Below are 72,089 nucleotides of genomic sequence, written 5' to 3'. Positions count from 1 at the left end.
GAATTGTCAGAGAACCATTCAGTCTCCGAATTTTTAAGGTTGGAAATGATCACTGAGATCACTGAGTCCAACTCCAGCCCATCCCCACCATGCCCACTGACCACATCCCTCAGTGTCACATCTCCATGGTTCTAGTACACCTCCAGGGACAGTTACTCCACCATTTTGCTTTTCTCAAAGATATTACTGTCCTTAGCTTTAAGACTGGACCAGCAACGGGGCCAGGTCTTCCTAAGATGGAATTCACACTGCAAGCTGTTAAGCATACCAACCAAACTACCAATGGAAGAAGTCAGCAAAGGGCTTCATTGGTAGTCCTGCTGCGGCTACTTATGGATGATGCTTTTTATTCTGGAAGCAGTTACCTTGTTACGTGCTTTTTTTATCAGACACTCTGGATTCTCTTTCATTTCTCAGGAGGGAAAAACATCTGGCATCCTTACAATTTTTTCACCTCCCCATAGAAGCCTGTGACTAACACAGACTTGCAAGGTGGAAAAAATACCTCTCTCAACTGCTCCAGTGCAAAGCTGAGCTTAAGTGTAGCAATATTGTCCAGAAATATCCTCTAATTGATGATGCAATAGGAGAGTTTACAACTTATTTGAAAACCCTGTAACTATGTTCCAGCTGTGCTCAGTGTCTGTTGTAAATGGTAACTGCAATCCTGAGCACAACAGAAGCCACTCTGGCAGCAGTAGCAATCCTATCAACTGTTTGGACCAGTCACTAGAGGGACATTATTCCATGTTTTTAAAAATTGAATGTCAGCTTTGTAATGCCACTGTGAAAGTCCTGGAAATGTTAATTTCAAAGGAAGTTATATGAACTCATTTTTCAAGTAGGGGAAATTATTATAATTTTGTAAGCTGGCACATATCTCACAATAATGTGCTGCAATACTTGATAGGTTAAGATGTGGGCATAGGAACAAAATTCTGCTTTTAAGTAATAAGGCTTTATATTTTAAAAATATTTAATAAAGATGTGCGAATAATAAATGAATAAATGAAAGAACAGTCAGAGACCAGAGGAAAACAAAGAACATTTGGTTTTGAAGATTGTCTTGGTACAATACGAATAAAAAACATGTTGTATATTTTGAAGTTCTATGAATCGTTTCATTGCAACATAGGAGCTTTCAAACATTTTCTCAATCCCTGAGAGTTTTGGACCGAAAAGGCAAGGTTTCAGAAGCAAATCTGCCGGACTTGTTTTAATTTGTGTCACAGATTCCTCTAAACTGAGGCGCTAAGGCCAAAATTATCATGTGAGATGGCCATAAACCACCCATAAAGATGGCAAGGGTTGGTAGGCAGTGATCTTAGCTGTCCCTCGTAACCGGAGAAAAATCTGCTCATCTGATGCAGCACGGTGTATCCGTGGATGAAACTGCATCAGTTGCGCCTGCAGAAATTACTAGATGCTCCAGAAAAGAGAATCTGAAGGGAGCAGAAAACTGCAATTGGAAACTCTACCACTTTGGAATTGTAAAAATAGAGACAAGAACTGGGAAAGGTTTGGAGAGAGTGGCAAGGATTACTCAAGCTAGGAAGGAGGAAGGATTGTGTGAGTAAAGACATTTTCAAGCTCTTGGACTTCACCATCATTTCTGTTGTATTAACTCATAAAGTTCACTATATCCATGAAGAATGCCAGAGATGTAGCCAAGAAACACTGAAATTTTGGACTTTTGACTCAAAACTCAATGAATGTGGGTTGAAAGATGTTACAAAGTACAACTTAGGCTTTCACTGATTTAGTGTAGGACATGGTGAAATCTTAGGTAATCAGAGGGCTATGGGTTTGTTTTGCATGAGACTTCTGGTCAGTGTTACCTGAATGCAGGGTCCTACTAGATGATGTCTTGCCTCTTCAGGGTGCAACTCGTGGAATCATCCATTGCTCTGTGGGCCCTCTAGAGTAGGCAGAGATGATGGGAAGAACTACAGGCTAATACATCGTGTTCACAGAATGAGAACCCACCTGTGATGCTGCTCTCTGAGCATGGAAGATGCTGGACTGTCTATGGAGGCAATGAGTGGTTCTGACCCTGGTGGCACAGAAGATAATGGAGTGCATGGAGGTCATTGAAGGGTCTGAGCACCTATTCTCATGGTCTCAGTAACTGGGCAAGATGCAGATCCAAGCCCAGCTGCATGTTCACAAGACATTTTGTTTTCAAGAACACATTTGCTAAAGATTAGTGGCAAATATAGCTTCTGTGCAGCCCTGGAGGAAAGTAATAGAGGAAAGACTGAGAGTTGTGGGTCTTAAATAAGGGAAGGGGGAGAAAAATGCAATACAAATGGAAGAGGTTTTCTGCCTCCTCCTACCACTCCCTTGATGGGGGCAACCACAGATTACTTTGAAGTCCTGTCCTTGAGGCTCATTGCCATCATTTGTGCTCAGCCCTTCCAACAAAAGCACACTCTCTTGGTGGCAAGAGACTTGGCCCAGGAGCAGAAGGCAGGCTTTTTGCATTAAGGAAAAGGCTGTGAATGATTTTGCCTTTATCACCACAAAAAGGACTGTAAATCCCTCAGAGTTATGGATTTTGGTCCTGCAACTTGATCCCCCAAAACCAGTCATTTAACTTAGGATAAATCTTCTCATCATTATTATTATATGGTTTGTTGCTTTATTTTAAAAAAGAAAAAGAGAGAGAGAGGGAGAAATTGGCTCTAACATGACTAGAAAATAACATTTGCAGCCAGAGGGTTATTTTATGTATACTGCTTTGCCTAACTGTACTCCATAAGGATATGAAAGAACCAGAAGCCTCAAACCAGATTGCTCCATTAAGGCATGAAGTTTAGCCCAATTCTTGGCACTGGTTAGAAAGTTAATATTTTCTCTTTCTTCTTTCCTGGCTGAATTTGGTGAAACAGAAGGTCTAAATCCCAGCTTCAAATTAAGAATCAGGCTGGCAGGCATTTGTACTACAAAATCATTCCCTGCACAGTTACGCTTCTGTCTGTTTCCAGCTCCTTCACACTCATTCATTTGATTCTAGCTCATCTTGCTGCACATCTGTAGAGTTTGAAAGTCTATGGACTTCCTTCAATTCTGGAATCAAAGGTGCTATTGCAGCTGTGTAGCCAGCTTTTACCAAGTACTTGCTTGGTATTAGCTTAGCAGATAACACAAAATGGGAATGTCTCATGCACCAGAGGATCATGCTGACATTTACAGGGACCTGAACAGGGTGGAGAAAATGAGCTGATGGGAAATTCTCATTGTTCAACAAGCAGAATGGTAATACCCTGTCCTTTTAGAGGATCAAGGCCAGGCACTAAGACATGCTGGGTACTATCCAGCTGGAAAGAAGGACCTGGGGGTCCTGGTAGACACCAAGTTGAATATTAGGCAGCAATGTGCACTTCCTATGAAGGATGCAGATGGTATCCTGAAATGCACTGGTGTCTTGGTCAAGAGTGGTGATTCTACCCCTTTTCTCAGCACAGGTGAGGCCACACCTGAAGTGCTGGGTCCAGTTCTGGGTCCCCCAGTGCAAAAGAGATCTGAATGGACTGGAAAGAGTTCAGTAAAAAACCAAGATGATGAAAGGACCAACTCTGCTGGAAAAAGAGGTTGAGAAAGCTGGAGATGCTTGACTTGGAGAAGAGGCGATTCAGGAGAATCTCACTCATGGCCATAAATCCCTGCAGGGAGATGCAAGGGTACAGAGCCAGGCTCTGCTCAGTGGTGCCTAGTTCCAGGACAAGATGCCCTGGGCACAAAACACAGAAGGCTTCCCATGCCCACCTGGAAGCACTCCTGTGTGCTGGAGCACTGTCACAGGGACCCAGAGAGGTTGTGGGATCTCCTCCTCGGAGAACTTCAAAAGCTGTACATTAACCCATTAACCTTTCCTAACTGTTTCTGTTACAGTTGCCTTGATGAAGGAAGCCGGCTAACTGTAATGTTAAAATGAGCCTAGAGAATTTTAACATGACTTGTTAGGGAGGTTTATCCTGGCAAGATAAGTTCTGAACATATGGCAAGAGGGCGCATTATGTGTTTGGGCTACTCTGCTCTCACACACCCTTACTCAAATAAGCAACATGACTCACTTAATAACTTGTCTGAAGTCTGTTGCATAGGCAAGAACTGAATCCAGTTCTTCTGGGGTCCACTTGAATTCTTGATGCCACATAGTCATGTGTCCTAAGGCAAATTTGCTTTCTGATTGACTGCAATTGGTCTACCTGCCCTTTTGGAGGAGCAGAAAGGATCTGTGTCAAACAGCTGGAGCTGCTCTTTCTGAATGCTTGGACTGACCCAAAGCCAGAAATAACTAAAAGCAAAACTAACATCTTAATGTCCTCTCTTGGGTACTGGGAGGATTTCATTTAAAACAACAGCCCGTGCTTTGCCAAAAATCAATTGTGTTTTGAATTAACTTGTAGTGACCAAAATCTACCAGCAGATAATTTGGATATTCAGTCAGCCTTTGATTGTGCCACCATCCCATGAATCAGAACCACAAAAGAAGACTTCATTTCCTAGAAGTACCATGTTGCAATCAGTCATAGATTTATGAATGAAATTAAGGAGAAATAAATTCTTCCTTTTACCCTCTTCATCCACCCAGCACAGTGCTGGGGCACAGCCAGAGGATGAGGAAAGGGCAGCCACAGCTGCATGGCTACAGGCACCTTGTCATCCTTAACACTCATTGAGCACTGAGGTGCCTTTTCTCTGGGGGTGCTCTGTGAGGCTCTTGAGGTGGGTTCTACTTAGCTCCCTGATGCTGACCAATTTCAGCAAGGTCTTAGATCACTGTAGTGGTCTAAGGATGAGCAGGAGCCCAGCATTACAAGTGAGTTATGTTATGACAACCCTCAAGTGTGCTAAGAATTAACTCACTTCTGTTCTGAGACTGTGGTACTCATCTTCTGGACATCAGAGCACGTGTCTCTCTATACCCAGTTGCATGGCTTTCTCTTTACACCTTCATCAGACCCACCCTAACACCTTTCAGAGCTAATAGTGAGCATCCTGCTCTCCACCAGAAATGTCAGCCACTTACTTCCCCAAATGCTTCCATCTTATTGGAAAGGGTGCGCCACTGTCAATCCCAGCTCCATATTTTGAGGGGAAAGGAAGTAATGATTTTAGCTGGGAGAAAAAACAAATGATGTCCAACATGTTATAGCTTATCCTACTACTTAAGTATATCCTAAAAGAGCAAATTAGAACCCATTAGGGTTAGAACCAACATTAGGGTTCTAATTAAGGCCATCAACTGGACGCATCTGAAATATCAGTAAGGATGGGCATCTATTTCAGTATAGCAACTCTTTATTCCCACAGAACAAACCTCCTCATAGATGTCATTATCTATCCATCCATCATCGCCAAAGTAAACTCAGCACACACATGCACACTCAGACATGTAGAATTCAGTACCCTTCAATCAATTTCAACTTGTTCAACATGTTCGTTCTCATGTTCAGTCATTTTCTACATATGCATTCGTTAAATAATGCTTTTCAGCAATGATATGTTGCTCCAAGTGAACTCCTCTCTATTTGTATTATTTACCTGGTAGTAAGCTCACCCCAATCATTGATAATGAAAAAAGTTATCGAGATGGATGTTTATATAGATGGTAAGAACTCTTCCAAATCATTGTAGTGAATACTCAGATCTTAAGACTCTTGGATGGGATGAAAACCCTCACACTCCAGGATATCTGCCAGCTGTAATAGATGAGGTCAAAAGTAGAGCAAGGGGAAGAAGTTTTCTTCAGCTTGGTGGTTGAAGTAGAAAATAAGGATGGCAGGAAAAAGGGTTTCATCTTATCTTCACCTAAAATACAATATTTTGGCCATTTTCCTGATTTTAGAGCATTTAGGAAAATGTATGAGGTAAGCCTGATGCAAAACATTTCACTTAACACTCAAGATAGTTAACACTTCTCTTTATCTCCACATTTCTAGTAGAAATGTTCACACTACAGTTAACCATGAGAAACTTTTAATTAAAATTTGTTCTGAAAAGTGTATATTTTTTAAATTTCCCTAATATTTTATTCTTTTCAATCATTTAAGAAACATTTTTAGCCTTTTTTTTTATTTATTATTAAATAGTCATGTGCATTTGAAATAAATTTGGAAACCATTTCTGCTCTTTTAAAAGTGTCTTCCTTGGTAGAGGCATCGTTCTCGTAGATCTGTTCAGGTTTCAGCAAAAATACATGCTTCCTTCACAGACAGATTGTGTCCTCACTGTTCAGCACAGCTTCAGGCAAGTTATTTCCAGAACAGCTGGCCATTACTAGAGAGAGTGCTGAAAATTCATTGGAGATACACTAAACCCTTGTTTTCCCATCTACAGGCATTGTCTTTCTCTGCCTAAAAACTATAGGCACACCAAAATGTTTTCTTTGGCCCATCTGTTAGCAGAAACCGTTTTGTGTATTCCATGGGAACTCCCATTGATATATGTAGTTCTACTAGCCATGTTGATTATTTATTATTCATTGTTTAGATTTATAGCAGTGTTAATAGAATAAATATTTATTAAAAAGCGCCTGTTTTCTAGGACACAGTAATAAAGAAAGTGTAAAACAGCTTGAGTGAAAGACCACCCTTCACCCCAAAAATCTGCCCTAATTGTGGTTGGATCCCATGTTCCTATCTCCTGATGGTGTGAAGAACATTATTACAACAGATTTATGTGGTGATTTGTAGTGAAAACAAAACTTTGGTCTTTTATTTTAGTGACACTAGGGAAAAAAAAGCAAAATGAAGTAGATAGTATCTCTCTTTTAGAAATCTCCAGCATGTTACCCTCTATTTTTAGAGATGGATTTACTGGGAATTCTAAGGAGCTGATGTCTCATTGTAGGACAGAAAAAGTACTGCCACCAGGAAAGCTGTAACCTCCAACTCCCTGCAGGACGGGCAAAGAGCTGATGATCATGCTCAGAAACTCATATAAACCAAGTCTGTCTGCTACCCATATCAGATTGATGCTGAAGCTGGTTACTCTGAGAGTGCTGGAAAGTCCATCAGCTCAGCTGCTAAGGATGAATTTTATTCACACTCAGTAGAAATGTTCTGAACCGAGAAGCACATAACTGAACCACAGACTGAGCACCACCATTCCAAAGTGAACATCCTCACACATTGATCCCCATCCTTCTCCAGGCTTGTTTACCTATTTAGAGTAACAGAGTCATTAAAACTGGAAAAGATCTCTAATATTCCAAAGTCCAACCCCGTCCCACCCCCACCATTCCCACTGACCATGTCCCTCAGTGCCACATCTCCACATTTTCTGAACACCTCCAGCAACAATGACTCCACCACTTCTCTGGATAATTTATTTTTCTTTAAAGTGGCTTGGTTATGTTATGGGTTTGTTCTGACGTTTCTTGGTGTTAGCAGAAAAGCTCTCAGTGACAACAGTCAGCTCAGGCTGTAGGATAATTATGCAGGGCCCTTGATGTACTGTCTGTGCTAATTTTGCAGAGGAGTCAGACCAACTGGGCTGCTGGAGATTGCCAAGTAGGAAGCAATGGTTTGTGCCTTTAAAGGTGTAAATCAGACCTCAAACTGCCAAAAACTTTTCTGTGTCTCCTTTCTTGTCTAAAACCCTCTCTTGAGCTCTGGCTCATTAAGAAAGGCCCAGTACTGCCCTTTCTAGTGTTTAACATACTCAGAGGGAACTGGTTCCAGATCTGGCAAATTATGTGAATGTGAAATGAATCACCCCAGGACCTGTGGGCTAAAGAAGAGGAAATAACTCTGTCTCAGCTATAGTGATATCTCCAGTTCTCCACTGCTGCTCCAACAGCATCACCACCTCATCTTCTTCTTGCCCTCCACCATGGTGTTTGCCCCCATCCCTGGAGGCATTCAAGGCAAGGTTAGATGTGGCTCTGGGCAGCCTGGCTCTAGTGGCTGGTGACCCTGGCCACAGGAGGGTGCTTGAAACTACATAATCTTTGAGGTTCTTTTCAACTCAAGCCATCCTATGATTCTATCATTCTAAGTGTCACTGCTCATTGCAGGGAGAGTTGGACTAAATGGTCTTTAAGGGTCTCTTCCAATTCAAACTATTCTATGATTCTATAATCCATAATTCATTTTTCAAGATATTTCATTGTTTCTCTGAACCATCTAGGCTTGACTTCCCACACATCACTCACACACTACCTTGGGCCAAATGTTCTGCTGGTTCTTTCTACCCATCCCTTCCCTTCCTACACCTGCATCCAGCAGCTGAAGAGTGGCCAAAGGAACAGGACAGTGATCTGCTATTATGCAGCACAACTTATACTTTCCTTCACAAAACTAAGTAAATTTGTATTAAACTAACGAAGCAAAATGCGTTTAGAAGAAAACCACAGGCAAGGAAAGACAGATGCATGAGGGATGAATCCAGACTTAAGTGACACTGAATGCTATCATTCACCCATCTTGATAGGCGTGAAAGATTGATAGGGAGAGAAGTAATGGTCTTAAGTTGCACCAGGGGAGGTTCAGGGATTAGGAAACATTTCTTCTCCAAATGAGTGGTAATGCATTGGCAATCTGCTCAAGATGATGGTGGAGTCACTACCCCTGGAGGTGTTCCAGAGCGGTGGAGATGTGTCACTGAGGGACATGGTCAGTGTATATGATGAGGGTGGGTTGGGGTTGGACTTGGTGACATTACTAGTCTTTTCCAACCTTAATGATTTTATGATTTTATGAGGAAGATTCCAGATTTTTAAAGGCCAACAGTATACACGCAAATGTAAGGTCACAGATGAGTTGTGTGCAGACGTCTGTACCACTGATGTGTTCTGCACTGGCTGACTCTGCCTAGTTCCTGTCCCCTCTCTGAGCATGTGCTTGACTGTATGAAGGGGAGAAACATCTGCCAAAATGCTTGAAGACATTGCTTTAAGCCAGATCACGGCTAAGAAGCTGGTCTTCATGTCAGAAGTTATTTCTTACACAAATTCACTTAGAATAGTTGAAAAATAAATATATACATATATACATGTATAGATAGTTCAGGACAGTATCCAGATCCAGTGCACTTAGAGATGGGAAAAAAGTCAAATCTCAGTTGAGGCAGACATGAAAACAGAGGTAATAACATGGAAATGGGTTTGGCCACGGCAAAATGTCTAGAATTTATTCTGAGATCTTTACCAGCTCACATCCTTGCTTTATGAAATATTGCTTTGCACTTCAAGATTTGGTGAATCTTCTGAATTCTCCTTTTGATTTTTTGGTACATGTATACATTGTTTACAATTTTCGGCTCAGACATTTTTGCCTTGAAACCACAAACATTCCACTCCTGTGGTATCTGAGGTTGCAGGCCTTCAAATAGCCCTGGTTCACATCCCTCACTAGGTTTACCTATGTTTGCATTCTGCTGATTGAGCCTTCATCTAAAATGCCACGTTTTCAGGGTTTTCCCACCAATATGCAGTAAGAAACTTCTTTTTCTTTTTTCTTTTTTTTTCCTACTTTTTAATGAAGCACTATATTTTAAGTAGTCACAGGAATCCAGAAGCTGGAACTATTGGGGAAAAAAAGAGGCAGGCTTGCAATAATAAATTGGCAGTTATGGAAAAGCAGGCCTGTGGTTTGCTATTTATACTTGTGTCTGATCTGTTAGGCTCTTGTCTGAACTAGATCATTGAGAGGATTGCTGTTTTATTTGTAATGCACCAAACATATCTTCGGTATGAAAATTACCATCGTACAGATGTGTTCCTTGGGTTGCATCCTGCGCACACATACCTCATAGTAAATCAAAAGCAGCTTCAAGAAATGAAGCAGATTCACATGGATCTAAAATTAGAGCCTATCTTCGTGCCCACTGTATATGTTTCTATCAGACTCTAAGATTTGTTTGACTTCCTATGATTGAACGCTGAGCTAATGTTGATATTAGCAGCCAATGCAGATGAAGTATTGCCAGAGCTGCTGTCAACTCGTGTTCAACCAGAGCTGATGGATTGTTCTTGGGGTGGGATTCAGCTCAGGTAATTTTTTATTTCTGTGTTTGGGTTATTCAAACCCAGACTCAGCAGAGGATCTGCACTCTGTGCAGTGATATGAAGAGGGGGACATAAGTTTCCAATTTAATTTTTCTTCTCCCCTTCATCCTCCTATTATTTCTTCTGATAAACGGCAAAGTTTGATTGGACTTCAGAATTTCAGCACCTTATCATGATCACAGGAAGAAAAAGTTAATAAAAATGGAAATACATTGAATTCTATGTGCTCATTCCTCCAGAATTAAGAAGTTTCTGTGCAGAAGAGTGACAAGAAATCTGACTCATTTCTGACAGTGGAAGCATTATTTTCAATAATAAGATCTGGGGAGTTCTTGTTTCTTTCATTTAATTTCATTTTAATTCAGTCAGGTGACTATCTGAAGAGCTCATTTTCTAAGATTAGCCAGAATACAATGTGACAGAAAGTAAAGGCATGTATAGTCTCAGAACATCTTTGGAAATGTTTTTTTTTCATTCCAGAAGTCGTGGACATTTCCATGAGATGCTTCACCAGCTCTCACAATCAGTTCCTCTCTGTGAAGACAGACAGGGAGCAAACTTTTCTGCAGAAAAAAACTCATTTTCATTTAATACAATATATTTTGTAGAAACTTCCCTCCTCCCCCCCTCCCCTTTTCTGTTTTCTTAAGATGTCTTAAGAACAGTATATTGTTTTCTGAACTTTCTGCAGAATTCTCCTTAGTTTTCCCTGAACTTTGAAATATTTCATGAAATTAGTCATCAGCACTACCCCGTTTTACTGCTTGAAATGCAACATTAAAAAAAAAAACAAGAACAGTCACTTCTTAATACTCAGCAAAACTTCTTTTCTTGATCAAAGTGTCTTCTGTCTGTGTTAAGATGGGGCAGTATAACACTTTTCCCGTTGGTGGAAAACTTCAAACGCTCATTTCAACTTGGAACAAAGAGTATATTTGTTAAAGCAAATTTCCCAGAAAATAAAAATGTTGAGTTTTGACCAGCTGGACATTGTGAATGCTTATCTCTATGCACTGTGCTGCACACATCAAGGGATCTACTGACTTTTCCAGCAATTTAACGGTGGTACTATCTTCCACCAGTATAATAATCTGTATCTCCTCAGGATTCATTGCATACTGATTTTTCTGCATTATCAACCAGTTATTTTCCTCAACGTTAATCTTAATCTTAGAAGCTGTATGTGTAAAAAGAGCCCAGAGAAGAGCAAAAGTAGGGAGTACAGAAGAGTCCAATAAAATCACTATTTTTGAAATAATGATACAAATATTGATCACTATTATTAAATACTGATCTGTAGGAGTGCCTCATTCAAACTTCTATGGCAAGCCAGTTCAGTAGTTGTGTGGATCCTAACACTTTGGTGAGTAAATATATTTCACTTCCATTAAGAAGGCATCAGTGAACTGATTAGCCAAATAAAACATTATCAACCTTTGACATAGCAAAAATAATGTTGTTACAATCTGTTCACTCAAAACAATCTCATTAAAAAGATGAGTGAAATGTGGCAGGGGAAACTAGCTCAATATGGAAGGTTTCTTAATCTGTCACTAGACAGTGTACCCCCTACTATATTTTTTACTTACAGCTGTTGAGACACATAGGATAGGATTTATCTTCTCTAAATTTAGCAACCTAAATGCTAGAAAACTGTAACCTCTGCTATTTGAGGGATTAACTTAGACAAATTTTGCATAATAGGCTTTAGATAAGAAAATTTTCCCAATCATACTGTGGGTTCTGAGGTTCCAGAATTCTGTTTAGAATGGGTGAAAGGAGTTGGACAGTACGGCATAAAGTTTCTTAGCACTGGATTTAAGCCATTTAGATCTAGAAAATGAGTTTGCTACATCAGATTGGAGGATAAATCATAGAGTGATAGAATGAATGGGTTGGGTTAGGAAGGGGTCTTAAGGATGATCCAATTCCAATTCTCCTGCCATGGGCTGGCTGCTCCCACTGGATCAGGCTATCTGGAACCCCATCCAACCTGGCCTTGAGCACATCCAAGGATGGAGCATCCAGGACTTCTCTGGGCAACAGTGCCAGTTCCTCAGCACCCTCAGAGTAAGGAATTTCTTCCTAACATCTAACCTAGATCTCCCTTCTTTTAGTTTAAAGCCGTTCCTGCTTATCCTATCACTATTAGATTGCATAAAGTCAGTCCCCCTGCTGGGTGAGCACTAGCATTGTTACCCACATCCATTCCTAGACAAGCAGTCAAAAAACATCCACCTCTTCTCACAACAAACACATAAATAAGCAGACAAAACTGCTGCACAACAGAAGCAAAAAAATCTATTGACCAAAACGGTGGTTTTATTATTTTTTTCCCTCAAGGTCGAAGAATTAAACTTATGCAAGTACACTTTGATGAACTATCAGAGTGGGTCAACTTCAACCAGCGATTTCACTGGCACAGAGTCTTAAAGGTTGGAATAGACCTCTCAGACTCCTAAGCATAACCCAAACCCATAATTCCCACCATGCTCACTGATCATGTCCTCAGCGCCACATCTCCATGGTTCTAGAACACCTTCAGGGATGGTGACCTCACCCTGGGCAGCCTGTGCCAGTGCATTACTGCTCTTTCACAGAGTAAATGCTTCCTAATATCCAACCTGAACCTTCTCTGGCTCATCTGAAGGATGTTACTTCTTGTCCTAATGAAATCAAACTGCAGTGTGTATGTTGCTCCTAACAATAAATTAGCAAGGCTCTATTTGTCTTCTCAATTTTATTCTTTAAATGTATTGTTGGACCAACACTGGAAAGAGAAAAGCTCTGAACCTCCACTATTCCATGTAAAGTGCTCAACATTTGAGATTCACGTGTTGTATCTGTCTCACCATATGCAACCAGCTGGTGTCTCTTGGAGCCAGAAGAATCCCTAAGGTGGCAATAGGACAGGCTTAGCAATCCCATCTGAAATGCTGCTCTAAGAGAGTACATCTGAAATACTGAGGGCTTTCACCCTCTGTGTCCTGCTTTTGTCAAAATGAATATGAACTCCATCAAGTTTAAAAGATGTTTTTAAAATGTCTTGGCTCAAGGACATCTTCAGTCCTTTGATATTCTGAGAACTTTGTATTATCATATGGAAAAGCAGTCACTAAACAAAGCTTCCTTGTTTTCTCCTTGCTCTTATGGGAACATCACTTTTTATTCAAGTGTTATCCATGCTCTGTCATGATGTTTATATAAAAATAATACTTTTAATTAAAACAGCTGCTGTCTCTAATTCTGATAAGAAAAATAGATCCCCTGCTCATTAGTTTTTTATGTTTACGGAAAACACAGATAAAGGAAATTTTTCACCAACTCCTCGTGAACTCTGGATAGACTTAACAAAATGTGGAAGAATCCTCTCTCTCTCATTAGCTCACAGTGTCTTCAACTCAGAAACTGACATGAACATTCACAGCTTGAGCAGTTTGTTTTACCAACCTAGTTTCCTTAACTTTTGAGCTCTGTTCCCTTCCTCATCCTTCTACTCCTTCTTTTCAGGTTTATGTCAGTGAGCAGCTGCCCCATCTGATCCTAGTAACCCTAAACACAGACATTTGAGAAAGCAGATGACTAAGGGACCCCAAGAAAGAGAAGGTGGGTTCAAAGTGAAAGCAGAGTCCAGTTCTCACTCCTTTGAAGACTTTTATTTCTTTCTTTCTTTTCATGAGGGGCATTAGTCTAGGTTTGTGGATTTCCACAAGCCTTCATCTTAGTGAACCAACCATCTGCTTCTCCCATTGACCTGAGGCTCCACTAAGCTTTGTTTCTTTAACATGAAACTGGATTAAGGAGTGGCTAATCCCTAAGGATCAGCAGCCCTGTGAACAGCGACAGAACAGAAGCAACAACACATCTACACAGTGGGTCAGCTATTCAGCAGCTGAAGATAAAGGACATAATGTAGACATCCCCTTGTAAACAGACTGTTATGCTTTTAATGTCTCAGCATTTCCTTTTTCCACTGGCTTCTCCCAGACCAGCTAATTACTTTTATCACAGGCTAAGTATGCAGTCAAGGGGTTACACTTGCCATCAGTTGTGCTTTTTAAGCCTTTGCAGCTGACATGCCCTGTTCTGATTCAGTTTGGCTCACCCTCATCCTTTATGATTTTGCATCACCTGTGACATGAAGGCAAAAAGAAGAGAAAGAAGCCCAGTAAAAAGAAGTCAAAACCAGTGCCATGGAATGGCCCATAGTAATCATAGGGAGGGGAAAGTGTTGAAAACTTAACTCTGGACCCACAGGGACTGAATCCAGCCTGGATTTGTGTCAAGTAGAAGAAGGGAAGGCATAAGGTCTAAGAATTCTTTGACTAAAATTAAGAGAAGATGTAAGTTTCTATGTAAGAAAAAAAAACACACTTCTGGTCTTCTCTTGTTCTTTTGTATCTGGCTCAACCTTATGTTATGTCAAAGCATCAGGACTGCCCTATCTCTGGGCAAAAGTCCTGAGCAGCAGCCTGATAATTCCTCGCACTTTCACATTCTCATTTACCCACCAAAATATTTTTGGACTTACCTTTTCATTCTCTTTGCACTTTCTTTGTGTTCCTGCCAAGTATACTTTGCAGCACAAACATCCAAGCCCTTCTTCCTGAAGCACTCAGATGCTGTTTGTTCTTCCTTCCCTCTCTCCAATGTATTTGTTCAAGTTTTTCCACAATGAATTTATTTTTCCTCAAATGTTCATGTTGGCAGAGTTCTCAACATATGCATATCTGTGTACCCTCACTTGAGATTTGATTTCTTCCTGCTTTGTTATGACACTGGCATACGACACAACTTCTGAGAGTAGCAGTCAACTCAAAAATCTGAATCCAGCAATTTTCCCTGAAAAAAGCCCATTAGTGTCTGCTTACTGCAACTTGACTGAAGTGAAGGACTGAGTTTGTACGTTCTGAAGTAGAAGTGGAAACGCATCAAAAACTTCAAGATCATTATCAGTAAAAGTAAACCAATAAAGTAAAAAGACAACAGCTTCTGAATACAAGGTAGAATAAAACTATAGAATTATTAAGATCAGAAAAAATCCCGCTGATCCCCAAATCCAACCCTAACCCATTCCCACCCAACCCTAACCCGCCCACTGACCATGTCCTTCTTGAAGGCCTCCAGTGAGAGTGAGCCAACCACCTACCTGGACAGCCTGTGCCAGTGCATCACCACTCTTTTGGAGAAGAAATGTTTCCTAATATCCAGCCTAAATCTTCCCGAGGACAACTTAAAGGCTTCTGTATTCAAAGCAACATATAAGCTTCTTAGGGCACAACCAATGCTGCTTGCAGAAGAAATAATGCACCTCATAAAAGCTAAATGTTATTCAAATAAACACAAGATTATAATAGCTTTCATCAGAGGCTTCCAAAAACTTCTAAAGAAAACACTGAGGAACAAAAGAGCAAGAAACGTGCTTGAAAAATGACCATAAGATAAATGCTGTTGAGGTTTATTTTATCAATTTCATTTTAGTGAGGTAATGGTTGGAGATATTACACAGGTGAAATTGCATTGGCTAATCACGTTTGCATCCTACTAAATCATTATTTATCCTCTAGAATTTCCTTTCATTGGATTCTGGGGAATTTATGCTATGCTAAATACTTCCTTGGTACAGAAGAAAAGGAATCCTGAGGGAGTGTGTTTTGTAAGCAGGCTTTTCCTGTAGGAACAAAGTGAGCACACAAGCTTGACAATTTTCTGTGTGCGATAGACTTAGCACCTCTAAAAATTCTTCCATGTGCACACGTGTGTTTCTGGGTGCTTTGGACTATTTGAGATGACAAGAACAAGCTGAAAGTTTTATTTTCTTTAAGTGGAACACACTGTGCAATAATAGCCCAGGGACATTTCATATGCAGCTGTTAACAGCAGAAAGCAGAACAAATGAATGCAATACCCCTGAACACTAAGTGTTTGCAGGGGAGTGGGAAAAGAGTTTCCATATCCCCTGGATTTTCTGATTTGTTAGAGCATTTCCCACATACAGAAGGTACGTGTAGTTGCTAAACTCCCTCCTTAGTTCATCTTAAAATAGTTACCTCTGAAAACTGATTCACACAGAGCTGTAGATAATCCCAAGTTAGAAGGGACTCAAGGATTGTCAAGTCCATCAGTTACTGCTTTAAGAGACCTGGTCAATGGAGTCACTTTGCAAGGAATTTTTCTGCACATATTTTTTTTATTACACTTTGTAGAGGGAGATACCTCTATCCATCATCTACTGGCCAGATCCACTTTCCAGTTATGATAAACAACTTATTTTCCTGATTGCAGAGGGTAGGGTTCATGTAAATCCCAAATTAAGCACTTAGACTATGCAAGCCATCTAAGGTGCTTAGTAAGGCAGGATGCCTTCACCTGGATTAGGCTCTTGAGTCAACACATGTTTACTGATGCTAAATGTTTACATGGGTTCAAAATAGGAACGAGATAATGGTAGAAAACAAAATAAAGTAAAAAATATTAAAGTTTCAATATAAGGCACCATCTCTAGGTCAGGAATCTCCTGAGTCAGAAATTTCTGGAATGTATTTTGAGGATGTAAACTTATCTTTTAGGGAACACTATCATGCTAAAGTCTAGTCTGTTCTGTAGACCCAAACCATTGTACGTACAATGTTTCTATTACTATCTTTTATGTTGTAGAGAACAATACATCTCTATGTAAGTTCTCCCTCTTCTACACACCAGATGCACTGTAGCTTCAGAGCTCCTATTTCTCCTTTATTTTTCCAACCACTGCTAGGTTAGATAAATCCTAACACATTTGTTTAGGTTGCTGAAGATAATGGCTGTAGATCTCACCTTTCATGCCCTGGTTCCAGATATAACTTGCCTATTTCATGCCATTTTTTTTCCCCACTGAAAGAACTGATTGTTTTTTCTAAGCCACACATGGTCTTCCTTTGAGTGGTAATTGGGGCCTCATGCTCAGCACACTTGCTCCATGTGATGCTCTTGGAGACTCCCTCCAGGGATAGACAGAAGGGCTCTTTTGTTCTTTGAACTGTTCAGACCACTTCTCCAGTGCAGCAATTTCCACACAGATCCTATCCTGGTGGACAGGAAAGATTTTACCATACTGACACAAGATGATCTCCACAGCATTTGATTAATCCGCGACAGCTCTATTACCTCTGAAGCAAGGGTGAGTCCGTGGCAGAGGAAATAGTGTTCCTGGGGGAACATGCTCAGGGTTGAACAGCAATGAGAAATTTTATTATGTACTTCTCGCAGGAGATAGTGATGACTTCTGGAAGGTCTTCATGCATTTTTTTTCCTGATTTTACTTACTGCAGGAAAGCTAAAACACATGAGGTATCGCCAATCCTCAGAGCCACTGGTTTGTACTCACAGGAATTCACTTCTGCCCATTATTTGACAGAATGTAGAAACTTCTTTTTTTCATCAGAAGTATTGATTTCTTTATATAAAACACTAAGCTCTCTCCCATTCTCAAGACAAAAGATGCTTCATCCACAGGTCATCCATCAGAGGCAACAAGCCTGCCGTGCTCAGGCTCCCTGCAATATGTATCTGTCACACTGGAACACAGCAATCCTTGTTCATTCTGAGCAATTCCTTTCACTCACCCAACAAAATCTCCTATATAAGTGGGATGGTGGTACATGCTGTTAAATGTTTATTACTGAAAATTTGAGGGAAACCACATGGATTTGCTAGACAAGTCTTACAAAAACAAGCTGCAATAAATACTTTATAGCATCTCCCCCAGCACCCAAACATAGACTTTCTTTTTATTATTTTTTTTTTCATGAAACATTTGCACAAAATGATGGGCAGAATATGTCTCTCTGTCTACATGGTGAATATCCATTTCTATCTCTGCACATATCCACCAGATGAAGAATTTTCCTGTTACCAGAGCAGATGAAATACTAGCATTCGGTAGGCAACGGAGATCGGCACTTCATGGGTCACATTTGCATCAAAAAGCAGAGAGAAACACTATGTTGCAAGCACAAATTCCTTGTATTTTACTTCACTTCTTTTCATTTTGTGAAGATTTACTTTTATTGGTTTATTGTTAAAATTAATATTTTTGTATTTTTACTGTACTGATTCAATGGAAGCATTTTCTTCATATGGCCTGGTGTTATATATCCTTGAAATTAATGGAAAGTTCCCAAGAAGAGTGGAGAGAATCTGCAGTGTAAAAATGGCATAGAGATGAAAGGGTTAAAAGATATTTTCATCTTCTCAGTGTTCAACTTGTTAGGCCCCACAGTCGGAACAATAAACTGCAACAAGGATGGATCAGTTTAGGCATCTGTACAAAAATGAACAAGAAAATCCACCCAAACTGTGTAATGGCTTAGGGGACCTTCTATGCATTACCTGGGAAGACAGAGAATTTCCCATCCTTGCAGATTTTTGGCTCACCTCTGCTGGAAATGACAGAATCAGACCTTTCTTGGCAGGGAAGATGTGAACGAGATATTTTCCCAAGATTTCAACCAACTCTGCAATTGCAGAGCAAGGGTTAGTTTTGCAAATACTTTGTTAATGCTGCATTTGCTTTTCTTGGCATAGGCAGGAAAATAAAGCCTTGTTAGGATGAAGATTTATAAATAAGATTAGGATCAGATCTAATGGAGAAAATGGGGACTCTAGTAGCTTTGCTAGTTGACAGGTCCCATGCAACTTTCTTTCATATGTCAAATAATGATAACAAAGGGTTTCCTGTTGGAAGAACACTCTCAGGAAGTGCTGCTTGAAATCTAAACAGAATAAATTGATTTTGTCATTCCTTGGGGGAAAGATGACATCCTATAAACACTTTCTAATCACAGGCAATCACTTTCACTTCTGCGTTTGCACGTGCAGCAATCTGCCTTTTACCTGATGTTAACCACCTCCTGTCCCCCCTGGCTGTTGGATGAAGGACCTTCAATGGAGTTAGCTTCCACAGTTTGCTAAAGGAACAGTTCATATGGTTACCTTGACCACATAGTTACCCACCTTTGCACTCAAGCAGATTAAAGAGGGACCACCTGACCCCACTCTGATCACGATGAGTGCCATGGCTGAGCAGGCACAGTGGTGATATGTTGACGGCTGGACTAGATGATCTTAGAGGTCTTTTCTGACCTTAATAATTATATCATTCTATGGTTTTGCTTGAGGTAAATAACAAATGTCAGCATTGTCCCGTCTGCTAGTGGGCTGCAGGAATAACAGATTTCAGGATGGTGGATAGAGACAGACAGCTGAAAGCAGTAATATTTTTATTCAGAAGAACAAGGTCTGGAAGAGATTGTCCACTGAGTGCTAGTTTGTTCCCAGGACATTACAGCTGTCTGGTGTCCCTTCTCTCTATTAGTGGTGAATCCTCTCTGGCAATCTGCATAATGAAATACGAGTACTGAGCTGTGTGCACAAAAATTGTTCAGTATAGGAAGGACTATAAGGAAATGTGGTCTGACATGAGGCTGCAGCCCTATGAGTATGGAAATATCTCAAATCCTTTTCAGAAAGGCAGAGTTACGGAACTTAAATGAAACAGCTGTCTACTTTCTGAGCTTGGCTTTACACATATAAAAATTTCTTTGACTTCAGCAGATCCTGGTTTGGCTCATCTCAGAAACCACCAGTAAAACCACTTCAAGTTAGAGCTAGAAGAAATCTTGAGGCTGCATGACACCTATACCCATACCTCAAAACAGAATGGAGCTGGCTCTAAGACGATCTTCCATGATGACTGACTAGTGAAGGGGGTTGCGGAGCATTTCCCCAAAAACCATCTTCCTGCCTCATGAGCTTTATCTTGTTTTCATAGCCTGCATAATCAGTAGCAACCCTGGTCAAGAAGGCTGTTCAACACAAACAGTCATATCTCACCTGTATGAAAGCTTACCCTGAACCACCATCAACTTACCTGCATGCATAGAAGATACTATTTGCTGACACACTGGGCTCAGTGATCTGCATCATGACAAAGGTGGTCAACAAATGGAAAAACTTGGAAGAGCCTTGAGGCATATCCCAAGTATGGTTCACTTCCTCATGTGTAAACCCTATCCAACATGCTGGAGGTCACCTTGAATACAGAGCCCATCTAGGTTTAACATGGTGCTTGAGCTCCAGGATCAGATGACAGGCAATCGATCCCACTGCATCAAAATGCTGTCTCTCAGCAGAAAAATACGTCTGGAATGAGCTGTCATTGTATTATAGAGGGACAGGATTTCACTGTAGGGCATACAGTAGAAGATTTTGGCTGATTGACAGATCATGCCATAGGACTTTGCTTGGACTGCTTGTGTTGTAGCTGCATTTAGACAATTGTAACTAAAGCCAGCTGGCTCTTACTATATTTAGTGATACATATTTGGGTTTTGTTCCTTCTTTTTTTCCTTCTGTTTAATTCATATGTCTGTAATGAATTTCTAATCATGCAAGAGCAAGCAACTGTTGATGGTTAACAGCTAATAGGAACAAGAGCTGGATGAAAAGGGTGGCAAACCTAAATGAAGGGTACAGTATACCAATGAACTGGCTATAAGCAACAGAACTGTCAAGGTTCATTTGTTGTGGGATTGTGATTGGAAACCTAAGCACCTAATTATCATGCCTATGTGAGAGAAAGAGTGGGATTAGTATTGATTTCGAGAGGGAATCCCAGTGTCCTGGCACAGCTGAACAACCATCCAGTTCCAAGACAGGAACAATTATGCCTATACTCTTCCTGACAGCCATTTAATTAAACTCACCTTAAAGTTTCCAGCAGGAGAAAGTTTTCCATAACACTGATTCCAGCACAGTACTGCATTCAACGTGACACTGAGTTTCTCCAAACATTTAAGCAGAAATATTGACTGTCCTGCAGTCTAAGCTCTTGGTTGTCGCAGATATTGAGTATTTTTGTGTGTGCTAATGTAATTTTTTACGTGCCTAAAGTTTTTGCATTGTCTTCCCCAATTTCACCCTTCTTTAGCCAAAACAACAGCAATACATTCATTCTGTTTTCATAGTTCGTATTTCCTGGATCTATGTTTCACAGCAGCTTTTAAAGGAATTCCCTTTTCCTCTCTGCACACAAACAGCAAACTTACTTCTGTGCCTCAGTTGGTTTGTCTACAGGATTTGATTGGCTTGTCTACAGGATTTGATAGGCTGCCATGTGGGAAAGATGGATGTCCTACACAGCACGTGGTCTTCCTCACTTTGCAAAAAGAGAAGCTCACCCCTTACCAACCAGTAATCATCAAATGATGATTTACACAAGTGGAAGCCCCTTCCCTTCCTCCCTTCCTTTAAACCAACTTCTGAGCTAGTGTAGCAACAGGTCAGGTGGTGGTATGTTTCCTATTACTCTAGGGTCTGAGCAGCACCCATCACTTCATCTAACACATTGCAAGTGGTGGCCAGGGACTGATGTTTTGTGAAACCATGCACTTTGCAGCTGATGAACCAGGAGAGAAAATGTGGTAGATCCTGTGTTTTATGAGAGTGGGTAGAACAATGCTGTCATCAGATTGCACTTAATCTTTCCCTCTTGGCAGACCAGATGTAAGCAAGGGTGATGTGCTGATTTATTTCAGTTTGTGTAGTGCTGTTATGAATATGACAGTTCTCACTGCAATTGCCATTCAGCCTAACACAAAGGGGAAAAAAAACTCAGTGAGACTTGGAAAACTCACCTGGCAAGCCTTTCATCTGACTAGTTTATCCTTCTTATAGCATCTTTTCTGTTTGTATTTTTTTTCCTTTTCTTTTTTTTCTCCTATTCTATCTGAGTGATTGGGTACAGGGAAAAGTTCCCAGCATAATGACGTTGCCTAAACAAAGTACATTAAAGCTGAGAGGCACACACACAGCTGTAGGCTGCACTCTTTCTGTACAGATCTTTCTACCTCCTGGGGATAGAGAATGGGATGTAGCAGTGTCCACTTCCATGCAGTACTCTGCATTTGTTTCATTAGGTTTGCCTTGCACAGTTAGGTAAATCTCAGACAGTCATCATTACTTACTATTTTCTAGTTATCCAGAAGAATGGCAAACATTCCTCTTCCATTCCTTCTGTGCCAGGAATTTCAGGAGTATTGCTTCTATTCAGTTCCCCTGTCAGAAAAAAAAGTATACATCCCTCTAGCAAATGAGCAGCGAGATTGACAAACAGATATCAAATTATTTCTTGAAATGACAGTATTATTAATGCTTTCATATTTACTATATTGTCAATATGATTATGTTTGTGTGATTTGCACAAATTCATGTATATGTATGTTCACAAGTGCAAATGCTTCCTTGACATTTTGGATTTTGGAAATACTTTAAAACAATCAAGTTGATCTCTAGCTTATCAATGACAACAAATACAAATCACAATCATTCTTTCCAGGAACCATCCTGTTATGTTTTAAGCACTGGAATAGGCACCCCAGGGAGCTGGTTGAGTTGCCATCTCTGAGTGTCTTAAAAACTGCCTGGATGTGGTGCTCAGTGCTCACTTAGCAGTGAGTTGTTAGAGTAGTATGGTTAGGTTGTGGTTGGACTTGATGATCTTGAAGGTCTTTTCCAACCTGAACAATTCTATGATTCTATGTTATGTCCTTGCACTACGTTGTAAATCTGAGATGTGACTGGTTTGGCTACTGGGAATCCAACGTCTTATCCCATGAGCTGGAGTCTAAGGCTCGATTGAGTGTTCAATCTTGGCATACACATCTCTTTGGAATCTTTGAAAGGGATACCCAACATATCTTCAACTACTTGCAGGTGTTATCCACTGATTTGAAAAATGGCATTTACTGGGGCAGAAGGCATAGTTTGTCTTTGTGCTGGATGCAGGATTTCTTATGGACAATAGGGATTAACTGGTTCTGTGATAGACTGACATCCTGTGAGTATCACAGCACAGAGAGGGACATACCTCCCTGTCCTCTTGGGGTAGTTCATGTTCAGCTTCTCCCCATGACTCCTTTTGTCCTGTACATCACCGTCTCTGAAGGAATTCTTGGAACAGAAAATCGGCAGTGTCAGGCTGATATCTGTTTTATGTCTTTTCATTTGTTTGTATGAACAATTACAGAGTTCTAGATGTTCTCTGTGGAGGTGGGCTTGTATATTTTCATTTTCATATTTTGTCTGCTTCACTAGAAACATTTTGAATAGGCTGCGTTGTAGGGGGAAGGTTTGACCATTAAACGTATCCTACACAAAAACTGCAACCCCACAGGCACCAGGCACCTCTCAGGTATCTCTTTAAACAGAAAGATAGAGGATTAAAAAATTTAAGGCCACAACACCAATTATTTTTCTGACACGCCTTCTAATAACGCGATCACAGAATGCTTGAAACATTCAATCTATCTATATTTGTCTTCCCTCTATGAAGTGGTCTCATTTTGGTTTCTTAGGCAAAGTCAGATGGAATAACTTGTCAGGCATGTGGTAGGTCAACATACTCAAGTCACTTTGTACAAATGTAAGAGGATTATGGGGAAGAGGGAAAAGAGTCTTCTGGATGTACTCCCCATCTACAAGGACATTCATTAGTAGACCTCCTCTGTGATCAGCAGAGAACAGAGTCAAAGGAAAAATCTTCAGTCTGAACACTTCAGAGATCATTGATATCTGCTGGTCTACCCAGTAAAAAATACATATCAAGTAGAGCTGATTCATGATAGAGCTTTCCAGATCTCCAAATCTCTGACTCTCCTATCTCATATGGTATTCAGTGTCTTTTACTTGTGTATTAGCTGGTCAACCATAGAGCTCATGCAGACTTTAATCATTAGATATTTGTACAGATTGTATTCTCTTTTCTTCATTTCATTAAAAAAACCAACAACAACAAAAGAATTAGGAAGGAAAGGGAACATGGAGAAAGGGAAAAAGGGTAATTTTTTGAAAACCAATAAAAATTCCATTAGATGTCAGGATCTATGCACAGTAGGAACCTTTATTAAAAATGTCTCAAGCTCCTTAAGAAATGTCCCAACAAAGAAGTAATAAACAAGGGGATCAGAGGACAGCTAAGGCAGAGAAAGAAACGTTGCTAGAAATACACTTGAAGGCAAATCCTGGGTATGAATGCTGAAGGGTTAGCATGGGATCATATTCTCTGTTCACAGGGTGAACTGTGCTTATGTATCACACCGATTTAACTCCACAGTTTACACATAGTTCAGCTCTTTTCACACCTTCATGGCTTCTTCAGACAAGCGATGCCCGAGGAGACTTCTCAGGATCTCAAAAGTGCAGAGCAGAGTCAGCCCTTGAGTCCTTCATCCCAGGGCATTCCGGGCATTCCTCCTCCAGTCCTCACTATGTGGCCATTGTTCCCAAGCTGTTGGTACAGATTGGGTTACAGCCCTTCCTGGTGGGGGTTGAATTTCACAGTCAGGCCAGAAATTCCAGGGCATGAAAAAGAAAGCAGAGTATTTTGGGAAGTGACATTAATGTTACACGTGTGACATCATAAGAAAAGACTCCCTGTTCCCTTTTGATATTCCATGCACTTAGTAAAACAAATGACAACAAAAAAAAGTATTACCACCCATGAAATTATTTACTCAACACATTGCTGTGTAAGAGAAAGAGCGTGTCCCCATCACAGAGGCTCTGTGCTTTCTGCAGCCATTGCAAGCAGCACTGAGGAGGTACATTTAAGCATGGAAACTTCCTAAGAAATGTATTTACATTCTAGTTCAGTCTCAGATGTTTGCCTGTGGTCACATAATCTATCCTTCCACTAAAATAAATGCATAGAATAACTTTCCCTCTTTCACTCCCATCTGGTGCTGGTATACTCTGAATTTTTATTTTTTTATTTATTTTACATAATATTTCTACATAATTTCATTCTCTATATTGGTAACTAGAAATCTGGGACTGTGGTTTCTGCTGGGGCCTCAAGACCTGTGACTCAAATAAAAAATCACAGATCCTGTGACTCAAATTATAACCAAAAATGACTATAAGGCGTAAAATATTTTAATCTTCGTTGCAAAAGTTTCCTTTTTGGTTATGGTCCAGAATCTAAGCTACTCTTGTAATAATAATAATAGAAAAAGATACTGGAAAATGAGTGGTAGGGTCTGATCATGAGTCTTTATGGTTCCTTTGAAGTTGACAGTTCTCATTTCTAAGCAGAGTTTGGCCTATGGGAAATAAAAATGAGATAAGCTGAGTACATCTATTTTTGGTGTTGTACAGAAAGTTCCTGCAGGGACCTGGCTTGCTGAAGGCTCTTTCCTGTGATGTGGGATTTCCGTCTTCATCTCATCTCACCAAGAGATAACAAAAGCTCAGAGCTTCTCGAAGTTGTACTTAATTGCTGTAGTTATGTACATCCAGAAAACTTCCTTTGATTAAGTCTGTGCATGAGTATTGATAATGACTGGGGTCAATTCATGTGTATCATTGGTGGAGTCACTCTGAGAGCATTGGTACAGAGCTGTGGGGATCTCAGACCCAGTCTGGGAGCTTTGCTAATCCATGAGTTTTTGAACACACAGCAGCAAGGCAGATTTAGTGCAGCTTCACAGCCTGAAATACAGTTTTATTTGGCTGGGGCTCATTTTGTGTAACTAGACATCCTGATTAGTCTGTAAAGTTTCTTCTCTAACAGGTGGAGAAACAGAGGATGCAAAGAGCCTTTGAAGAGTTATAGGATAAATGTGCAAAATGTATGTGGACTTGCTATTATATCCTTTTCCACTGTGGACTTCCTATTATATCCTATAGACAAACCTAACTGAAAGTAATAACAAAGAGTATGTATTTAGAGGGTAAGGAGAAAGGAGGGAAGGGTCACTTGTAGACACAGTGTGGAAGCAAGCTTGGTTTTCATGGTAAAGTACCATCATTTTGTGTCTTCCTACAGTCAATTTAAGGCCATGATGAGGTTTTGTTTGTTTGTTTTGTTTTATTTAATGAGCTTCAATGAGTCTTAATTACTCGAGGTGGGCAGCAGAGGCCACTGATCAGAAATGATTTGCCATAGTGGTTTTTCTGCTGTAGGACAAAAAATCAGCACCTGATGATGGATCCAGATGGAGATGCTCCACATCTTGTCATGAAATCTTGTCGTGAATGCTTGTCACATTCCGCTTTAAAAGGTGATAGATCTTTTTAGTTTAATTGGTAAGATTTTATGCTAAAGATTTATCAGTGTGAAGGTGCAGAGAAGAGTGAGATGTTACAGATGAAGGATAAATTATCTTCTGTGTCCAGTACAGGCTCAGAGAGGTCTCCTGAGATGTCCTTTTCTCAGACATCTAGATAAATCGCTCTTTTTTTCTCTATCCAAAACAAGACTCATTGGGGTCATTTCCCTAACACAGATCTAGGTCCATTGAATGCATTTCAAGTTTCTAAAAGCTTCGACTTAATGGTCTATGGGATGGGTTTTCAGACAGTGTCACTGAAAACAGCATAGCCTGGGAGAAAGGAAGAAATCCACCTTCGCCCATCCCTTGTATTGCAGCTGTCTCTGGTAGTGGTTTAGGAACAACTTGAAACACTCAGCTTTGCAATTTACAACAGCCACACTGCAGTACAAGAGGGGACAGTAAAGGCAGTAAAAATAGTTGCACTGCCATACGAGCTGCTGATCTCATCCAGTACCAGAAAGAGAGGGTGAAAGATCAGAAAGGAATAGAGCTAAATGCCACAGCTCTGGTGAATTCAGTCGTGTACATCTGATTTTCCTTATAACAGGTTTTGTAGAGTTGAAAACCCAAAGTAATGATGAAACAGTTGTGGTGGGTGGAATTTCTGGATAAATCAATTTCCATCCACCACTTCTGCCCTCAACATCCACTCTAGGATCTGCAAGGTCACCCTGAAAAGAATTTACTTGCCCACTAAGTAACTAGTGATCAGAAAATGGGTGGAAAAGTGCTGTAAAAATAACTAGTCTCTAAGGCTGATTGTTTTACTTCCTCCCTGAGAAGACCATCCCTGAATCTTCCTCCCTGAATCGCCCATAGCCTGTAAGTATCCAGAGTTCTCAGGATACTGATGGTCTGTTTAGTCCCTGAGACAAAGACAGAAAAACCTGTGATGGATGAAGGCTGGTGTAGGCATGTTCCCCTTAGATTCCCTTTTATGGACTGCTTTATTATTATTTTTCTTTATCGTAAGCAAACTGAAAATTGCAATATCCCTGTGAATTAAATGAAATGGGCCGTAAGAGTATGGAAATGTGGAATTTCCTCAGTTTAAACATCTGAAATCTACGCTTCCATTCTGAACTGGTGCAGCTTCCTTTGTTGATATGCATAGGGACAGACAAGTCACAAAGGACATTCACACTATTGTTTTAAAGAACAAATGTTGGAAAGGATCACAGTGAGTATTTCTTCATTCTGAAGAAGAAAAGATACTCACCTAAAAGCTAGGAATGTATTTGGTGCCAAGGTTAAACGGCCTTAATGTTTCTAAAAGAAACTGCGTGGTCTTTTGAAGAAAAGGTAACTACAGCTTAAAGAAGTGACTGATCACAATGCACACCAAATAGCTGCTAATTTGCCCTTTTAATTGACAGCTAACTTTTTTTTCCATTCATCAAACAACTGAAGGATGATGATTTTTGCAACCTTTTACAGGCTTTGCATCAGGTCCTTGCTGAAGTTATAAAGCACACAGCACTTTTGTTCTTCTCCATAACCTATGGTACTCAGATAGTCTCAAGATAATCATATTCCATTTTTCAAGGAAATCTCACAGCCCTTAAAAGAAGAAAAGCACATTCTCATTGTATTCTGTTACCAGTGCTGCTCAGTATCTTCAACATTACATAGATACTTCCATAGCTATTGTTTTTCTCCTCTCTCCTCCTCCTCTCCTTTTTTTTTTAATTTATTTTTTAAATGAACAGCAAACATGTGTTCTCCTGATCCTAAGAGTCAGAAAGTAAATGATGGTTACTGCCAGACAATCTACTATTCTGGTCCATATCCACAGCTGGTATAAATCAGCATAGTTTCCTTGAAGTCAGTGGAATTCACTGATTTATAGCAGCTGAAGAGTAGGTCCAAAGGCAGGCATCTGCTTGTCTCTCAAGCTGATGCTCCTATTGGGAACAGCAGTAATATAGGACAGATGATTCACCCGACAAGAATTGGGAGCAGTAGCAGTAATCTCAGGAAATTATCTCATTTTACCTTCATTTCCATCCTCTTCCACCTTTGTTTGCATCAGCTTCCCATTGGATTCACACCCTTTCATGGCCTACTGCATCCTTCTCTCGCCATACAGACACAACACGCTCTGCAGTGTTCTTGTCTTGTTTTATCCACTCAGGTCTTAAGGCACAAGTGGAAGATCTGTGCTGCTCTATAATCAACCAAAAAAACCTATCTTTAAAATGTCACTGCCATTTGAAACTGTCTGACTTTCTGTTTATAACTTGTTTGTTGAGTACAGATGTTGAGTAGCACATGAGCAGATGTGACTTAGAGCTTTCTTTCTTTGTCCAACAGCTGACAACACATCTGTTGTGCTGGGGACTGAAGAAGCAGAAAAATCATCTTTTGGTTGCAAATATTCTACAAACACTTTTTCTCAGTTCTCTGGGGAAGACACTCAAGCTGCGGCCATCCTACATCTCTAAGGACAGCATTCTTTATTGGGAAAAGTTGCACAATCACTTTTGGTTGGAGAGAGAACATCCTTGACGTGCTCTCACTTAAAGAGGTCTGGAGGGTTTCCATCAATAGCTGTTTTTCAAGAGAGAATTTAATGTTAAAATCAAATATTTTTATTTTTATTTTTATTTTATTTTGATTTTGGGAAAAAAAAAAAAAACCTTTATAAGATTGAAGGGAAGTTGAGAAACCAAATGTCTGAAAGCTGATACAGTTTGGCCCTAAATTGTTCAGCTCTAACATTCCAAAAGAATATTTCATGAAAATTGTTAGTTTTACTCAGGTCCTAATTTTTCCCTGGAAGAAGAGATTCACATCATCTGGACAACGTCCTCCAATTGGTTTGAGGAGGAGTGTAGCAAATCATTGCAAGACCAGAGGAATAGACTTACCAAGGAGAAGAGAATTATAAGGTGATGCGACAGAATTCACACATTAAAGTGATGGATATTTTGGCCAACATATTTCATTTTCAATTATAGTCTATATTTTTTTTCTAATTTCTAAAGTTGTTCTTTTTTTAATGTGGGAAATTTCTTGACAAGCTCTGCTCTCTTTGAAGATGATCCCAGTTCATCTCTCAAGAGAAACTTATATGCTGATGATCAAGAGAATTTTTCTAAATGCACAGCTAGCCCAGCCTCTTGTGTTGGACTGCAGGGCAACTCCAAAACTGCTTTCTGGCACTGAGATCTGCCACGAACATCTGTTGTGAGCATGACTGAAAAAGTGAAGAGTACACTCCCCTTGCTTCAAAACCTATTAATAGGAAAAATAATTTTTGCTCAAGGCTTTTTTATTTTTATTATTATTATTTTTTTATTTTTTTGCAGCTGCTAGGACTCTAGGGATCCTCATGGAAGAGATGAATGGGGGATTTAGGGCAAGATTAATTGCTTTGATTTACAGAAGTTATTGCAAAGAATTGGAGCATCTTTATTCTGCAGAATTGATCCAAGACCTCCACCCAACAGTGGCTAGCCAAGCCTGTAGGTATTTAAAACTCATAAAATTTCCATGCCTTGTCTTAGCACTGTATATTTAAACAAATATTTGCACACATATGTGCAGAAAGCACATAGATGAGGCTATTGTCTTCCATCTATGCTGCACTGTCTTGACAAGGGAAAGGAATGGCTAATGGAGAGAGAAACGCTATGGTCTGTTAGGGCATTCAGCTCATTGATAGTCCTGTTTGCAAAACAAAAGCAACAGCAAACACTGTGGGTCCAGAAGAGGACAGCTTGAATGATGAATAAAAATCCAAACTACTTAACTGGGATTTCTGAGCCTTGCCAGAAACCTCCCCTTCAAACAGAATTGACTATTTATAGTAAGGGGTCGAGGTGCTGAGGCTGTTTTGATTTTAACAGAAGTGCAAAGAATGGTTTTTTTTTGTTTGTTTTTGTTTTTCTGAGAAATGCTGAGACAGCTGTATCATGAATATATTTTCATAGAATCATAGAATTACAAATAGCATTACATCTGGTCATCCAGTCCAACCGTCCACCTACCACCAATATTTCTCCACTAAACCATGTCATTTATATAGTTTTATCATGAAACATACCAAACATACTCAGGTTATCCCTATAGGACTGTACAACTCCTTTATTTTGTGAGCTTCTTCTGAGGATCTGATCATGGTGATGTTTTCAGACACTTTTCTGGGTCTTCTTTACTATTGTTATGACAATATTCCAAGCTGCACTGCGGCCCTGCAGGTTTGAATTAGTAGAATCCAGAATTTCCTGGGTCTGTGCTGCCCTCTGCAATGTCAAGAAAGAAATCTGTAGCAGGTGAACACGGTGAAGTTCACCCCTGGTGTTTCTTCCAGAGCATGTGCTGTCTCCCAGATATTATTCAATTAAATGCAGAAAAATAAGTAGCAAAACCTTTTATGGAGCACGAAAACAATCCAGGATTTCATTTATTACTTTGCAGAAACATCTACATCTTACACAAAGTTTGCAGGGATCTCTTAGTCTGATCAGTGGGGTACCTGGACATTTTCAGCACTTTATTCTTATTTGTCATGGACAGAACATGAGCAGAATGGGAATGAGAAACAGAAGCTTCAAGGCAAACCTCTGCTCTGGGACTTGCTATTGTAGTGATGCAATTGTTGCTAATACTGTCATTGCCTCAAAACTAGAATCAGAAAGCAGGAGGTGTTCAAGAAATGTAGAGATGTGGCACTGAGGGACATGGTCAGTGGGCATGGTGGGGGTGGGCTGGGGCTAGACTTGGAGATCTCACAGGTCTTTTCCACCCTTAATGATTCTGTGATGCTTTGTACCAGGATCTGGGGGAAGCAGATCCAAGCAGATCCCTACACAGAAATGAGGAGTGCAGACAGGCAGACACTGGGGTTTCAAGCTCACTGCAATGTGAGAAAAGTTAGATTTCCAAATGGTTTGAATAGTAGATTACCAAGATGGCACAGCAACTCGGTGAAAGAAAGAGATAAATAATTCAACGGATATTTGTTTGAAACTGCAGCACAGATTCCCATTTCAAACACGTTTGCAATTTGGAAAGGAGATGTCTTATTCTGGGACTAAAAAAAGTCTATGCAGTGGGGAAATGACTGTGAAATTAATTCTATAAGCATGAACTCCTGATTAAGAAAAAATAATACAAGTAAATACAAATCTGAAAAAATGTTAACTCTGATTGGCTTTGAAGGGGTTATTTAAATCGAAGTAAGGCTGAGATTAGAAAAGCTTTGAACAGATACCCTTATCTTAGTTATTTTAATGGGAATTTGGCATTCAAGTCCTTAAAATGGTCTGGAAAATCTCAGCTGGGAGGCTGCACTTACAGACAGCCAATGCTATCCCAGAGTGTGTGTGCATGTGTGTGTGTGTGTCCTCCTGCTTGGTAGATGCACTCTGCTGTGAGCAATACACATTTTCTCCTTCCCAGGAAAAGAGCATTATGTGATCTGGGATGCAAATTCTTCCCTGCACCAGCTGTTATGATGATGTTTGACCTCCCATACCTCTCCATATCTAAATATAAGCCAGTGCTTGCCATTCAATGGGCCGTGTCTCAACAAAGACCAGGGGTGCCATCCAGCCTGAAAGAGAGACAATCTGCAGCAGGTGAGCTGGGGAGGTGTCAGCAGAGCCCTGGGAGAAACCCATCTCTGCGACCTGGGCTGTAACCCAACCTCCTCAGTGCACATATACACCCGGACTAAAAATGTTTGAGCCGTTGCCAGCCTTAGCCCTAAAACCCCCTATCTCTTTTTCCATTTAAGTGCTAATTCATAACAATGCTGTGTCCGATGGCTTTAAAATAGCTGGGCAAGTGTCTTGTCCTTTTATAGCAGTGGCCCTATTGTAAGCTCTGGCATGTGACAGGTCTGAGAGTGACACATTGTGAATTCAAGAGACTGGACAGGCATAAAGACCTGTGTGCACTGGTGACTTATCCTGCAGCAGCCACCTCTCCCACGTCTGTCTCCTCTCCTTTCCAAAGGCAGCCCACCAGCAAGGCACGATGCCTCCCAAGAAGCCCGAACCTAAGAAGGCACCTGAACCCAAGAAGGAAGAACCCAAACCAGCACCTAAACCAGCAGAGCCAGAGCCCAAAAAAGAAGTTGAATTTAACCCAGCTTCTATCAAAGTATGTATTTTTAATATGGTAGGGGGAGGAAGCAACCAGGGCTGATGGTACTTGGGTTGGTGGTCATTTTGGTGTTGACATGCTATTTGGTTTTGGGCAAAAAGTGAGCAGCAAAGATGATTGCCACAGGTATAGTTGGTGCAAATTCATTGAGGAATCTGCTGAATAGAGAAGCTAAAAGCTGAACCTTGATTGATCTAACCATGTCCAGACCTGTTGGACCCTTTTAATAACCAAAGTAGCAAATACAGCTGCTTGGAAGATTCATTGACCTTAACAGGTCATAAAGCTCCACTGTAGGGAATATTCAAGGAAGATGCCAAGGAGGATAGACCATACTCAGGACTTTCCACTGATTAGTCAGTGACCAAGGCCACTTGGAGTGGGCTTAGACCATTCAGTGGACTCATTGCTACCCTACAATGCACTGTGACATCACCACTATGGGATTCCTTAGAGTGAACCAGTGGCAATTCCTGCAGTTTTTCAGAAAAGCCCAACTGAATGGTAAAGAAACTCAGTGTTTGTGTGTGTTTTGGAAGGCAGAGAGAAACTCCATCAAAAAGAAAAGAATTCCTGAACAGTCTGCTATTTTTGTGTCTGTCCCAGTGGTCCCCCACAGGACATGAGCCTGCTCCTCCTCTCTCTCCTTAGGGTAACCTCTGCTGATCTCAGTTGGGATGTTGAGACTGCTGAAGTCTTGCTCATGTGTGCTGAGACAAAAGGAATGTCAGTTCTGAAATAGGTTTTGAGAAAATGTGTGCCACTGGTCCTGTCTGTGGGAATCAGTCTCTGAGCTACCTGAATAACATCATTATTTTCCTCGTAGTATACCACTCCTTTGATGAGGTACTACCAACATTCGGGAAATGCTACAGGTTAAGAATCTGTGAAGTAGGGAATTCCAGTGAAATGAAGCTGGAGCTGTGTTTTCCACTCAGGTGCTTTTAACCACGATGATGGTCTTTTTAGGGTCACTATTTTTGTAAAAGAAATTTCCCACACAAAGAATGATGAAAAAAAAAATGTATTCCCTCACAAATAATCATGAAACAGACTTTCAAGAAGTGGCATCATTGATATGTAGAAATGAAATAAGCAAAGACAATTCTGAAAATAATCAGTTTTCTCTTGTTTCTTTCAACCCACACATATTCATAGGGAATATCTCCATGAATCCCTGCACCCATGTTTGGGAATAACTTTCCTATATTCTTTGCACAGTAGATACTGTACAATATCTAGACACTACAGGGCATGGAAAGATGTTTTTTTGAAAAGTATTGTACTTCAAGTTGGACAAAAGAGGAAAAGCTCTGCATCATCTCACAGGTTTATGTCTTGTGCCAGGTGATGACTGCATAAAAATGAGAATTATGGTGTTAATTAGTTTAAAGCAACCAAATTAATTCCTGTTTCCTGCAAAAACAATTTGGTAACTAACATGGGAGACTTAGTGATCACCCGTGCTTATGGTGAGCCAGGAAAGACAAGCCAGCACTTAATAATGACAGAGAAAACAAAGCACAGCTCCAATGCCATCCATGGACCAGCTCAGGGCTGAAGTGAGGGATGAATATCTCTGGGACCCCACTGTGGGTCTCTTCACTGCTGAGGAACCCACAGAAGGTCTGATGGGTGGCTTATAAACTGTGGGCTGCTGTGATTTTGCTGTCTCCTGTAGCTGGGAACTCTAACCAACGGTTTTCTGCCTTGAAACATAAAGACCTTGCAAATCTTTCAGTTTAAATACTGGTAGAAAAACAAAACAAACAAATAAAAAAATAAACAGCCTACATCAAGACAAATTCTCACTCTAAGGAATTCAGTTTCAGGCAATGTTAAGAGTCATGGTAGCAGTGCTGTGAGCAGGACTTTGCTGTGACCTTGGGCAAGCAGTCCATGGAGGTATCCATATCTCTGTTGCTGCCTCTGTACTTAACATTCCTGCATTGTGGAGGGAGGAGGGGGAAACTGTGATAACTTCTCTTAGAGTGCTTTCATACCTTCACTTGAGAGACCATGACATATTATGGTAATGTACAGCTGGGATACTATGACATTGTGGTATGAAGGGCACCTAAGTCTAGTAGAAAGTTGAGCTGCAATAATAATAATAATAATAATAATAAATAGTGTTGCTCAAAGAAACAGACATGTATCTCTGTAGTCACAATAACTGAAAAGTCGTCAAACATGTTTTCAGCCAAGTAGGATTTGAAATTGATTCATGTCTGCATTTTTTTCAAACTACTCATCCTATACGCTTACCCATCCAGATTATTATTTCTCCCTTTGGTGCAATTTGAAGTTATGAACTCTTCTAATGGTTTTTGAAGTACTAAAAAACATGTACTGAGTTTCTAAAAAAAAAAAAAAAAGAGTAAATCCCCTGGTAATATCTCTCAGTCTTTGTGGAGAGGATCCCATTATCTACTATATGTGAAATAGGGAAAGCATTGGCAGATAAACTATTTGGGTCTAGGGTAGTTTGTTTCTCCAAAGCCATAGCAATGGAGATGACGTTCTCTAGAGAATTTTTCCTGTGAATTTTTCAATTAAGTGTTTATAATCACTTTTTTTTTTTTTTAAAGTTAAAATTGAAGCTGTTCGCACGCAAGGGCTGGGTCTGGCAAATATACTGCTTCCTGTTCCATAAACCTAGCTCTGGTGGAGCTCAGGCCATCTGGTGTAGATCAGAATACCTCCCCAGATCATCGTACAACATTTGAAAAAACGCTTTAATGAGTTCTGAAATTCTCCAAATGTCCCAGTTCTGCCTTCCAGGGTGAAAATGTTTCTTCCTTTTTTTTCTTATGCTTCATGCAGAAGATAATCGATAGCCAAAAGAGCCAAACTTGTATCAAAACAAAGTGTTGAAAATGATCAAAACGTGTGTTTTAATTGGAGCATCTCAAATTATCAATATCCGTTATTGAAAATTCATTGTGCAATTTTATTTCTGGAATTTGTTTTCACAGAGTAAACTGTCTCAAAACTACAATGTTTCTGTTGAAGGAAAAAATAATTCTTATTACTTCTTTTCTGTTACAATACACGGCCATGATAACAGTCCATCAACATGATTTTGCAACCCAGAATCATAGAAGTTTTCAGGGCCTGAACTGGGATCTCAGTCAGCCTAAATGTGAGTTACATCCTTTTAAGTACATAGAAATATTCCAGAGTTTTATTGTGAAGACTTTAACATATACTTATATGGCCCTATAGGATCTGACCTCAAAATTGAAGTTTATGAAGTAGATTGTGTGCAATTTAATAATGCTTGAAAGTCAGAGAAAAGTTTTATTTGGTTGGATGGTTGGTTGGCTGTTTGGTTTTAACTTTTTGTACTTCTTTCATCTGGTTATTCCTCTGTAAGTGTTTGGCTGTTTATGAGGATGCTTTTTTAAGAAAGTGTTTCAGTTTCCCTAAACTTCAGTTTGGAGAACAGATTTTCCTTAGGAGATTGTGTAGCAAGAAGGTTGTTCTTTCCATGTATTCTTCATCCTCATCTGAAAGCCCTCTTTTATCAGAGGGTGGACATATTGCCAGAAATAAATATTTCTCTCCTGAAAAACAGTAAGACTGATGCAGAACAGGAGTCATCTTTTAATGACACAGAAAATGGGAATGACCATTAGAATGTGAATCGTTGACCCTAAACAGACCACATACAACCAGCAGAGAAAAACTCTCCAGAGGGTTGTTCTTTGTGTTGATGCTTGTTGTCTATATTGGGGTGGATTGAATCAGCCCATGGAGATGGCAATCCATGAAGGAGGGGATGAGGCAGATATTTAGGTGCCAACATTTCAGCTGCTAAAATTAGCTGAGGTTGACGTGTACCCAGTGTCCAAAAGATCATGCAGAGACAGCTGGTCTATGTGAGGACCTGGAAAGGACATGGCTTGCCATATACAATTATCCCTAATAATCACATTTTCTCTTGCTGGAACTGGATGTGCTTATCGTAGCAGCGTGCAGTGATATCAGTGCCTAAGGAAAAAACAGACAGAGCATCTTTTCGTGGAGCACTGTGATCTTGGAGCCTTGTGGAGCCTGTTCTTGAGAAGCCCTGCAGGCTTCTGAACATCTGCAGGGACACTCAAAAATAAAAGCTTCTTTTTCTTCAAGAAGAGATGAAAGTGCTTCCCATAAGGGAAACAGGCAGGCACATCCCATTTCAGCAATGAATGCCCTGCTAGGTGAGATTATCAGAGAACTGTTGGCTGAGAAATTTATTTTGGGCTAAAGTAACTGTAGTGACTGTATTTGAACATGGGAGAAATTTATGACTTAACGGTGGACATCAGTGTGAGAGGTGATTTGAGATGAGAGAAATTTAAAAAGCAGAAGCTACTTTGTGACTAAAGAGGATCTCATTTGTTGAGTAAATGTGTTGTATTACTGTGCATGAGGAAGGAAAAAGAAAGACTTTAAAATGTGATCTTTAAAGAAATTCAGTTCATGGGAATAAAGAATGTCTGAATGTATGAGTGATGGTGAGTATTTTATCTGGGAGCGTGATGGATACAGTGTGAGGTCTCAGGGGGGCACATTTTGGTGTTTGAAGCTCAACAGAGGGTGAATTTGTAGCTGGTGGCAGAAGCGTAGGGTACTTTGCAACATAGGCCCTTGGAAAGCATGATACAACAGGGCTTGCATAAAAAAGATGCAGCTTTTTCTGACTCATTTTTTGGTCCAGATATGATTCAAATCTCAGTATAATAATGAACACATTCCCTCTGGTGCAGAGGAAACAGAAGGGGGAAGCATTCTTTGACATCATTCATCAGTTCACTCTACCCTTGATTTACACCAGGAAAGAAGAGTAATGTCAACAGTTCATCAGATAGAATGTGGCACAAAGCTGTTCCCACCATGCTCACTGAGCATGCCCCTCCGTGCCCTATTTCCACAGCTCCTGAACAACTCCTGGGACAGTGACTCCACCACCTCCCCAGGCACCCTGTGCCAGTGCATTACCATTCACTCAGAGCAGAATTTTTTCCTAATATTCAATGTATCTGTGGGATGATTTCTACTAGACTCTGAGTAGGTGGTGTCCTGAGTCTAACTGAAGTCATCCAATTCCTAAGAACAAGTCTAATTGAGAAGAAAGACTGTCACCCTTGTAGTGCACCTGCACCACCTACAGCTTGAAATAATAAATAATGCTGTTGTTTCAGTAAGACATGGGGGAGATGCAGGTCTTTGCCCACTTTAAACCCTTTCAAGGTGTTAGAAGACCTCAGTGAGAATTTGGACAAGTCTTCCTGGAGAATGAAATGGGAACTCTTTACACGTGTATGCTGGAGTCTCCGAGATCAGACATCAAGTCCGCTGTACTTGGCCACCACATGTATTCAACCACCCAACACCCTCTCATCTTTCTCTCTCTCCAACCAGTGTTTCCCCTTGGTTTCATTTCTTACAGGTGTTACATGTTCCCATTGTCATCACCACTGTTGTTATTGGCCCACAGTGCATCTCAGTAGAAACACTTTTAGAAAGTAATTTCCCTCCTGTGCTCACGTATTTGGAAGTTTCTGAAGTGGGCAGTCACCTGCCAGGCTAAACTTAGCCCATGCTGGGCCTCTTCCACTCCCAGTGGTTTCTTCCTGTGCTTGAAAGCACAGGGAAATTCGAGCAGCAAGACTTGAAGAGGCCCCAGGCAAAAATGACTGAAAGTTTTGTAAAGACAAAAGACCCCATTGCAAACTCATGGAAGTCAGGGAGAATTTTTTACTTTTGAGTTTTTATGAGATTTGCCTCTGACTCACCATTCTTGCTGTGAGCTGTATGACAATTCAGTAAGTTTATTGTGGATTATTTTAAATTTAGTGTGTTGCAAATGCCCTTTAGTGATAAAAAAATTGCCTTGATTGGGCGGAGTATCTTCAGATACAGATTGTTGAACTCTTTTCACTACACAGGAAGGTTTTAGATGCTACCTATTTTAAATACCATGCCATTTTTAGGACGGGATGAAAGGAAGATGATTTGAAAGATGAAAAAGTCCCACCTGGCTTCTGGGGAGGGTGCTTAGGCTTTTAGTGCACATGAAATATGTCTCACTTTGTTGTAGTGAAGAAAAGGAGCTCCACCCCACAATCTTCAGCTCCATAAATTCCAGTTACTATATCAAATACAAGGTCTTAGTTGACATCCACGTAAATGCAGAGATTCACTGGAGGTTTGGATTGAGTCATTAAAAATTTTCCATGACTATCTGTTAACCTCATTTCCCACTAGCTCAAGAACACTAGGGAACAAAAGTGCCCCGATGTCCTGGTGGTGGGCACAAGAGAAGAACCAGAAAAGAACAAATAAGAAAGATTTACACTCAAACTCCATATAACCAGTGTGCTCTGTACTGTGTAGTCTATACCAACAGAGGATGACTGAAAAAGGTCAAAAGTTCTTGCATGATCTATTAGAATTTAATGATAGATGGATGGATGGATGGGTGGGTGGGTGGGTGGGTGGGTGGGTGGGTGGAAGGAAGGAAGGAAGGAAGGAAGGAAGGAAGGAAGGAAGGAAGGAAGGAAGGAAGGAAGGAAGGAAGGAAGGAAGGAAGGAAGGAAGGAAGGAAGGAAGGAAGGAAGGAAGGAAGGAAGGAAGGAAGGAAGGAAGGAAGGAAGGAACTCGGAAGGAAGGAAGGAAGGAAGGAAGGAAGGAAGGAAGGAAGGAAGGAAGGAAGGAAGGAAGGAAGGAAGGAAGGAAGGAAGGAAGGAAGGAAGGAAGGAAGGAAGGAAGGAAGGAAGGAACTCGGAAGGAAGGAAGGAAGGAAGGGAGGAAGGGAGGAAGGGAGGAAGGGAGGAAGGGAGGAAGGGAGGAAGGAAGGAAGGAAGGAAGGAACTCGGAAGGAAGGAACTCGGAAGGAAGGAAGGAAGGAAGGAACTCGGAAGGAAGGAAGGAAGGAAGGAAGGAAGGAAGGAAGGAAGGAAGGAAGGAAGGAAGGAAGGAAGGAAGGAAGGAAGGAAGGAAGGAAGGAAGGAAGGAAGGGAAAGGGAAAGGGAAAGGGAAAGGGAAAGGGAAAGGGAAAGGGAAAGGGAAAGGGAAAGGGAAAGGGAAAGGGAAAGGGAAAGGGAAAGGGAAAGGGAAAGGGAAAGGGAAAGGGAAAGGGAAAGGGAAAGGGAAAGGGAAAGGGAAAGGGAAAGGGAAAGGGAAAGGGAAAGGGAAAGGGAAAGGGAAAGGGAAAGGGAAAGGGAAAGGGAAAGGGAAAGGGAAAGGGAAAGGGAAAGGGAAAGGGAAAGGGAAAGGGAAAGGGAAAGGGAAAGGGAAAGGGAAAGGGAAAGGGAAAGGGAAAGGGAAAGGGAAAGGGAAAGGGAAAGGGAAAGGGAAAGGGAAAGGGAAAGGGAAAGGGAAAGGGAAAGGGAAAGGGAAAGGGAAAGGGAAAAAAAGGAAAAGGAAAAGGAAAAGGAAAAGGAAAAGGAAAAAAAAGGAAAAGGAAAAGGAAAAGGAAAAGGAAAAGGAAAAAAGGGAAAATAAAATAGCAAAGTCACTTCCATGTTTTAGTCACCTACAGTTTAAATATATGAGACTCAGCAAGTATTTTCTGGCTCCCACTGAAGATAAACAAGCACTTCCAAACGTAGATTCATTTCAGCCTAAGATGAGAGTCTTAGGTGGATCAAATAAGGTGGTGGTAGAGAAGAGAGCCCATTGAATTGTTTTGACCATTGAGCCAAGGTCCAGTGGCAACTGAAGAGTCCTTCCAGCTCAATTTCATGCTCCAGCTTAGGAGAACTGCAAAATATTTAGCACGCCCCAATAGAACACTGCCAGAACTGAGCTGTACCTGGATGCAAGCCAGTAAAACTGTGTGGTGTATATAACACCATATGGCTTAAAAGCTATGAGTTTCTACTAGTTTGGGGACTTTCCCATGATATGGGTCTTGGCTGCTGAATGTTAGTGCCCATGGCACTAGTCTAGAAGAAATGTTGGACCTACTCCAAATTCTTGTCTCTGGACTGCCTGTGAAAGAGAACAGATCCTCAGGACCTCAAATTTGAGCTATTTTTATCATGTCAGAAAGAAAATCCCATATCCTTCCCAATCACCATCCTCCTGAAACTGTGGGAAATCAAACCTCAGTGCCCAATGGTCTTTCCTAGGAAAGATCTGAGCTGAGGATTGCAGCTTATGTTGGGCCACAATTCCTTCAAGTGGGAACTGGAATGCAATCATCCTCCTGGAACAGTCACTCTGCAAATCTGGGACATCTGAGGCCCATGGCATAGCACTTACCTTAATAAATGCTGCTTTCTCCCACTCTATCTAGACCTGCTGTGTTCAGGGAGGCTCAGAGGTGTGACACTGCACATTGTACATGTGATTGTATGCAGGGAGATGAAGCCCAACCAGAGGATGTTGCCAAGGCTGTCAGCACAGTCTTTATTCCCTTTCCTAAACTTCTTCTGCTGTTGGGGTCTGTTGGATGCAGCTTCCAAAGGTCTTTTCACAAGAGTTGATGACTGAGGCATCCTGCCTTAGTGTTGTATGTCAGGGAAATTTTCTTCTCAGAAAGAGTGGCAATGCTTTGGCACAGGCTGCCCAAGATCGTGGTGGAGTCACCATCCCTGGAGGTGTTCAAAGAATGTGGAGATGTGGCACTGAGGTGCATGGTCAGTGGGCATGGCGGGGCTGGGTTGGGTTTGGACTTGGTGACGTGAGAGGTCTTTTTCAATCTTAATGATTCTATAATTCTATAAAACCTACTTATAATGTTCGTATTTATAATGTCCCATTAGCAAATTGCTTCAGCATTCCTGGATAGACCCCAGCAGTAAGCATAGCTGAAATGTCATGCTGCCATAGCACACTTCTAAAGGCAGCTCTACTTTATTTATCACAGTCTGTGTCACTCTGGAGGCATGGGATATTCTCAGCCAGGCTGGCTGCTGCAGGACAGTTTTTAATAGCAGAAAGAACACCTTTCTCCCTCCCGTCCTTCCCTTCGAAGCAGCTGGTCTGGGCTGACATGAATTTGGCAGTTTGTTCTGCAGAAGTGCATCAGTGCCTGAAAGAGTAAAGGGTATTTCAAGGTTAGGAAACAACTTATGGCCTTGACCTGGTAAAATGTGACACTGGATGTGGGGTGTGGGATGACTCCAGTTGCTGGGACTGGGAGCACATTTCCAAAGGGGATATGTAGGCGAGGATGCAGGAGTGTGCAATGTCATGTTGTGATGGGGAAACAAAGAGAAGAGAATGAGATCAGGTGGAGAAAGAGACCAACAAGTGCAGAGCGAAAGAGGTTTTGAGGAGAAAGACTTGGCTGGCCTTCTTGTTTTTCTACTGACCCGTGTGATGGGTTGATGACTGGGTGATGGATTGATAGTTGGATGATGGGTTGATGGTAAGACCAGATGATCTTAGTGGTGTTTTCCAATACTAATGATTTTGTGATTCTATGACCATAGTTTTCTCATCCAATATCTGGTTTTGACGACTGCAAAAAGGAGACCTTCCCCACCAGCTGCTACCACAGTGTTGTCTTGAGCTAGAATGGGGTAGAAATAGAAAGGTGTTGAGCAAGCATGCATTCAAACACAGCAAAAGGGATTCTTTGTAGTATATTCCACTGATTCTCAGGGCCAAAACCAAACAGCTCTGGAAATTGAAAGCGCTTTCCAGATGGATTTTCTGGGCCAGCAAAAGTCTGGCTATCTCTGTGTATCTGTCTTGTTTTCGGAGCTGGGCAATGTTTCTCATAAAAATGCTTTTTGAGGAGATTTGGCAAGTGCAGCTTGGTGGCACCGGAGTGTTTTGCAAACACATACAGATTTTTGCAAAGGGTTTTCAAAAAATCTGAAAAGGGTAATGAAAATTACCAGTCTCAGCTTCTGAAGCAGCTACTAATTTCGGAGAGTTCTCTCATTCTTCTATATATATTAAAAAAAAAAAATACCCAGGGATCTTTAATGGTTGAAATTACTACAGTTCGAGCAAAAATGGGAACATTTTAACCAATCTGGGATAATCTTTCTCCTCCATTTCCAACTAAAACCGTCATCAAGTAAAACACAAAACCCAAACCTGTTTTCATTCATCATGAAAGAGATTTTTTTTTTTCCCCTGAAAATCTGGAAATTGCTCAGTGGCACCCTAAAATACATAGTAGCGTGATTAAAAAAGTATGTATATATTTTTTATTCTGTTTGGTTTCTTCTTCCAAGTCTTTGTTGTGAAGCTGCCAAGCAATAAATTCTCTGCAATGTCTGATGACTGTGGCATGGGGATGTACAAAGTCCAACATGTAAACAGCTCAGCCTGGGCTGAGGGATGTCCAGATGAAAACATGTCAAATTTCATATGCTGTTATTTTTTTATTATTATTCTTTTTAGTTTTTGCAATATTTGGAATAACTCAGAGCTGCAGCACGGCTGAATCTTCAGACTGAGTGGCAAAATATGCAGCTTTCACAGCTTGTGTATAGATTGCTGAGAGCCAGGAATGCAGGTAGATTTTCTGCACGTGGCTTTACTTGGTCACTCATGGAAAGAAGATCTTTGTAAAGAGTCTTAAATTTAAAGTCAAATTTTGAGCAAGCGTGCACAGAGATTGTTTTTCCCACCTCACTCTGCATTTTCCCTTGTGCCCCTGCATGCTTAGCTTTTTTTAATTAATTTATTTTTTGTCTGCCCCCCATCTCTGCATTATTTCCCATTCTGTTTTTTGCTTCTGTGCAAGGCATGGAGGCGGCCCTCAGGACTGTGCAAAGCAGAACACTGGTTGGGAAGGATTAGCACTGACCTCAGCAGGGTGGTTGGGATGCAGCTATTATTTTTTGGGTTTGTTTTCTCTCTGCTTTCGTTATCTCAGACCATCTAGGACACGAGGGTTGTTGATTTCTGCTTTGCCACCGAACAAACTTTGCAGCTTCTCGAAAAGATGGGTTGAGAGAATAATAAATAAGCCCTTTTTTGGACAGTTTCTGGGTTTTTCAAGCATCTCTGCAGCAGGTCCTGACCTAGAAAGCCCTCATGGCAACACATCCTGCCACAGAAATTTATCATCTGAGATCTCAGCCAGTTTGCTTGCCTGGTTCTCCAGCACACAGTGTGGATGAGACCTGTGTGGGCTTGTTTGGATGTCTACAGCTGTTCAGACCTCGTGCTACAGACATGTTTGCCTGTGTTGGGAACAGAGTGATGGCCACCTGACCCTGCAGCCCGATCACTGTCCCTCCTGACTGTGCCTCCTGGCCTTCCCTTCTGCTCTCTGCTCCTTTTCCTCTCCAGTCTGCCCCTGGATGTGTTATTAACATCACGGTCTGGATAAGGAGCAGCTCTGTAATAAGATCTGCATTTCTCGCATAGCTGCTAAACCTCAATCAATGTGGTTTTAATCGCCATTTGTGTAATGTGTAATAACTATTAAATTTAAATTAAATGCACAGCTCAGAGTATGCAGAAGGCCCTGGCCAAAGTGCTAACTTTTCCCAAGTTGCTGAAAAGCTGGGCTGTAGAGAGAAATTATTTCTTTCTCTTGTAAACTAGTTAAATCCTGACTTGGAGGAGGGAGAGAAATGTTGAGAGAGGCAGGAAGGAGAGTAGTTCCTAAAAGAAACAGGAGCTTTGGGTTAGGAACTTTGGAAAGATGTTAGCATTAGGAAGACACGTCTGGGTGGACTTTGCCCTGGTGCTGAGGGGATGGAAACATCATTAGCGTGTGTTCTGTGCTGGGAGTGAAGCCACACATGTCATGAGCTGGGCTGGGGACGTGACTAAGTGCTGGGGTGACAATTTGCTGCTTTGCTCTTGGTCACACACCCCATCCCTTCCCAGGGGCAGGCGGGGACCACACCACTCCCAAAATCTCACCAAGTCCCTGTTATGCTGGCCAAGGGCAGTGCATCTCCAGAGGTGCTTACAGATGAGCCGCAGCCATACACACCGTGATGTGTGTGGCTGAAATGCAGATTCCCAAATAAAAGAGCCCTTTGGCTTTGCTGTGTAAGTTGCAATGGTGACTCTGGGAGCAGTCATTTTGGGTGAAGAGCTTGCAAGGTCCATCAAGAAAACATAGACAGTGATAATTAAAGCTCCAAGCTAGACTTTTGTGAAGGGTTTGAAAGTATTAGAAGAGTGAAGCTGATATAAATACCTAAGAGCTACAACAGAGCAGTTCCCCACGGCAGTGGAATAAGTCAGAGTGAATACACAGAGGAGGCTCCAGTTGGATACTCAGAAAAAATATCTTCTCAGAAATAGTGGTGATGCAGAGGCACAGGCTGCCCAGGGAGGTGGCAGGGTCACTGTCCCTGGAGGTGTTACAGATCTGTGGAGATGTGGCAGAGAGGGACATGGTCAGTGGGCACAGTGGGGTGGATTGGATTTGGACATGGTGACCTTAGTGGTCTTTTCCAACTTTAATGATTCTGTGATTCTACGACATACTGATTTTCAGGCAGAGGCATGTGTTGGGTACCTGATCTGGACTGGACTGAAGTGGGGGAACCACTTCACCCCTTTGCACCAAGATCAGAAGAATGAGAAATGCTATTTCTCCACGCATGGGGCTTCAGCCTGAGAGTCCTGCCAGCACACTGCACACATCCTGGCAGATTGGGTCCCAAAGCATTCCACCCCCTCCTAAAGCTGTAGGGGTTCTGAATGGCTTCAAACTATGGAGCTTTTTGGTGTAAGACTCATAGTAAAGCTCCTCCACATCCTTCCTCTTTCCTTCCCCAGCCCATGGATTAACTTGTTTTCTTAAATGAAGTTATATGGTTTCCAAGTGGCAAAAGAATTGGTTAATGCTCAGGTATTAATAAAAACAGGAATAACAAAGCAATTTCAAAGCATATTTCCTTACAATATTTCATTATGTATCAATAGGTATAAAATTATCATATACTTGCAGGGAAAGGACGTGGAAAGAAACATGGGAAGGAAAATGGATGTAATATTAGCAGAGGGGTGATGCCAATATAATCTCCAGATTTTTTTTCCCTTCTAAGATAATTTCCCTCCTGAATTTAATTCCAAATCTTACTATATGCATTCATCCTATATGGCATTGTTCCTTCCCTCATCCTATCTCAAGTCTGAATCCTAAAGAAGCAGACAAGGAGAAGAGAGACTCAACTAAATTTAAAATGAAAGCATCGTGCTGTGCTGAGGGTGTGCGGTCAGCTTCTAGCCCAGCTCCCTTTGATGAGATAGCTGCTTCCCAGAACCTCTGCCATAGCTGGGAATGGGACTTTATTGCCACTAATAACAGGGTTTGGGAGAGCTTTAGAGGCTTTTGCCTGTGAATGCTGTTCCCACTTTGGACTGACTCCCAGTGGGGTCAACCAGCATAGTCCTCTCCAGCCAGCCATACCCTCCACACTGATTTATCCCAAATCAGTACCTAGCTTCTACTTTGTGAAAGATTTGTGTTGGCTTCCACCAGCTGAGAGCCTGAGCTTGCTCTTTTTAAGCTCAGTTGAAACAGAATTTGCCAAGGGAGATCCTTGCCTCTGCATTTAAAAGAATGAGTTCAGAGTTACGGTGGCCCCTTAGAAATGATAAAGTCCCACTTCAAGTTTCTCTGGCTGGCGTGGGGGTTAATGTGTATGTAAGGTTGTGAAAGTGAATTGTACATTCTATATGTAATATATAAAATATATAGTGTAGGTATATATATATGTACACATTAATATACTATACATGCATACGTAATGCATACACATACATATATACTACATATGTGCATAGATGTAGTTAGGGAATAATGTGTGCACGTGTGCCTGTGTATATTCAAACGTACAAACCAACATGCACATGCATGCAAACATTTAGGTGGAAGAGCCCATCTTTACACCCATACCTGCTCTTCTGAAGTTCTTTATCTGAATGCTTACACACACACCATACACACATGAGATGCTTGGTTGGACAGTTTGGGGGCCACTGCCCCTTCCCCAGAGCTGAACTCTGAAACCCACTTCAACTTTGCAAAAGCTGCTCTGCTCCAGCAAACTCGTGCATCCAAAGCCCAGAATAGAAACAGCAGCAATCCACTGATTGTGTTTTCTGGGAAGTGACAGAACATCTCCACCACTGGGCAGACACGGCTGAAAGATCGGCGAGAAGTCCGCTCCTGCAAACAGCCTTAGAAAAACAAACCAGTTAATGAACCACCCACCCTTAAAAAAACAGCAAGGAGGAGCACGGAGATTAAAAAAAAAAAAAGGCTCAAAGAGAACCCAGCCATGGTGAAGAGCAGTCTGACTATAACCCCTGAACACTTGGGGAAAAAAAATAATAATAAAAAAAGAGAAAACGTCAGTAAGGAAAAGAGCTTTTCGGAGTCTGTGGCTGGTGTTGACTTATAGGTACCCCTACATGGGGTAAAAATATTCCTTCTCTTTGATTTAAGGACTGCAAAAATAAACTGCCCCGAGCTCACCCTCCTCTATCTGGAGACGGACTGTCATCGCGTGCCATGCTGCTTGGTGACAGCTCTTTATAAACACTGCCTCTTGCTTCAGTCTGCTTCCAACGTCATTGCGTACGGAGGACAGCAGGCAGGGGTTGACTTTAATGCGTCTGAAAGGGCATTTGGGAGTGATGTATGCAGATCTCGTGAGTTTTGAGTGAAACTGATGCAAAGCCCTGAGAAAACAGTCATAGGTCAGGGCACTTGTTAATTTGATCGAGCTTTGGACCTTGACACTGTTGCAAGTGGACCGAGTAAAAAGCAAAACAAAATACTTAAAGCATCAGCTCCAGTCGTGGTTGTCAGAAAGTTCAGCTTTGGCTTCTTTCTGCCTAGGCTGATAAACCTCTAAATCAAGCAAAGAACCCCAGCAGACTGCAGCAAATTGAAGGGAAACAGCTTATGGTGAGAGACAGAGGGAAAGGCTTTCCTCCATCTCCCTTTTTTCTTTCAATCAGGATTTGATGGAAGAGCAGGATTCAGTATTTCCATCTTCTTGATCAGCCCCCAGCTGGAGCTCAGCTCTTGGGTCTTGATCTCACTGGCAATGCTGGGGACGGGCAGGAACACCCAGTACAGCTGTGGTTGCACTGCAAGATCAGAACACTCTATTATTATTATTATTATTTCAGCTCACAATGAATAACGTCCTCAGGAAAATAATCAGGAAAAAAAAACAACAAACCAAAACAAAAAAAGCCTCCCTCCACTCCAAGCTTGAAGCCAAGCAGATCCCAATGACGTATTAGCTTGGGCTCATTGATTTGCTACAGGATAGTTTGGGCCTGTTTGAAAGTGGGGCTGGGTTACAGCGTGGTTGCTTTGGGAGCATTATGTGCAACATGCCTGCCTGCTTTGAGAAACCAAAGCCTGAGTTCTCCCCACTGCCAGCGTGCTATTGCAATGACTCTCTGGCAGAGGTGACAGCCCTATTCTTTTTCTCAGAACAGTTGCAAGGTGAAGGGCTGTGACATTTGAAAGGGTTCCAGCTGTTGTTTGGCTTTACAGGAGCTGCAAGTGCGTGGGGATGGACTGCATTTCTAGGGGCTGGAGGTTGGTGCCATTCCATCCCTGGAAAGGTTTGGGGTCATGATGACTGCAGCACTAACGATGGAGAAAAAAATGAAACACATTGATGTAAAATGACATTAGCATCATGTGTTGTCCTATAGTCTGGAGCACTGGTATGGGTGGTTTCAGGCTACATCTGGGGAAACCTTAAAATTTTCTACCCAAGAAACAAGAGGTTTTCTGAGTGCACCACTGGGCTGCAACATCTTGTCAGACTTTATCTTAGAGGAAGAAAAACATGGCAGATGGTTGTGGTGGCCAGTGCTGTTGGTGAAGGTACTTTGCCAAGGAATTTTGTTTCCAGGGGGACCTTGCTGAATAAGAACAAGAGTTTCAGCTACCACATCCCAAGCTGACTCTGGGGCATCCAGGCATTGCCTGAGGTGCCTTTCTTCTACATCTTGCCTGAGACCCATCAAGCTCATGTCAGTGAGGCCAAATGAATGCCTCACATGGCCTCATTCACTGTGAGCATGACTGGTGTGTCAATCAGCAGCCCAGAGGGTTACACAACCATGTCATCTGAGAAGAAAATTAGTCCAGAAAAGAGTAGTTGTTTTCAGGCTTGGTGGGGGAAAAATATAAGAAGAAAACAGCTTGGATTTTCAGGAGGAGGTTTCAGGGACACAACAGAAAACCACAAAAATTCTTATTTGGCAACCTGAAATGGGTTGGTTCAGTTTGAAGGGAATTGCTTTGGTAGGGTTTGGAGTAATGTAGTATGGAGGAATGAGATTCTTTAAGTCAATTCTACATGAAATATTCCAGTTCAATATAAAAATTCTTGAATTAAAAGGAACAAGAAAACACCTGCCAGCATTTACAATAGAAAAATGTTTGATTTGAAAATGAAAGTCAAAGAGCAAACACTCAAAATAGTAAGAGCAATAATGATGACAATTATAATAATATTTTTTTTTCTTAGTAAAGATATTTACAAAATTAAATACAGAAGTTTTTCAGTCTTCCTGGACTTTTTGCCAGTGTACCATATCCACCAAATGTATCATCTGTTGACTGCTTCTCCCTGCCCTGTTTGAGCCCTTCCATCTTATGATGATCTGACTGCAAGGGACACAAACACAGTGCTGACCCACATTGCAACATGGGATGGTGGAGTCCACCTGTATCCATGCTTGTTGGGTTGGGATATCAGACTTTTTCCCAACTGCCAGAAGGCCTGAAGCTCCAGGAAATGCTTCAATGATGCCCACATTCTTGGGATCTTCCCCATCAGACACCAAACCCAAGGACTGCTGTCTCAGTTCAAGAGCAGACAGTACAATGTCTCACCTCCCTTACACCCAAGGTTCCCCTCCAGAATTTAACCGAGTGTATTTTTGAGGTTTTATAATTTCTTCCGCAGTTATAAACATCTGAACAAACATCTGCTGGTGAGGCTGGTGAAGGGGGGCTGCAGAGAAAGCAGGAAGCCAGCCGTCAGTAAATTGATGGAGAATTTAAAACTATGAAGCTACAGGCAGAACAGTCAGTTTACTAAATATTTTATATTTCTGGTGATGCTTGTTGCCAGAAGCTGTCTCCATTCTTCAGAACAGCTGTGTCATTCTCTTGTCAAGGCTCTGGAATTTCTCCTTGTGCTCTGGAAAACTTTGGCAACATATTCCCCATCCTAAAAAGAGAGCTATTGATTTATAGGCTACTTCCAGATTTGGAAAAGAACAGTGATTGAAAAGTGCCCTGTTACTTTGCCAAAATTTGGATTCAGTGGTCTTTGTGGGTCTCCCCAGTTCAGAATATTCTCTTCTCCCTTCCTTCCCTTCCCTTCCCTTCCCTTCCCTTCCCTTCCCTTCCCTTCCCTTCCCTTCCCTTCCCTTCCCTTCCCTTCCCTTCCCTTCCCTTCCCTTCCCTTCCCTTCCCTTCCCTTCCCTTCCCTTCCCTTCCCTTCCCTTCCCTTCCCTTCCCTTCCCTTCCCTTCCCTTCCCTTCCCTTCCCTTCCCTTCCCTTCCCTTCCCTTCCCTTCCCTTCCCTTCCCTTCCCTTCCCTTCCCTTCCCTTCCCTTCCCTTCTTCTGCTCTACTCTATTTTGCTCCGCTCTGCTCTATTTTTCAACTTGCAAATTAATTTACAGAAAACAAGGGAGCAAGGGAAAGTAGATATCACAGAGTATCGGTGCCTTCCCTTCCCTTCCCTTCCCTTCCCTTCCCTTCTTCTGCTCTACTCTATTTTGCTCCGCTCTGCTCTATTTTTCAACTTGCAAATTAATTTACAGAAAACAAGGGAGCAAGGGAAAGTAGATATCACAGAGTATCGGTGCTAAGGTAAGGCTGCTTTGAGTCGCCATATGCCTGGAAATTATTCTTGAACCCGTGCCCTGTAGATTTACTGGGGTTCAGTTCCTCACTTAGCAGGGATTCAGATTTCCACGTAAGGCAGGGTACCATGTAATCAGAAACTTCATGGGTTCCCCAAAAGCACTTCTCAGCATGGCTGCAAAACTCACCATTTGCCTTGAAACCATGAAGTCTCCTGCAGGTATATTGGCAGAGATGGTGACACACTGTTCTATTTTTTCAACTCTTAGGAGACCCAGATAAGCAAAAAATTCAAGGCAACCATTTTCCAGTAGATAAGAGTGTGTGCTGGAAACAAAATGTTTTAGTTTTTCCTGATGTGGCAGCATCTTCTCCATAATCTTGACTAAGATTCTTCCTCATTTTTAATAATTTGAAGTGTTCAGTGTTGTTGAAACGCTCCACTAACTGAGTTGAAAATAATTGTCTGTTTCTATTTTTCAATATCAGTAAGAGGTTAACAGTTCTGTTCTCAATCTCCTAAATAACGTTTTCTGTCATAAATGCAAGCAAACAGAAATACAAACAAACAAAACACCTAAATGGGCAAACTAAAAAGCCAACCAACCCTCATTTCAAGACAGTGTGAACTCAACAGAGTTTTATGTTTGGGCTTCTAGCTGGTAATAAGTTCAGCGTAAGCTATTCCCCATGAAGACCAGGTGGAGCTTCTCTCACTGTACTGAGTCAGAGCTCACGTTCTAGTTGAGTATCCATACTGTACAGCTCCTTCTGACTCATCCTTAGGACAACCCTGGGAACTAAATGTAGACTTACCAAAAGAATTTCAGAAGCCAGAGATGATGAGAACTCAGGAGTGACTACAAATAGTCAAGAAACGAGACTTGGCTGTGTGTCAGTGCTTGCAGTGGAGGAGTTTATGTACATCCAAATTGCTCTACGCAGAAAGTGACAGGAGAGAAGACAATGGAGATGATGAGTATTAATAGATTTTAAAAGGTCTTAGTGGAAAAAAGAAAACATGTTTGCAAAATACAAATGTAATCTCGACACATTTATACCGATCTTTACGGCATTTTGGGCTCCTTTCCATCTGCTGCATGTCTGCTTCCTAAATTGGCCCCCAAGAGCAAAATAAGAAAGATCCATTTCCTTCTCCATAACTAGCTCTGTCACAGCTAAGTGAAAAGCCTTGCTGTTTGTATTAGTATTTCTCAGAATATCATTCCTATGAAACAAGAAGAAAATTATATATATATATATTTATTTATTTTATTTTTTCTGGAAGGGCTCCTTTCTTGCATTGTCAAAATACTTCTCCCCAGATAACCTCCTGGATGCTGGTTAGGAACACTTTTATTAATAGGATTTCTTTCAGGCTTAGCTATGACTGACTTAGCATGCACAGAATTGTGTGCTTGATTGAGATACTATGGGTTCACAAATAAAGTCCCCGAGATAAGAAGCTGTGAATGACGTTCAAAGCACAAAGGAGTGCGTACATCCCTCCTGGTTTTTCTGGGACAAAAAAACAGCTTAATGTCAACCTTTACGCAAAGAGGACAGTCACATTAGGACCACAATTCGTGGCATGGGTTGCCAGGTAATTAAGACAAGATTGCTAAAACTTCAGGGAAGCTGGCATAACACTTGGTGGGAAAAGGATTTAATACAGATGCCTCATGTCTATGAGGAATATAAGGCACAGCCCACACATCAGAGTAGGAGACAAGAGGAAAATGATTAGCAGTCAGCAGCTCTGTCTCATAAGGATTTGTACCAAGTAACAGCATTGTGTGCCTTGGTGTTGTGGGTCCTTGGCCTTCATAGCAACGACCTTGAGTTGAAACCACATTGGCCATCAGGAAAAAAAATACCAGGGTAAACTTAAATCTTCTAAAGTGTCAGCATTTTAAAAGCAAACAAACAAATAAAAGCCCAAGGGAAATTATACTGCTTTACCCAAGGAAGCAGTGAATGCAAAGCCTATCTGGGAAAGCAAAGTCACATTAAGCCTGTAAGTATGTTCTGTTGCTTTGGGTGATGAAGGATGCTCTGTTGACTGAGTTCAGCAAAGTGTGGAGTGATGCTGGTGGGAAGCTGGGTAAGTGCCTGTGCATTGGGGTGGGTCTGGGCATCAGAATTACTGCTGAGGGCTTTCACTCCCTTGGAACCCTGCTGCAGTAGAACTGGAGAACTATGGCGATGAAGCCACAGAGAGTAGCTGCAAGCACTGGGACCCTTTGTCCCTGTTTGCCCTAGCTTGTCCCCATTTTTACAGTCTGCCCTCCGGAACCTTCTGCCTAAGGTCTCTGGGACAGTGGTCATGCTGTCCTCATGGATAGCTACACCTCTCCTCTTACTACACGGAGATGGTGTTGGTCTTGTGTGTTCCATACCATTCCGAGGGAGAGGGGAGAGAAAACAAAACCTCGATCATCTTCAATCTAAATATAGCCCGAATTTGTTCCATTCATTTTCAGTGATACCCTGTGGCTAGGTAAATGATGGCTTGCTTTTCCCTTCAACTCCATGGTGGCATGTGCTGAGAGAGGAGAAAATAGCAGTAGACACCACCCACACATCTCTGCAGCTTTCCTGAGAGGAAGCCGTGCTTGGGTGGTAGGTCTGGTCAAACTGTCTGCCACAGCCTTGTCAGCTGTCACGCACAGCCCTCCAGCTCTGGGTGGTGTTTTTATAGGGGCCATGATTAGAGGTGAGGCATGCTCAGCCTTTCAGCCCAGTCCTTCCCTTTGATCTGGTCGTGGGAATTTGCAGTCATCCTTTTTTTGTTCTGGCACAGTTTCTCCTGGCCTGCAGTCTGCCAAAGGGCCAGCTCAGGCTTTCTGGGTGGGATTCACCAGATCAAGAAAAGCCATCTACATCTGCGTGAGTCACCCAAGCTCTTTATATCATTATTGTAGAATTGATTGATCCACTCAGTGGAATTGGGAGCAAAATTAATCTCTTCCATAAGCACAGAACTAAACAAAGTCAAATCACACCCTAGAAGTCTCCCTTCCGCTCTGCTTGTATAAATGGAATGAGAGATGGCTGACACATCTGGCTGTCTACATCTAACTGTAGCTGAGATTAATTCTTTCCCAAGAACAATCCATCACAGTGATTTAAGAACAAGTTGCCAGCAGCTTTGGCCTTATTTCACCCACACTTGCTGTTGATGCCTAAATAAACTCAATAGGCAATTACTTTCAGTCAAATTCACAAAGCTTTATATAATTAGACACATTGAGTGTAAGGCTGTCTACTGACAACACACCTGTATAAATGTGTTCCCTGATGGATATTTACTTCTAATTTAGACGAAAATTGTGGATTTGGGATATGAACTAATCTAGATTATTATAATCCTCATGACAAAGATGTGTTTGGATCCATCTATGTGTTAGAAAGGAAAGAATATAGATGCTCTTTTGTTGGTTCCTTAACTTGTATTCTCTACACACTTCCTTCCAGACAGTGTCCTGGCTGCCACTTAGGCAACTATTTTATTAATTGGACTTTGTTCAAGTTAAACTATGACTGAGAATTACAAACAAAGTGATAATCCTCTGAATGAACTAATTCAGATAAGGGCTGAACAGGGTGAATAGAAAAACAGTGGCCTGTTTTTCAACAGCTGCAGGGTTAGTCGTGATTCTTCTCCTTCAAGTCCACCAGATGTTTTCTTATTCTTCCTTCTAAGCCAGAAGATGCCCAGAAATAGTATTGTATGGAGAAAAAGATGGGGTGTTTGTAGGAAATAGGAGTAGGCAAAGGATTTATCCAAAGGATTAGGGCTGATTAAATGAGGTACCTAAATAAAATATGGTTTTTTGATGTTTTCTACCAAGACAGATTAAACCACTAATTCCCTCTGCACTAAATACACTACTTTCAAGAATGGCCAACTCCAGCTATTCCAGCACGTCCTGTGAGTGGGGTCCAGGAACATCATTTTCTCAAGAACTTCTCAACAACCAATGATGAATAACTAGAGCTTCCTGCGAGCAATCTCTATTAGTGCAATGTTACTAACTGGCAAGTTATGTGCATGGATAGAGTATATTTGGGGCTGTCTACAGCACTCACTGTCTTCTATAAATGCTAGAGCTCCTCGTGCTGTTCAGGGTATTTGGAGACAGAAAATCAGCTGGGACCTGTCTGTGGAGCCCTGGGTGGAAGGAAGAAGAGATTGGTGTTGTCATGTGATGTCACAGATGTCCTGGCTCCAGGGTTAGAGACTTAGTTTGGCTCCAACCCTTAAGAGCATGAAAATCTCAGCTAGGTAGTAATGATTGTGTTATACTGCATTTTAGTTTGAAGGGATTATGGAGTTTGTGCGTAAGGTGTTAACTATGTCTTAGCTTCACCCAGTAGCTTTTCTGCCAAAGAGTAAAATAAGATGTTAAACAATGAGAGATGGCCAGGATCATAAGGAAAATTTGACCCAAAGTATGCAGGGTTGTGCTTATGCTGGGGAGAGAGATGGTTGCACATGTCCAGAACTGAATGCTTCCAAGGGTGTACGTTTGTGTACTCTTAGGTCTGCATCAAGTGTACTGTTTGCATATGTATATTTACATGCAAATTTATGCATTAAAAAGTAGGGCTTCTCTTCATTTACGTGTTCACTATAAGGTCAGTCTGACAATCTTCCTGTGAAGAAATACCTCCATCAGCAGAGATGCCAATTATTATTATTATTATTATGCTGTATTGGTATTCCCTGAGAGGCAGGCATAGCTGACACCCTCATTGGAGGTAGAGAACAAAACTATTTAATGGGATGAAAACTATTTGCTCTTGATGTATCTTAAGACATCAACCTCCCAGCTTATCTGACAAATGCTTTAGAAAGGAGCCAAAGACTGCACGAGAGGAGACTGTAAAATGAAGTTAAGCCCACACCCACAGGCGAGGAACTGGATAAAGGAGATGCTCCCAAAGACTGCATGTCTTCTGTGGGCAGTTCTCCCCACCCTTACACTTCGGGTGCTAATGTCTGGATCTTCTTAAACAAACAAAAAAATAAAATAAAAAATAAGCACTCTCCTGCCCTCTTCATATGCAATTTCCTGTGATTATATGTGGTAAGCTGTGTCTTGTCTCATCTGTCAGCAACATACTGGTTATAGCAATGGACTGCTAATCCAGTGTGCTTAGAATATGTGGGTTTGTATCTCATTTTTATTGTAGATTGCCATGCTATGTCTCCAAACAAACTTAATAGAAGCCTGTGGGGGCAGTCTGCAATCTGGTGTGCATCACATTGTTGACCTATGCCTATTCATTTAGAAGCTTGGACGTCACATTTTGACAGTGTGTATTCTCCTTTTGTGTTAGAGTTCATTGTCATCCCACAGGCCTCATAAAATGGAGTCCAGAGTGGCAAAAGGGCATTGCCATGTCAAAGCAGAGAGCAGAATATCCCCAGGAGTTAGGGAGCAGTGATAAGATCACAAGAAGCAGATGGCTGAACAAAGTCCTGAGAGCTGTACATACAGTCTGGCAGCGATGCTGGGAGGATGCTTTAGGAAAAGATATAAAAACAGGGCAGAACACCCCTAATCCCTCTCCTAAAACTCAGAGGCTTCCTGAGCTAAGTATTCTTGTATTTGGTAAACCTCAATGGCTTTCACCTCCAAGAAGTGGTCCTGTGACCCTTCACATACACGTTGATTGTGAGCTTCCACAGTATCAGATTTTCATGATGAAGTTGCAAGAGCAAAGAACCACTTCCTTTGCTTTGCTCTGATTTGTGCCAGTCTCATTTGATACTACTAGCTCTTAGGCTATGGACAGTGTATCCCTAACTGTCTATAGATTAAACCCTTTTAGGACCCTTTTAGGAGCTGCCATAATCATATAGAGAGCATCAGTGGTAGGGGAGAACTTGGGATACACAAGAGACACTACAGGAGGAACACAGGAGCAGGGACACAGAAGAACGGACAAAGGGCATTTTCAGCCTTTTGGTGATAAAGGTGGGACTGACTGATAAGGGAAAATGGAGGAAGTAAGAAGAAAAACCTACAGGCTCTACTGAATTATTTTGGACATTTGGATCAGTGACTTTCATGTACCTCAAAAGCACCCATGGCATGGTTTTCTTGTTTTAATCTGGATGTTATCATCTCTTTCAGGTTGAATTTACCCCTGATCAGATTGAAGGTGAGGAAGATCTGTTGCTCTTCTCTGCGCAGTAAATACCATCAGTGGGAGGAAAGCACTGGGGTGAAAGCAAGTGTGGGAAGTGGTACTCTCTTGAGATAACTGTGCTTTAACTCATGGTTCTACCTCTGCCACATCCCTCCTCCAAATCCTTCATTGAGTTGGTCAAGGGAAAATAAGGACAGTAAAGCAGCATGCAGATTGGGCATATATTTTTTTCAAAGAAAACATCATTTCCTCTCCCTATGAGGCAAAAACAAAAAAGAAATAACCCAACCCTCCAAACCACAGTTCAAAAATATGCTTTTTAGTTAAGAAAACCCACCAATAAAAAATCGATCCTTTCAAGAGAAAATCTCCCAACCCTGCTTTTGAGAGCTTTTCTCTGTATTTAATCAGAATTTAATCTATTACAGTTTTGTGACATCTCTCCAGAAACCATCAAATAATGACAGCAATGATGGTTTTTCTTTCAAAGGAAAACATCAGTATTAGTTTCTGAACCTTTTGTCCCAGCCTAAGAAAATGATACTGAAACCTCACATACGAAGTCTTGGGAACACTATCCACTGCAGCTGTCCCCTTTTTCCTCAGCTAATACCTTCTTTGTACTTAAAGGATAATTGATAGATGGAACTGAACATCTGGCAGAGCTTTTCTTTGGTCTCTAAACCTTTGGAAGAACTTGGTAGATTCTAAGAAAAACAGTAAATGAATTCATTAGCACAGATGGAAATATTATGGGCCATACATTCAGAGTGATTCAGAGAGATATAGAAGGAAGGATTTTCTGAACTGGAACCAAATGCCATAATGCCTCAGAAATAGAGGCTTTGCTACAAACTTCCAGAATTATCTTCAGATTTTCAATGTCCCCTTCATGGTTCTAGTTTCTGCATTCTAACATCAGGTCAAAAACAACTTGTGAATTGAGGCAACTGCTGGTTTCTAGGAAAGTGCCCCGGTTCTAGTCCCAGAACCATGGGAGATCCACTGAAGAGGTGCAGTCTGGGCTACAAAACTTAAAGCTAATCCAGAAACGCAGGACAGCAGAATAACTCATCAGTTAATGCCTTGTGGATTGGATAGGAACCCCTTAATTTCTATGCCTTGTTTCCACATTCTTAAGGAGAACAGGAAAAGCACTATTTAAAAAAGAGAATAGTGTGCTTATCTGACCAGCAGCACATTGCAATGGCTAGGAAAAGGCAAATCTGGAGCAGCTCCATGGCTTCCATAAGAGGTAGCAGGTCTGGAGCAGACCATATCTAGAAACTGAATTTTCTTTCTTTACAGCAGCCTCTGCTGAACATTGACCACAGCTGGGGATCTGGGACTTGTGAAATAGGATATCCTTGTAGCATCAAAGGGAAAGCCATGGGGCAAGAGGCAGATAACAATCTCTGTGAGAAAAGCAGTGAGACTTATATGTAAGCCACAGTAGGATAATGGAAAGTCATCTGTGATTCTGTGAAAGTTATACTGTATGCTAGCATCAGAAAAAAACACCAAACACAGCTAACATAAATCCCACATCAGGTTCATCATTTCTATCATGAATGGCTGGAAAGAGTGCCTAGCAGTCTGAAAGTCATTTGGGGAGCAAGCAGAAGAGCTCTACTTTGTAGAATCACAGAATCATAGAATGGCTTGGGTTGGAAAGGATGTCAAAGATCATCCAGTTGTGAATGTGATGCCATGGTCGGGTTGCCACCTATTAGATCAAGCTGCCCAGGGCCCCATCCAGCTTGGGCTTGAATGCCTTCAGCAATGGGACATTATATCTGTGGGATGGACCACAGCTGTCCCTGGATTGCCCCTAGCATGCACTGTCCTCAATACCAGTGTGCACACATGAAAACCTTGCCAAGAAGTGTGCTACCTGTTTAATGAAGAGGAGAATTGGTGCTCTAGTGCTTGAGGCTGTTTTATTCTGTGTTAAAAACACACTTCAGGAAACAAACAGCACTTGACATAACAGCTGTTATACTGTCAGGACTCAAGAGCTAGGGTTCATAGAAGCTGTCTGTCTGTCAACCTATTATCACTGACCCCAGCTGTCTTTCTGACAGCTGATTCTGTGTTGAGGTGATGAGGGGAAAACAGACAGCAAAGTTCCTCAACATTTTTCAAGCCATATCTCCTAGGGTGATGTGAACCACATGCCCTTGCTAAGGAAAAGCTGTTGCTGTAGCAGACTTACTTCCTTGCAAAGAGTCACTGTTATAGTAGCCCCCAAAACGTTACTCTCAGAGGAGGAAGAATGTTCTGTGGGTGAAGCCCACTGTTACACACCCATCTTCACATGTCCTCCTGCCTACACTGCCAGCAAAAATCAGTGGTTGTGGCAATGTGTCATCATGAAACTGGATCCCTGGCCTTTTCAAAAAGGAGAAGAATATGAGAAGATAGGTAGCAATTAGGAGTATGAAAATATAAACTGCTCCTGCCAGTGGTTTAATGGCTACCAAGGGGACAAAGGAGACCATAGCCACGCTGGTTTCATTGCTTTGATGGAAACTTGCATTAAGCCAGCAAACATAAAAGCAAATAATAACCCCCCCAAAAAACCATCTATATGTTGACAGAATGCTGCTTCCAAACCCACAGGCCAATGCTCTGATCAGAGGTGGTTACATCTGAATTTAAATTGATTTATGAGTTGCCAGTGGCTGATGGACTGTGAAACGTGGTGGAAAGGGTGCTTCAGAAAGTGGTCTCAGGGGCAGGGAAATGAGCAGCTTAGAGAGGCAGTAGTGTTTCCCATCCACCTTGGTTGCTGAGACCCCCAGAAAAGGAGAGAGCTCAGAATGGGGCTTGGACCCCTTCTCCTGTCAGCAAGGAGCCCACAAAAATCCACTATTGCCCTCTGCTGGAATGAGGGCTGACGGTGGGATCTGGGCTCCAGCTGGTGACTGAAGCAAAGACTGGAGAGAGAGGAGGGGAGAGGAGGAAAAGGGAAAGCAAAGAGGAGAATGCAAAGAGGAAAACAGGAGGAGTATTAGCTGGTCCAAAGTGAGAAAAAAGCATCGCTGTTTGAAAGTGCTGGATGGGGAAGCAAATGAGAAAGATAGGAATGAGATGATAAGAAAGAGAAAAGGAGGGAGAAAGGAGGAGAGGAAAAACAGAATCAGAAGATTAGTTAGATCAGATTAGATCAGTAGAAAAAAAAATAAGGAGAAAAAGAAGAGGAAACAATAAGAAGGAGAAGGAATTGAGAAGTTTAATATGGAGAAAGTATAGAGTGTAAAATAAAGGGCTGAATAAACAAATGATGCAGCTTCTAGGGAAGGAAGATAGCCTTGCTACACTTCGAGAAGAAAAAAAGAAAAATCAGAGGATTCTTTTAGATATGTTCATTGACACCTTTAAACATAACTGATCAATGATAAGATTTTTCATATACACTCACCATCTCTCACTGCCAAAGTGCTGTATGATTATTTCAGTGGGTTATCGTGGCATATCTGGCTACCTGCTACTGTAGGTGCTCTTCCATCTGTGTGCTGTCCGTGCTCTCTAAAAATATAATGCTGAATACAATATCCAGTTAGCTAATGAGCAGAATGGCTATTGAATTCAATGCCACCCTGAGCATTCCTGCTGAGCTGGAAAGATCTCAAGGCCAACCAGTCCTGTGAGATTTTCCACACTTTCAGATGGTAGCTGAGCCGGAAATACCACAAGAAAAGCTTTTGACCTCTTCTACTTGATCCTATGACTATGACTGAAGCAGAGTGTGCAAGAGAGGAAGAACACGCATATTTCAGATAACACCACCAACAAAGTTCATCAAATTTGTAAAAATAAAAGGGTCATGTCAAGTTAATTAGGGGGAAGGTCTGGGCTGGCTTTGACTTTCTCCAAGAGAGCATGGCATGCATTTATTTCTATCTCTTTGTCTTCCAGAATTCAAGGAAGCATTCTCACTTTTTGACCGGACTCCCAAGTCTGAGATGAAAATCACATATGCACAATGTGGAGATGTCTTGAGGGCTTTGGGGCAGAATCCAACTCAGGCTGAAGTCATGAAAGTGCTTGGCAGACCCAAACAAGAAGGTTGGTGTCCTCCTCAATTTTCATTTTGAAAAAGATCTCTTGAAGAATTAGCGATGAAGTAGATGAGGTCTAGATGGAAAGACTAATTGTGAAATGTTGAAGGGTATAGAACAGCCTCTGCAAATTTCTAGCAGAGAAATAACTAAGGATGAATCCTATCTGACTGTCAATATAATTGTCTCAAATTTGGGAGACTGATTTAATGGCCACATGTGTCAATACGTTTACAATGAGAAGGTGTTACCTTCTAAAATTGCTTTGATGACAGCCATTCACTTGTGTTTACTAAAAGCTCAGACATTTGAAGTTATGTAGAGACAAAACGATAGACTGAAAGAAAAGCCACAGCTTGTTCTACAAGAGTGTATATGAAATGCTCTGTAATAACTGCAGTTCTATCAGCCTTCAACATGCACTGCATACAGAATGTGTGCTCATATCTAAGGAAACCTCACCTTGACAGCATCTACATTCAGGCATTTTTCAGTCGACTTCTCTGTCTCTTCCATGATATGGCAGTGACACAGTGCTGGATGGGACAAGTAGTCCTAAGGGACTGTAATGTCCAGTGATGCTCTTGAAAGAAAAAGAATCAGAAAAATGGGATGCAGAACTCTCATCCTGTCAACCCCCTATTCACTCTGATGCTCCCCTCCCATCATGGCTTTAGATAGCTCTGTGTTATAGGGCTGCAAAGCAAAGCTGATGTGATATCAGGAACAGGCTTCTTTTTTATTGCTTTCATCTTAGTTTTGCATTTTTATTGCATCAGAAGCCTTGGGATTCTAACTGTGCTTGCTTCCCATGCTATTTGCATATGACAGATACACGATATCTGATGTGGTATCTATGTGATCTCTTTCTTTCTATTGGTCTTTTAAAAGCACACCTTTCTTTTTTGTAGACTTCTTTTTCCAACTTTGATTATCCATTTCTTTACCTATACTTACCGTATTCCTGTGTAATTCTTGCCTCTTTAGCCAGGATTTATTGTCATGGTACTTCTCTCACTACTTACCCATGATCCATGCCCCAGCATAAGTCCTCAGCACTCCCAGAATTCACTAGAACTTCCATTTTTATCTCTACCTTTGTAGACATGAACTCCAAGATGATTGACTTTGAAACTTTCCTGCCCATGCTCCAGCATATTGCCAAGACAAAAGACACAGGCACCTATGAGGACTTTGTGGAGGGTCTGCGTGTGTTTGACAAGGAGGGAAATGGAACAGTGATGGGGGCTGAACTCCGCCACGTTTTGGCTACACTAGGTAAGGTAAACCTTTCCTTATACAGTTTCATCACTGTATTAAGTTTCCATGCAGACTGTATTAAGTTGGGTGATCTTACGGAGAAAATGACTGTGCAACTCTTCAGTCATCCATCACATTGTCCTCAAGTATAAAGACACACACATAAAAAGCTTCTTAATAACAAGGCATAAGATCCCTGACCTACAGATTGAACATTTGGTTTTCCTTCTTTCCTCCCTGTCCTTTCCTCCTTCCTTGTTCCAATCTCATATTTTTCCTATAAATATTATGTTTGCATGCAAGCTGTGAAAAAAAAACAACTGAAAACTCATCTACTCCTACAATATTTACATTAATTTTTTTCTGCACCTTCAAGAAAAGTTCTAAGATGAAGTACTTTTTAACCAGTCATCAGCTTAACAGAATTGTCTCCAAAATGGAAAAGCTCTTCTTAAAGCAGGAATCATTGTTTCTCTGTCCTCTCAAATCTTAACTTCAGAAGCTCAGTTTTTCACAAAGAGAGATGACAACAGCACGAGTACGAGACAAAATTTGTCTGTAACCTAATGACAGGTTTCGAATTTGGATTAGAATGAACTGACATGTTGTTATTTGAGTAAGCATTTCTCAAAATCAGCCTTTTCTACTAAGGTTTGCTGACTATTTTTTAAAGAAAGGATGAGCAATTACAAGAAAGATTTGAGCTGGGATATTGATTCAAAAAATAAACCTTTTTTTTTTTAATGCTCAGGTGCTTCCATTCCATGACACATCCATCTCTATTAATGACTCAGAATAGTAATAAAAAAAAGCAGTGTTGTTTTCATTTACATAACGGATACTAATGAAGAAGTTTGGGAACCAAAATCAGTTGTGTAAAATAAACTCCTATCACCACCACCAAAATGTCCCAACACACAAAATCAATACCAATGTCCTATCTAACGTTCCCCTGAACAATATAAAAAGTCTGGGTAGTTTTATGAGCTTTATCATACTACAGGAGATTATTTTGTACTTATCCTTCTGTTTCCAGCCATCTAAAATAACATAGCAATATCTGATTTTCAAACTATGATAGGATGCATTTCAATTTAAAGAGTAGTTCTATTTAGAGTGGTAAATTCCTAACACTGGTCAAATTTTAGGCACAACCAAGTATTCTATACATGAGAATATTTTTTCTGTTTAATTTTCCAAAAATTGTTGCATTTTCACCAGCTCATCAGCTGAGGACTTGTTCCTATGTGTCAGAGATCAGTAATGTATAAGTAGAACAACATAAGTAACAGGCCACATCCAATGCATTTTATTTTAATTTTTAAAATTTAGCTGATAATCATTCTAAAATTTCCTCCATACATTTGAGGAAGCCATTTGATCTCATCCTAAAACTAGTGCTTAATACTACATTAGGGAGATCTATTGAAAGGATCCCTCTGCTAACCCAGAACGAAGCCTTATGGGCACATACGGCCCCAGTATTTAGATGATCAAATGAACAGCATGGATCACTGGTTCAGTTCAGAGATTTCCAGTTTGATCTTGGAGTCTTCCTGAACCTCAAAGCCATAGGCATAAGTGAAATTTCTGGGAGTTTAGGACTTGGTTAAGGACTGACTAAAACCTTCAAGATTTGGTAGGTCAGAAAAAGTTTATTCTTTTAAGAATGAGAATGTGAACAGGATGTTATGTGGGTTTCTGTATTTATTCTGTCTTCTTGGTTTTCAGATCAAATTTCCTGTTTGCAAGGGTAAAACTAGCTTTCCTAGCAGTCAGCAGCCCAAATTAGCTGAGGAGAAAATCTCCCCCTCTTCTCTCTTTCTTTCTCTCTTCCTTATTCTTTGATTCTTTGTACTATTCTTAAATTCTTAAGAAGGGCTCAGCTAATAAAGTACTTTGCTTTCTACTCAGGTGAAAGGTTGACTGAAGAGGAAGTTGATAAGCTAATGGCAGGTCAGGAAGATGCCAATGGTTGTATCAACTATGAAGGTAGGTATGACCACTCCAGTCTGAGCAGTGGACATGTACTTGAAGGTTTTCATGCAATTTTCCTGTGAAGGCTTAAATCCAAGGAAGATCTGACTCCCAAAAATCAGTGTTATTTTCCAAATTTGAGACCAAACACATCCAATTGACATAACCAATACAAGTAAACTGGTTTTACTCTTCTTTTTTTTCCAACCTGAACCCAACGGCTCTTTGTCCTCTGAAAACAAGATAAAGACTTCGTTTGAGAGTTCCCTACAGAAAATGACTAGATTTTCTTTCAAAAATCCAGAAAAAAATGTTTTCCTTAGGATCTACTTCGGTCTTTTGACCTAAAATTTCTACAAGACTTTCCAATTTATTTCCTTGTTGTTAGACAGAAAAAAAAAAGAGATTTGGTTGTGAGTAAATGGACCATGTTTCTCTCATGCATCTTGCCAGCCTATGTGCTTCACTATTCAGTAAAACAAAATATTCTAGTAGAGATCACAGACGTGCTATTGTACCTGCCTGGGTCCTTTCCGAGGGTTAACTGGGGACCGTTGAGTCATTTTGGTGACTTAGCTGACCTATACTCTTCACTGAGTCTTTTATGAATATTTTGGTTGGTAGACTTGTTTGACTTACAAGTGCTAGTGATCTGACCTAAGGGAAATCTTTCTTGTAAGGAGCCAATAAACAGAAATCTGCAGTTTTAGACAACCCATATGACTCATGTATTATAGTAAACTCAGAGAAATTATTAGGAAGGAAAAAAATATTTTCTTGCTGCAATGTGTTTCTTCTTCCTACTTTGAATTTCAGAATCTTGAACACTTCTCGATGATGAATGATTTTTTAAAATGCAGAAAAATGAAACCCAAAACCTTTTGTTAAAAACAAGAACAGCAACTTAATTTGAATTTGAAGCACCTTGTTTGTTTCTAAACCTGAATTCACTGAAGAGATGGTCGTGATACCTGACAAGGTGACCTGCTGTGGATTCTGGATATTCACTCCACAGGTTCTTTCAGTTCCCCATGCATGAACATTGCTGAAACCTTACAAAAATGGTGATCCAGAGTTTCTCATGGTTGTATACTTTGGAAAAACAGTTTCATTTGGTAGCTAGGGGTAAGTGAGTTGGCAAATTATCGGTAGACAGTGTTCATTTCCACTGGCTAACCAGACTTCTGACTACATTGCACTGTAATATATATTATCTTAAGGATTTACAACTCGTTTAGCACCAGGGTGTCTGTAGCCTCATCTACGAAGTGATTACATCAGAGGAAGCAAGAGGAATTAATTTAAGTAACAACTGAAATGAGATATGTGGGGCCTTACTGAGTTTAATGTAGGTGAATTGATAAATGATCCTTCTCTTTCTCTTCTTTCCAGCTTTTGTGAAACATATCATGGCTAACTGAGCACCGGGTAAGTCTCTTCTGTCCTCTTTCAAATACCCTATTATTTTGGTTAGAGTATCTGAGGTAGGGATGTCTTGGGGAATATATATATAGGCTCAGAAAATGTGCAAGTGATTAATTCAGGACAGTATTTTCAGCATGTAGTATAAGGAATTAGACCAAGAATAAGATAAAAATTTTCTTCATCTTAACACATGCACAGCAAATCAGCACAATTATCTATTGAATCTCATCTGGCAAATTACCTAGTGACATTTTTAGAAATCCAACACAATATATCTTAAAATGAGTTGACTTCCATGGAAGTCATTCCTTTACGATTAACTGGAAACTTCAAATTATTTATATTTTAATGTCCACTTCCAAGGCTCTGATCCTATATTATTCCCAAGAGTCGATGAGAAAGAACTGAGTTCACTAAAGAAAAAGTGGACCAAAAATATAAGTAGATGAGGACTAAGATATACCTGTTTCTGTCCCTACATTTGGAGGATAGCTATTGGACTTCCATAAACCTGGCTCCCAGCTTCTCCTGGCAGATTGATTGGTTTTCCAAGAAAAGAGCTTTGCCGAGCATATCTTCTGACTTTATTCAGTAATGTTCTTCAAACCGCAATGTCTTTTAGGGAATCTCAGTCTCACCATTGCAAATGAGTTGAACTTCATTTCCAGTATTGCCTCATCATCATCTTCCTTTTCTTTTTCTTTTTCTTTTTGTATTCCTGTAAAATGTGCCAGCTGGTTGGAACTGGCATTTGCATCTATTTACCTTGGTTCAGCTCTTGAGGAAGGTCTGACCTGATAGTTAACCAACTCTAATTTTGCAAATTATCTGATAGATTGGGAAAGGCAGTGGCTTCCTTCAGATTCATTCTGGGCTATTTTTTTTTCTTCTTCGGTTTATTTTTCTACTTAGTCCTGACCAGGCCTGGCTTTGTTTTGACTTTAGGGCTGACATGATCCCAGCCCACTGAGACCTGTCTGCTGTGTGGTGACTTTTCATTATGCACACTGGCACCCTGGGGAGTGAGTTAAATAGGAGTCAAATCCAGGACTCTGGGACTTCTGTTCCAAGATATGATTGATCAAAATATAAACTGTCTTAAAACTTGACCACTTTTTCTTATTGTGGTCTATTTGTCTTACTTGCAGGCATTTATCTTCTGTAAACATGCACATATTTTTCCAACACTGGCTCCCAGTTCTGAATTCCAAAGATCTGAACTGGGCTCACAGCCATAGTGGGTATTCCTACAGTTAGCATTATCCACGCTTGTTGTTTAGAGATGTTTTCAATCCTTATTCCTTTTCTGAGTCCACTGCCATGGGAAATTCCCATTCTGATGCCACAAGTCCTTCTGACCACCTAAGACAGGGTCAGCTGCTGAAGAAGACAAGTGAGTGTGAGTAACCTGTAAAGCTGGCAAGAAGCTGGGATCTGCAGCACAGGGGACAGCACATGTTTCTTGACTTATGATGGATTTGGAAAGGGAGCTGAGAGCTCCCTGGCTCACAGAGAACCTTATTTGCCAATAATGGGTGCCTTTCATGGGTGGCATCTTCAATTTCCTGCAGTGTTGCTGTTAGCATGTTTAGGGGAAAACAACTGCAGTCTTTACTCTTGAAAGGCTGGTGGCTCTTTGTCATAAAGCATATAACAAACAATTTCCCAAACGCTGGATTTGAACTCAGTGGGAATCTGAATCACATTCCAAAAATAAAGTAGTGGCTCATGTTTCTAGGCCACTTCCATATACTAGAGGAAGGCTAGATCTGTACCCTAATATAAGAACTGAATTATATCTTTCCATTTATTTTCTGAGCATAGTAGTTGTGACAACCCTGTGTTGGGGCAATCTACAAAAATACCCCAGTTTAAACATGTAATCTCAAGTAGCAGAGCCGTACAGCTGGAGGGACAGACTAAATTCACAGGGGCTCAACTCAGTGTCCCACATGTAAGCTCTTGGTGTTGCTTGAGACGTTCCTAGTGTCTCAAGTACTGTCTCACAGATACAATGCAGAGCCTCCAGCAGCCCTGTGTCTGGGGTAGTCTGGAACATCTCAAGTGTCTTTAGGTGCCAGTGTGTCAGGAAGTGAATTTTACCCCATTTTACCCCCATTTTATCGTTTAAACTTATGTAACCCTATGAGAAGTTCTAGAGCGTGTCAGTGTTTGGCTGATATAATATTCCTTGGCTCCCATCAGATTAAGATGCTTACATGAAAGCTGGGTATCTCAGTTACCAAATGTGAAGGAGATTGAGTTAGATGGAGCATGCAAGTTATTCATTTCATTCAAAGAAGGGACACAGATGCAGTGTCCGACTTCCAGTGCAGAGAGGGAAAAATCTCCATGGACACCATATTCACTGTCTGCACCAGGATGTCCTGAACAGAAGGAGAAATTGTGCAGTGGCTCAACAACTGGAGGGTTTGGGGTTTTTTTTAAAGCTAAGTCCTTACCCTAGCCTCATAGATGGCATGGGTCTACCATGTTTCATTCACCATTTCTATGTTGAGAGTCCCATGCAGAGCTGGGATGGAATCTAAGGATTTTCTTTTGTTTTCTTGCATGAAATCTGATGTCAGTTGGGATCTTCACAGGGCCTTGGAGTCCCTAAGCTGATTTTGCTGTTAGGATAGCAGACTGATTCCTGATGGTGTTTATTTCTGCTTTCCTCCTCTAATGCTTAAAAATAACTTTATTTTTAGGACAAGGCAACCACGGAGAAGCCCAGATTCTGGCCTTGGATTTTGATTTATTGGAATGCCTTTGCATTTTTCAGCCCAGACTCCTACTACAGAGCTATAAAATGTGCCGTCCCTGAAGTTATTCGGATAAATGTTTTTTTGTTTGCTTTGTCTTGTTTCTTCATGGAAAGAAAAAGAGAAAATTGAACAAACAGAATCTGAACCATGAATACCTGAGCATTGTCTTCTTTATTATTTTTTTTATCTTATATACAAAATTGACACCAAATATTCAAAGAAAAGGGGAGAAAGAGAAGTTTTTTCATGACTAACTCAAAAAGAACCAACCAACCAAACATATTTGACACTTCACTGTATCCTTCCCTCCTTGTCCCTCCTCCAAAACAACTGGATCTTTCTTTTTGTGTTTATCTCATTTGTAAAACATATCTGTAAGAGAGTAAAGGAGAAAAGAAACTAAACCAACTGCATAAATCTAATGTGTGCAAGGAATATTCTTTGTCTTTGGTGAAAAACAGCAAAAATAGAAATCCCAGCAATCAGCAACAAATACAAAATTGTTGATACGTTTCTCATCTCTGGGGACACGCCTTTCACATGTGAGATGTAAAGGATGAACAACACAAACTGAAGGTGTATGCTGTATTGCTAGAATGCATCCCTTTTCTCTGTTCTTCATGAGGATGTGTTCCAATTTCAACAATCTGGTCTATGAAACACATGAAATGTTTTTCCCAGTGAAAACTTCAAATTGTTCCATTATGCATTTCTTGGTCCTATTTTTCTTGCAGTAAAACATGGGATTCTTTGTCTCTCAGCTTTGTCATCTCTGTGTCTGTGAAAGTGAAGGGGAAATTGGAAATAAATGTTTTATCTTAGTAGTGACAAAGGAAAGCTGAGAAGGATGAAAAAGCACACAGATTAAGCTGCCTCTTTTTCTAAGGAAAAATTGTTTGAAAAGAAAAAAGACCGTTCAACTACTATATTCTCTCATGGGGAAAAAGAAGCTGGAAGTTGATATAGCTCATGAGGCAATACAAAAAATGAACAAACAACAGGAACAAAACATCAATATAAGTGAACAGTACTCCATTTAAGCAAGTGATATTGTCAAAAATAAGATAACTTGGAAACTTGATGGAGAAAGGATTGTCACTGGAACACTATTATACCAGAACACTGGTATTCTGTAGATGGATATTGTGGTGATATTATACTGCTTAAAAATGATAGCAATGGTCATCTCTATGAAGAAGAACTATGATGAATGAGAGAACACAGAGCAATCAAACCACACCAATATACCAGCTGTAACAAAATGTACCACAAAAATCACGAGCAAATCACCAATTAGAGTAATAATTTAAGCTCATAGCAACAACAATTCAATGCTAGAGGAAAATTGGAAAGATACTGGAGATGGAGGAGAAGAAAGATGTTAATAAATGCAAAAACACCTTATACTCAGCCTGGCTTAACTGTGCATGAAGATACAAGGAAAAAATACAATGTGAATGACTGATTATGGAGAATCTACCTCTGATGCATCAGTCATGAACAGAGAAATGTGCTCACCAGGCCACAGATGAGGTCATGAGAGCATTAATTAGATCTCCTCCAGTGTGGAGAAGTCAGACACCAGAAATAGCCACCACCAATGAGCCATCTCCTCAGGGCTGCCCTTTGGGGATGTCCCCTTCTTTTCTCACTGTTGGCTCCTGGGATTTCCTGTGCCCTAGTTTATCTTGGAGCAAACACTATTTCAGAAGCATCTTGCCTTTGCTCTCATAATAGACCCTAATGATAACTTAGTTTTGTTTTAAATTAAAGGAATACAGCAGTTGAAATATGTAATTCTGCCTTTCCTGCTGGTGTAACGAATCACCTGGAAATGCTTCCCACTTCCTGTAAGAGGTATCTCCTGGATGAAAAAACACTTGGGCTATAGGATTTGTGTGTCTGAGGAGCATCACAAGAGCTTGGTGAAAACACTCTGCTAGCAGATGCCATCATAAATTTATTGGTTCATTAATGACACTCTCCTCTCATTCCTCCATCTCTTGTTTTACAGTCACAAAAACTCAACTCCAAACTGGGCTATTCTCATTAGATAAGAGTCCCACACCAACTAGTCCAGGTCCAGACCTGTCAACATGTGTCAATGTCAGAACACGGGTGTTTGTTCTGAATTCTCTTCAGTGAGATGAAATTACCACATCAGGTGCAGTTTAGGTGTGGTAGAAATCCTAATTTCTCCAGTGGGCCTTCAGCTGCTTTATTTTTCAGCTGCTAAACGTAATGCTACCACCTTGTCTTCCCCTCAGACCCCCAGGAAACAGTCACCTTGAGGTATTATACTGAAATCTTGCAGAATGTTTCACCCTGCACTCCCGAAATAACATCTGTTCATGTCCACAGATGCAAGTGAGTTTTTCATCTGGACAGAGGGGTGAATTTCATCCATCCAAGTGGCAGTACTTGCAGAGTTGGTGCATCTGTCTGTCCTAGGCTTGTGGTGTATTCAATGCTTATCTTACTGGCACACGTGGTATCTGTAGTGCAACGTTATTCTATATTACTACTTCGTGTTGGCCCACGTAATCACATGAATCAAGTTGCTGGGAGTATATGAGGCTCACAGGTATTCCAGGAATACTTCGAGGGCTGGTAGTGTTAAAAATGGGTGAATAAATCTTGTGACAGAGCAACAAGAAGGGCAAAGACCAACAAGCTATGCAGCCTTTTGAGTTAAAGCATACCATGCGAGCGCACTAGGGAAGAGGACTGTCAGAGTGCAGCACCTGGGGCAAGCAAAGCTTATTAGCAGCAGAGCAGAGTAAAATAACAGCTGGTGTTTCACCCCCAAGAGCATTGACAGAGCTCTTCATGGAAGGATTACAGGTCAGCCCAAGGTGCATAAGCAAAGCTGTGTGTGGGAGAATGCTGGAGCAACTCCGATTGCCTTCTGTGTCTCAGGGCATGCTATCACTGGATTTTGTTTTCACAAGCATGAGATTTCCTGACAAGCTAACCGGAATAAATAAGCAATGTTTCTTTCCCTTTTCCTTCTACTTCTTCTCTCCTCAACCCCTAACCCTGAATTAAGAAAAATAACCTATCCAGAGAATTAAAAAAAAAAAAAATGTGGCCAGGAGACGTGCCAAGTTTCTCGAAGATCTTTTTATAGCAGCAGCATCTGGCTCTTTGGGAGCCTCCGTAGGGAGTTCTGTTGGTGACTTTACATCTGCTGTGGTTAAGCTGCTAATGGACCGGCTGTCTGGGCTGCTGCCTGCTCCACTGATTTCTTAGTACCATGCTTTGGTTATTTGAGGAGCTTGAGCCTCTTGACTTCTTGCCAGAATTACATCGTACATTCCAGCAGCAACTCGCATTGCAACACCCAGCCATGTAGAAGGGGTTTCAGATGGAGTGAGGATATTGGCTGGCATTTCATCACTCTCTCCTTGAACTCACCCGAGCCTGGATTAGAGCACGGTATGAAGCGTGGAGGTTTTTGATCAGGAAGCCAAGGAGAAAGCAAATCCTGTAATACTTTTTCAACTATGCTAACAAGCAAATAAACAAACGAATGCATTAGAATTTTCATTTGGGGACTCAATTAAAAATGCTTTGCCCCCTAGCAATGTGATGCAGCTCAGTTTTTGTCATACTCAGTACTCTAAATTATTTTTAATGTAGCTGATTACTACTTCGTAGTGAAAAATCAAAACACTCCATCTGTATCATTCTAAAACGTAACATCTTTGCATTTTCATTATTTTGCTGTGTGACTCAGATTTTCATTTTGGCCAAACCTGTTGTGAAAAGTACACCTGATTCTAAGCATCTCCTGCATAATGTCATTGCCCAAAGAAAGTGCAATTTTATCTGGCATTGTCTTCAGAGTTCAATTTTCTCAGTTGAACTGCTTGATTCTTCATAGATTTATTCTTTGTTGCCACTGAGAAACACTTTTCTCTCCCCTAAGATTAAAGTGACCCCAGACCACTGCTTTAAGAATAGACTTGTTGAACTTGGCTTTGTTAGAGGTGTGCTTTGTCATTTGCAATGAGCTAAATCATCCCCCCTGGTAATAAATGTTGCTTAGAAATGTGCATATTTTCTGAGTATTCTGATTCGAGCTATTATGGAAGAGACTCATTTCATTCAATTTGTAAGCCTGGTTAATTTACTCACGGAGAGAAATTATTTCTTCATAGACCTTTCACAGCATTGCCTCCATATCAGTTCACCTACTTCTCACTCAAGTTAGGATAACAGATTTCTTTATCTGGTTGTTGTAGCAGAATTTTTGCAAGAGCAATGATGTGAAAATACCTGCAGTTTCAAATTTACAGGTAGATTTAATATTCAACATCATGCTACTAATCTTAAATATATGTACATGTATGCATAGA

At 41.0% G+C, this 72,089-nt stretch overlaps 1 protein-coding gene across 1 annotated transcript; it reads left to right on the top strand.

Annotated features, from left to right (window-relative positions):
- The first annotated feature begins 32,078 nt into the window (after nt 1-32,078).
- On the top strand, nt 32,079-67,880 carry MYL3 (myosin light chain 3). The gene is made up of 7 exons (XM_065744857.1): nt 32,079-32,283; nt 56,219-56,246; nt 60,156-60,305; nt 61,403-61,576; nt 63,473-63,550; nt 64,928-64,963; nt 67,672-67,880. The coding sequence occupies exons 1-6, from the start codon at nt 32,158-32,160 to the stop codon at nt 64,954-64,956; spliced, it is 585 nt and encodes a 194-aa protein (XP_065600929.1). The 5' UTR covers nt 32,079-32,157; the 3' UTR covers nt 64,957-64,963; nt 67,672-67,880.
- The last annotated feature ends 4,209 nt before the right edge of the window (nt 67,881-72,089 follow it).

The sequence above is a fragment of the Cyrtonyx montezumae genome, unplaced genomic scaffold, assembly GCF_038088225.1.
Source record: "Cyrtonyx montezumae isolate F1298 unplaced genomic scaffold, pur_monq_1.0 scaffold_32, whole genome shotgun sequence".
Taxonomy (NCBI): Eukaryota; Metazoa; Chordata; class Aves; order Galliformes; family Odontophoridae; genus Cyrtonyx; species Cyrtonyx montezumae.
The sequence above is the reverse complement of the archived record's forward strand: the minus strand, read 5'-3'. Positions and strand labels throughout refer to the sequence as shown.

Bases quoted from the DNA above. Each gene is read 5' to 3' on its own strand.
- MYL3 (XM_065744857.1), top strand. From the start codon at position 32,158: ATGCCTCCCAAGAAGCCCGAACCTAAGAAGGCACCTGAACCCAAGAAG. The intron at 56,247-60,155 runs GTGAGGAAGATC...TTTGTCTTCCAG, and splicing joins TACCCCTGATCAGATTGAAG to AATTCAAGGAAGCATTCTCA. The intron at 63,551-64,927 runs GTAGGTATGACC...TCTTCTTTCCAG, and splicing joins TGGTTGTATCAACTATGAAG to CTTTTGTGAAACATATCATG.